This window comes from Tyto alba, unplaced genomic scaffold (assembly GCF_018691265.1).
Source record: "Tyto alba isolate M040663 unplaced genomic scaffold, T.alba_DEE_v4.0 Super-Scaffold_16, whole genome shotgun sequence".
In the NCBI taxonomy this organism is placed as follows: domain Eukaryota; kingdom Metazoa; phylum Chordata; class Aves; order Strigiformes; family Tytonidae; genus Tyto; species Tyto alba.
The window spans coordinates 27,112,652-27,184,740 of record NW_024881278.1 but is presented as its reverse complement, the minus strand read 5'-3'; positions in this window follow the sequence as shown (position 1 = coordinate 27,184,740).

Below are 72,089 nucleotides of genomic sequence, written 5' to 3'. Positions count from 1 at the left end.
AGGCAAGAGTGCAAACAAGAAAGTAATAGATAGAAAATAAAAAGAAGACATGGAGAAGTGAAGAAGATAGATGCATCCCTGATGAACTTGGATGGGACCAATACAGTAACCTGGACTGATGATCTCTATTTCTCTATTATCTCTCTGTCTCTCTGTCTTCTTTTCTTTTTCCCCTTTTCCCTTATTACCATTAATACAAGGCATACTACATCGCTCGCCATAATTCATCATATATTTAGCCAATTATCATGTATCCAATTAGTACATTGTAGGAAATTATTAAATGCCTGTGCATGGACTTTGTCTCAGCGTTGTCCACTCCGTTGGTGATTTATGAATCTAAGTCACTTGTCTCCCTCATCTGAGCAGGACATGACAAATGGACAGAATGGCCAAAAACTTACTAAGCCATGAAGGTCTTCCTCATTATTTCCATATTCCTCAAGAGATTGTCCTTTCGTCACCAGAAACGAAGCACACTGAAGGCAAAGGACAGGAACAGTACTACTACATCTGCACATAAATTGTGTTGTGGTTTTCTTTCTTCCTTCTGTGAGGTAAGGTGTAGCAACAGAGACAGAAATGCAAAATAACTGGTTTTGATGGGGAGAAGCCACTGATTTTCAGCTCTAGGAAAGGCACTTATAGCTATTTCAGTGTGTTCTCTTTCCAGGTTGTTAGACTGTATCAGCTTGCCACATTCCTAAAAATACCCCAATGCAATGACAAGCTTCAGTCTTGCATGCTGTTGATCCAGCTGTTTCCACTACTCTGTTCAGTCAAAGCACAACAAATAGTATGCTGTTATCTTCAGGACAGAGTTGTCAGGAGATGCTGCTTGGGCATGACAACATTTCAACGGCTTTTAGCTGTGAAATCCAAGTTATTAGTGTTGTGTTTGTAAAAAAAATGGAGGAGGGAAGAGTACCATAAAAGAAAGTGTTCCTTGGAGAATATATCTGATTCTCAGTTGTAAACCTTTTGTAGAGTTACATAGTTGAGGATTTGTTCTTGACACAGACAATAAAGAAATTCCCACTTCTGTGAACAAATGCACAAGTTAAGGAATCAATTCCATAGACTGAAGAATCTTGCTATTTGCCTCTCAACTTAACTGATTTAATTATGGTTCACAGTTTCAGTGAATGTAGAGAGAATACTGGAATAAAATAAAAATATCTCACCTCTTGCTTAATTGCATATTAAATCTTCATAGACAAGAAAATCTGAACCTCTTTAGGGAGGCATTAAGACACATAAAAGTGTATGGTTAAAGAGAAATAAATATACTGACCCCCTGCGCAAGTAAAGAACAAGTGAGTATCACTCACAAATTTATTTTCCACCTTTCTCTTCCTTCCTCCCACTCCATCTTGAGCAGGGGCTTGATACATATATATAATTTGCTTTTTTTCCCTAAGAGTTTCAGTTTTTAACACTAACAGTATTCTCTTCCCTGGTAACATAATGAGAATCTCAGAAGTGGGATTTAAAAATAGTATTTAGGCCTCTGATTTAGATTACAGATTTTTAAGGATACATTGATACCTAAGTGAAAACAAATACGATGTTGAAGCTTTGCAGACAGTCCTTTGCATCTGTTGGACAGAATGTATACACTGCACTGAGGAGATATTCTCAAAGTCTGTTCTCTTATAAAGCACACGACTGGAATGTGTCCTGCGGATTGCTGGGTTGCTCTGAAGTCCTGCTCTGAACACTTGGCTAGAATGTCACCAGCTAATGCCTATTCTTGCCTTAAACCCCACATTCACTTCCATGTAGTTGTTTCTCTATATATTATCTGTGTCTATAAACTTTCTCCAAGTTTTCTTGGTTGCAAAAGATTTGCCAGATTAAAATTTTATATTTTATATTTATATTAGTCTTCATATTCCAGTGCATTGTCAAAATTGGTCATTTGAGACCAAGACATGAAACAGTATCTCTTCCCAAATCCCCAGTGCAGCCATTTGAACACCTCTAGCTTCACTATGTCACCAGGTGTTTAGTCACCTGAGAAAATGTGACTGTTCACTGTGAAGCCTCCTCACTTTTCCCACACATAATATATGGAAGTCAAAATGAGGAACAGAAGGAAAAGAGACAAGGAAAGAAGGGCTCAAAAAAACCACCTTATTTTGTCAACAGTGATGCCAGCATCTCCCATGATGGGGAGCTGGAGACAGCAATTGCTTGGGCCTGATCACCATGCTTTTACATCTCGTTCATCCCATAAAAAAGTTGCTGTTACTCTCATATCAAGAGGTAATTTCTAATACCTTGGCACTTTGACAGGTAGGCTTGGTAGAAGAAGATGCTGCAATTTCTCAAAGTCTGGATGTACTGATGTCCTGAAGTGCCACAGGCATGGCTTTAAAGAAGCCATGAAACAACAATAGGTGTTAATCAAGTTGAAAATAAGCATTTGTAAATATTGGAGTAAGCAAAGAATGAAATAAGAAGACCTCTATTTCCCAAAAATTCTTTTGTGCTGTTGAAGATTTAGCAGGCAATCTTGAAAGTGTGTGGTGATATGGGCAGGAATTAGTGAGTGGTTAGGATGAATTGACCAAATTAGTGAAGGGATAAGATAGAACAGGCTCCATTTCCAGTCAGGTGTCCCAGTAAGTCCTTTGCTGTCTGTTCACTCCATTGCCTGGTATCAACCTATGACTTTTTAACTCCACTCCCTTCAGGGGATTTCCTGTTGTGGGGAGTGAATCTTAGTGAGTAGAAATGAGCCTTGATAGTTAATATTCTTGTTCTATGCAATACAGGTGGGATTTTTCTGACCACAGGATGGAGTCTGAGGGAAAGCAAAGGTCACTCTAATTACTTGGAAGCCACGTGTTGCCTGCAGATATTTTATTTCTTCTGAAGATCTCTACATTTTTAAGGGTTTGGGTTTTTGTTGTTGTTGTTATTTTTGTTTGTTTGTTTATGGGTTTTTTTCTTTGTTTTGTTTTGTTTTTTCTTTTTTACTTGCATTCCACTGGGCAATAACCAAATAAGCCTTCAGGATTACTGGAGATGTTCAAGCAGACGCAACATTGACTTTCATGAATTATTCAGCAGATAGGTTCAGCAAGAGTTCTAAATCCTGTTTTTTCATTTGTAGTTAGTGTCTTTTAAAGGTGGGAAGTTGAGGAATGATTCCTTTGCATTACTCAGCCTTTTGAGAATATGTTTTCATCTTTACTATGCAATTTATGCTTTTTGTTTTTACCTCTTATATGCCATTTCATAGCCATTCAATAGGTACAATATGTCTACATTTGCTTGTGCAACACCGTCCACTTTCATGGCAGGACAATTGGTTGAAGAAAAGAGCAAAAGCATACTACTTAGTGTAAGCTGCCAAGGGAAAAGTTGCTTCACTTAGCACAGCCAGCAGTCAGCAAGTTCATAAAGCAAGCTGAAGTCTGACCATTAACAAGCTGTGAAATGTGCTGGCATAGTCAGAAAGGTTCTCAGTCCCTTCACTGCTGAAAGATGGGTGGGGGATGAGGGGAAGCGTGGAGTTTGGAGGATGAACAGACTTGGTGTCAAAGGACTAAGGGACATAAGCATTACAAATATTTGTGAACTTTATCAGATGCTGAAGACTTAGAGCAGGTCTGTGTAGATGCTCCATCTTTTGGGAATTGCATAAGAGCTTTATAAGTCACACGCTTTCAGAGAGAAGCAGAGTGCAATGCATTCCTGTCTGTTTCTATGGTGGAAAGGAAACAACACTTTCTTTTTCTTCTCATCTAAGTGGAATATCTAGTATTATGGCCAGATACAGTGTAATAGCCAGAATGACATTCTTCTTCTGAGCATATGAGGTGAGATGTTGAATATGGGCATATGCATTGCTGAGCTGAACTGGAAACCATTTCTCAATGTGTATATGTTTGGGAGGGTTAGGTGGGTCTAAATGGGAATAGAAACTCTGTTAAGAAACTGCTTGCTCAAGAAAGCTCTTGAATTATTAGCTTGTAAGAATTCATCCCCCTCTTTAGTAAAATGCAATTTTTTTTTCGCCTAACAGGTATGCAGCATTATGAGTACCCTTGAAAACCTCTAATCAGTATGTTCTTAGGCTGCAGAAATCTTTTCAACAGTTCTTTCTACAATAAAGTGGCCTTTCTCTCTCCTTCCTTCTCAGCTTTTCTCAAAAAGACTTAATAGCACTATGTGCAAATCAAAGTTTTTCAGAGAGGTGCCTTAATTTAGGCTAAAGTTGTTCCCTCACTAGGACTTCTGAAAATGCAGTATCTTTTGAAAATCAGTTTTATATACTATAGTTCAGGTTCCCATGCCAACATCTGAAATGAGATATGCCTATCCTTTTCTTCTCAAGGATGTCCAAATAGCTGTGAGGACAAGTGCACTGTCTGTTATGCAGCAGCATCTGATGTTGGGCATTGGGGGGGGAGATGTTCTACCTTGCTGGGTATTTTTGGAAACAAAACCTTCAATAATATGTAGATCAGCTACTTGGCAAGGTGCCGTGGACTACATGATCCTCAAAATATCTTGATATGAGATCTTAAGCTTTATTACTCCCTCTGTCAGTAGACAGCCAATTCCAGTTTGAATTCCATGCAACCTCTGATTTGTAGAAAATAAGACATAAAAGGACCTTGCAAATCAATTGGTCCTCTTTCTGAGTCCAATGCTGGACCAGTTGTCCAACTGGAGACTCTATATATGCTAAGGCAATCTGTGTCAGTTACTTAGCTAATTTGGGTTTCATAGAGCAACTGGGGAATGGTATTGCTCCACCTCCTCCTCTGGAAACCCTTAGATGTGTGTCAGCCCTTTTCTTTCTCACCTAGTTGGAGACCATTAACTAGGAAGAAATAGGGTGACTGACAGCAGAAATGGAGAAGTGTAGAAACAAAACATATTGGGATGTGACATATTTTGTTTTCCTGGAGACCTAGCTGATAGTGTGAGTGAATAAAGATCACATGAATGGAATTATCTATTATTCTGCATTTTGGTTTGGGTTTGGTGTTTTGTTTTGTTTTGTTTTGTTTTTTTGCTTCTTTACATCTCTTCTGACTTGCCTGTGAAGTTTTGCCCATTCTACAGAGCCCAGTCTGCATGTTTCTTAGCAGAAATGAAAGTGAATGAAAGGAAGCCATGACATTATGCTTTTACAACATCACTGTTAAATGCTAGGCAAGTACACAACAGCGTGTGTGCCTTGTAGGAAGATTCGTTCCCTTGATCTGCATCTTCCTGTCACCATGACTATCAGAGCTTTATGATACGGAAATGTGAGAAAAACATCAGAAAAAGGATCTTTAAGGATGCAGTGGAGTGATTTAGATGTTGATAGAGATAGAACTGTTTTTGTGTTTATATGAGGTCCCCAGAGTAAATAAAGATGTGACTCAATTCTACCATCTTCCTTGCATGAATAACATTTTTTCTCTTCGTTAATAAGCCTGACATTAAATTGTGCTTGCTTTCTCTCTCTCTCCTCCCACCCCCCCCTATTTTTTCCTTGGAACTAATAATACAGCCCCTAGAAGTTCATTAATGCTGGCATGTCTCTTTGCTTCACTTTTGTAATGCATGAGAACACAGGCCTTAAATAAAATCTTTGTGAAGCACTTGCACTTCTCTGAAGATAAAAAGCATGTTCCTACATTTGCATTACAAAGAAGCCCATATCAGCATCTTCTTTCTCTGGTACCCTCCTTCCTCTGGGCTTGTATCTGATGGAAAAGGCAATTTCCAGCTAATCATTCTGAAAGCCTGTCATTTGTGTCTGTAATGAGAGGAAAGAGTTTTTTCTGTTGATTTTCAGGGGGCATTAGGCAGTGGGATTTGTCGCAGTCCTATGGGAAGTATGCAATACCCAGAAGCACTACTGGGATCTCTAAATTCTCTGTGCTCTGTGTAAACATTTTTGCTCCACTGGGTGACACTGAATAGCCTGAGATTCCTAGGAGGGGGGAAACACATATCAGAATGGGGAGGATCGTAGATAACCTCTTCCTAATGCCAAAGCTTGTATCCAGTCATGTTAGTGTAAATCTGGCATCATCGTACTGATGACAAGGGAATGACTTCAGATCACTCAGGGCTACCTGATCACCTGGACATGGTTCTGGGCAGCCAGCTGTAGGTGACCCTGCTTGAGCAGGAGGGACAGACAAGCTGACCTCCAGAGGTCTCTTCCAACCTCAGCTATTCTGTGAAACATGTCAGTGTTTTCTGGAGCAATTCATGTCCCTTGTAGCAGGAATTTAGAGACATTTCAAACTGTACGTGGTAACCACCCTGGGCTCCAGCTGCCCCTTTCTAGAAAGAGGCAGTTTTTTCCTTGATTCTATGTCAAACTTCTGTCTCTTTTGCTAACACGTGAGTACTCTAATGGTCTAAAATGGGACTGTAAATCCACCTAAATGTCAGGAAATCAGACAGCAGCCTTGTGCTAGCACATACACACACACAGAGTTATCACATCAATATTTGTGTATTTTGGCACCAAACTTCTGAGAACAATCTTTGTTAGAGGACAGTGTTAGAGCCTTGGAAATAATTAAGGTATGCACAGTAACTGCAGTCCTTCAGAAAACAGCTATTATGGTGAAGAGGATCTTGACTGGTAGCCTTTGGAAAGGGAGAGATAAGAAAGACTATATGTTTGGGTGAGAGGAGTGAGAAAAGTATACTGCACTTTACACTCTTGCTTACCTGTCCAGTACAGCATAACATACACTCTGGTATGCACGAAGAGCATCTACCTGGCATATACTAAATCTGAAGTACCCTTCACAACACTGAAGCTACACTCATGAGCTTGCACCTTTAAAGAGGCTGCCAAGAGGATCATCTGTACTTTGAGACAGATGATTTTCAGGATTAGGAGAGATTTTGATCTTCACAGAGCAGAGGAACACAGTTTATCTGGGAGCAGGGCTGCCAAGGTCATAGCATTTTCCATGATGACAGCACAATCCAGCTGTGTTTGGTTTAGATCATTCAATTTACCAAAACTGCAGTCCATTAGTTTAGCCCTCCTGACTGCGGAATTCCTGAAGTGCCCAGAGGCTGCAACCAGCAGTAATAAAACTTACTGAATGCATCTTTTGAGGTGTGCTTGATGCAGTGCCAGCTAGTCCTTGAAAGGTGCCCATGTGCAGTAATTCATGGCATTGTTCATGCTCTTCATATTTAATCATTTCATTACTAATTAATATGGTCATTAGTACAGTGCAAAGGGAAAAGATGATTATTAAAGGTTAATGTCATTGTTGTGCATACCGTGCCTTGAATTGTTACAATTTTTTCCTAGGTATTTAATTAAACCAATAAGTAACAGTGCAATTATATTTAATAATGTATGTGCAACCACATTTATTTGTCTCTCTGTGAGGCCAGTGACTGCCTGCAACAAGGAGAGAAAGAGATAGAGAGAAGTATATTAAATCCACAGCAGTTTTGTTTTCATTTTCATTTTTCATGCTCATCTGCTTTCTGCTTCTTTCATGCTGGGTCTGGCTAGAGGTGAAGCTCCAAAGACACATAGCCATGATGAAAAGCCTGTGATATAATTATGGGTCCAAAATATTGTTCAGGCGCATAGCAGCCTAACTTAGGGACTAGAAAAGTTCCTTTCTTATATTTTTCCCCAACTATATCAACTTTAGAGTGAATTTCAGTCAGGATTTCAAAACAGTTTAAACTCATGAAAACTTATTGAATCAATAGTAAACCAAGGGGCTGCTGTATTTTTTCTGCTTTGACAAGATTAACTGTTGCTGAACTGACACTGACTGACAACGCCACAAGTAAATCCACTTTTTTCTCTGTTCTCTCTGGTAACAGACTACACTTCATGTCTGGTGATGCCTGGACCAAAGCTTGCCTTGGACCAAACCCACTTGATTGTCTGCTAACACACTCTTAGGCATAGCTGAGGTTTAGATTGAAGACTTACTCATTAGCACAGATTCAAGTATTGCTACTAGTTATACAGCTAGGTCACAGATGGCTAAACATAAAAATATGTTGTTCATCACCATTTCACTCCTAAGGCCTTAAAGCAATATCATGGGATCAGTGCTAGAAACGCAAACCAGTCCCAGCCTTCTTTCAAGAAAGGAGAGATATCATGTGTAAATCCTATACCTGAACTAGAGGTATTTTGAGAATTCTGCAGGCAAACCATAGGGAAACACAAAACTTATGAAATCAAAAACATGGGCACAGAGAGAATGGCAGGCTCTAGTCTACACATGAGCCAATATTTCACATACAGACACAGATCTCCTGTCTACAGTGCAAGCACTTTAAAAGTACAGTAAAATTAGAACTAGGCAACATAAAAAGGCCATGCTGATATGTAGGTGCATGTTCAACGTGTATTTTTGAGTGTGGAGTCAAGACTACACAGGGGTGTCTCATAGATCTCATATTGCTACCACTGTGAACAGTGTTGGAGTTAAATGACTGGAAATATTGTTTTGTACACATGATGGCAAACATTACATCACAGCTGGCCAAAGAACAGTTAACAAGAACTTGATCGAATATTTATGCTAACAATTTTTATCTAGAAGACTTACATTTGTAATTCAACTGAGTTAACACTGCAGTAGAGATCATAGACTGTAAATTTCTCTGCTTTTGTGCATTAAAGTGTTCAGATTCACTGCTGTAATTACTATAATTTTCAAATTCTCTATAGTATGTAATGTAAGGAATTAAGACACTTATAAGACCTGAGCAGAACTCATCAGAGCTGATGCAAAGACCTAAATGACTTCCACAGAGCTGTGGACCAAATTCTATTGAATGAGGCCAATTTCCATGTAGAAAGCTCCACTTCTTAGGACACTTTAGTACTGGAAGAAGCTTTGGAGAGCAAGGGCAGTGTACATACAGCAGTCTCCAAGCACTTCTGAAATTTTGTGGAGAGTAATTGAATTATAGATGTTTGGAAAGGGACAAAGATAGAGCCTTCCTTAAAAGGAGTAGGAAAGAGAGTCTTGGAAAACTACTGGGATGTTTAAGTTTTAATGCCTGGAGAAATACTGGAACATCAGTTTATTGACAAGTAACCAACAAGTCTTTGTCATGAACAAGTCATATAAAACTACATCCTGTGACAGGTAACAGGCCTTTTAGATAGAGAAGAAGTAGATACTATATGTCTTCAGGTTATCGACACTGTCTTCACAACATTCATGTAACCAAGCTAGAGAATTTTAGCTAGAGAAAATAGATGCACAAGTGGGAGTAATAATTAGTGGGTCACAAATAAGCTGAAAAGATACTATCAAGCAGGATCGTCTGTGTTTTTTTTATGTCTGATATTACCCAGAATTTTCATGAACTTATTGGACAATGGAAAAGACAATCCCATTACTTCACTTGTATTTAATTCGAATCTAGAGAATGGACATGGTGGAAGCACACTGAAAGACAGATTTAGAATTAAAAAAAAAAAACTTGATCATTTTGATTAATGAGTTGAAATAAATGGAGTACAACTTAATAAGGACAATAATGAAATAAAGTACTTCAGTAAGAAATCCCAGCTACACAGAGGTGAACTGGGGAATAATCGACACTGGACTGAGGCAAGGAGAATAGCAAACTGAAAGGAATCCAACATAGTTTAACAATGTACAAATACTAAATTCAGTAAAAGGATATGTAATCATGAATGTTATGTACAAAATATACAAAGTAATTCTCCCAGTGTGCTCAGTTCTAGGCTGGACTACACTGTTTTCACTTTTATCCATAATGCTTTAGGAGAGGTGTGGACTGGCTGGAGAAGAACAAGAAGGGATTAGGAGTGACTTAAGAGTCATGATCATGGAGTAAAGGCTGTAAACATTTGATTAGGAACAGAGCAGGTCAGCGTCTGTCTGGGATGGCACTTGTATTTTGATCCTAATTTGGGGATTGGTTTCAAGTAGATGACTTCTTGATTGTCTTCTGCATTTACTATAATTTTAAATTTGTAACATCGAATTGTATATAAGATTTACAGAGTTGGAAACATTCATATGTATGTGTGTGTGTATCTTTTGTGACCCAGGAGAGTTGTCATACTACTACAAAAAATTCAGCAGTGACAATTCTATCCATTTTGCTATCTCACTTTTCTATCTTACATGTATCAGGGCAAACCCAACACCTTTAGAAACAAATAATAAAAGATAAGAGAAGGAAGGAAGAATATATTTTCCTTTTTGTTCTGAGAAAGCTTTTCATCACTAAGTTTATGCAAAAAAAAAAAAAAAAGGAAAGTTTCAATTTTGACTGTCATGTTGTGATGAAAAATAACGTTTCATCAAAAAATACCAAACATTTTACATTAGAAGGTAGAGAATGGAATGAACCTTAACAATAAATGTCTTCCATGACTGTAGACCATAATTAAAAAGAAAATTAACAAAAACCCTGCAAGCCAAACCGCAGGAGACAGATTGTTCACACTTTCCTTTCCAGGAGATTTTAATTTTTCAATTCCTGCTGAGAGAGCTGAGGAATCATGAAAGACTATGTTGAATGCCTCTTTTAGCTGACTGAGTTGCAAAAAAGGTTAAGAATACAGACCATGTGACAACTCTGAAATAATTTTGTTATTAGGTTGCCCTTCCTGGAGATATTCCAGGGATCCCTGTAGCTTTTCATGATCAGCAGAGAGAGGAAAGGAGGAACTCCAGGCTGAACTACAGTGAGCAGATGCTCTCCCTCTGGTGTTTAATTTAATTAATTGATGTTTGTTGAAATAAAGCCAATTAACCTGCCTTATCTCTTTATCAATCATGTTTCTTCTTCCATTATTCAGCTGGAAAAATGGCATCATGTGTTTTATGGCAGACAGCAGGAACAATTAAAACCAACCTGTGCTGCGTTGCCTGCAGCAGGCTTTGCAGGGGAAGATGAGAAACAGATTTTATGGTGTAGGACAAAGCAGTCAGGATTTTTGCTTTAACTGTTTTCTGCCTCTGAATCCCCTTTAATTCTTCTCCATACAGGGGTGAGGAGGAACTGAGGCATCATACAGTCCACACTCTTGCATAGGGTCACAGTGAGCTAAATCAGATTTCTGGACTCCTTTGTCTCAGACCCCTGTTGTAGACAGTAAGAAGCACATTGTACTCCAATGACAGGAGCCATGAAAGGATGACATACTCTGAGATCAGCTGCAGTACCCATCTGCAAACATCAAAGAAGTGATTGATCATGTATATCATAAACAAATGCAAGAGAAGTCCACATTACTGATCATAGAACCTCGTATAAGCCACCTTTCTTTTATCTTCCAGCAGTTATACCCTATGAAAGCTCTTTCTTTCTTGTGCCTCATTTAGTGCCTCATTTAGACCTGATGATTAATGCAGATTCAGGAAAAACCTTTCCACTATATAGAAGCACCATCAGGATTATTTAAATCTAGTTTTACTTTAATTTAACATTAGTATGGCTACATGTATGTATTATGCTACTCTCTAAGTGAGTTGGGACTGAATGGGGCCCTGCCCTTATGACTTTGTTTGTGTCTGGGGTTTTTGATATTTCAAGGAAGTGTTTTACAGTCCTCAAGCTTTCCAGAGTGCTAATGAGTTAAGAGGAAATTCAGAGTGTGCTACCTGGAAATGCTGATGGTATTGAGATGGTCCAGTGCATAGATCTGAAGGTGGAAAGAGGGACACACCACTTTCTTGCCTGCATTTGAAGCAACTGTAGCTGTCATGTGACAAAACTTTCTACATTTGTGGATTTACATCATATTTTGGTGATTTTTTACTTTGTGGTCCTGGTAGCAGCTACCTGCTCTGGAAACTTCAGTGCATGTTTTTTACTGTTGATTCCTGATAATCCTGAAATGCACTCAAAAATAGCACAACGATATTGCTATCTACAGAATAACCACTGAAAAAATTCCCTCTGTTCACAACCTATCAGCAAACATTCGCTTTCTGTTGGTGAATGATGTACATGGATATCTGTGCCTCTCTAGAATGCTCCTTTTAGCAAAGTTCTTCACAACAGGAAACATTTTTTTTTTTTTTTTTTTGCTTATAGATAATTCAACCCTTTCATTTTGGTTCAGTAATAGAGTTCTGGATTGCTCATCTGTTTTGCATGATATTGTTTCTCACTCTGACTGGACACAAACTTTTTGGGAAAGAATGCTAAGCAAGCAAAATAAAAAAGAGCAAATAATTCTGTCTGCTGCTGTAATTTTAGTTGATTTAAGATTGTTTATCATCATATCACCACCATTCAGTGGTTTCATTCTTATGTTAATTTTCAGATGAAAAGATGAAACAGAGGAGATTTTATGTGTATGATTTTTTTAAGTTTACCATTGATAGGGATGTGTTTAGGAGTAGCCAACAACTTGTTGGCTATTTCCATAAATCACTCATTGTATATAGATTAAAAACATAAATCAATTACTACCTTCTGCAAGAATTCACTGCTAGCATACCAAATATGTCAGTTAAATTAAAGCTGATCTTCTAGGCCTCCTCTGAAAAATTGTTGAAGGTCTTAAAATATTGCTATAATTTTCTGCAATTTCTCATAATAGTTATAGAAGCCTTGTGTTGAAATTACCACTTTGAAACTTCTGTATTTTGTGTTTTTTTTTTTTTTTTAAGAAGAATTTATAAAGGCAAAAATTATATACCTGAATAGCACAGGTTCCATGGACGATTAATATTCTGTTACTTAGAGAGCAAACTAAATATATTGACCTCCTCCCCAAGGGATAATTTCACTTTTTATTTCCTGCCTCCTTTGCATAAAAGGAAGATAAAAATGAAAAGTCAAGAGCAAATTCCACTGGAGAAAAGTGTAATACACATCTTTTTAATTTTTTGCTATCTGAGCAAAACCCAAGAAGATGTGCAACTGATTATTAGTGTCTTCTGCACAGAAACACAGAGCTTGAGGTGGAATATCAATAGGTAATGAGTAAACTGGGTTGCTGCAGGAAATTGCCATTTAGTTTGCAGGAAGGTGTAAGAGAATCTATTAGGAATAAACTGTTGATCTTTGACTGGTATTACATATGTAGAGCTGTCGGGACTCTGGCCATGAATGCAGTACAAAGGAAGGTATCTCAGCATCGTGGCCTCCACTCATAATCCCAGGCTATGGAGCCAGACATTGCTCAGGAACATGTTATATGGTGCCAGACGACCATACTTATTCATCTGGGCTGTTTTGACAGGGTTCTCCAGAGCTACCAGAGCAATATTTTTCCTTAACTGTTTTGTGTTGTTGTTCCTACATGGTTTTCCGCATAGTCTTGCACCCAGAAGCCCAGATACTGATCTTTTGTCAGGTTCTCATGGGATGCGATTGCCACCAGCACAGTGAATCACTCCTCCTGCCTTTTTCCCAAACCTTGTTTTATGGCTTTTAGTGTGTGTTAAAGAAACCCAAAATTTAGAGCATAGCAAAGTAGACAGTGGTCAGCTAAATACCTGCTGAGGATTATCCAGTGAAACACATGCACAAAAGCTTAGCAGACAATCTGTGTGCAATGCCTGTGCCCAAGTGTGCTTCTGGCAGCACAGAAAACATCATCAATGGGAACAGCCCATAGGATCTGGAGCAGGACCAGGTGGAAAATACAAGTTTCTGGGGGACAAGGTTGGTGATGGCTTGTCACTGTATTAACCTGCTAGTGCTGGAGAGACTGCCCAGAGGGAGACACTCACTCACTCACCTGTGACCCTGTCACTGCTTTTCCCAGCTGGACATAAGGAGAAGACTTCTGTTGGTCTTAGCTGTGGAATAAATTTTTGCTTGTCTCTCTCCCTACCTCTTTGTTTATCCCTAAAGTAATTTTGATGTTAATGTATGGCATCAGCTACTAACCCAATTTACAAATCTTTGTACATATAACCCTGTCTCTACCCTCATTAATAAAGACTCTTATGAGGATATGGTCCAGTATCAAGTATATTTAAGGAAAACAAAACAAAACAAAACAAAACAAAACAGTTTTGTCTTCTCTGCCAAAGAACTGATAGAGATAAAATGTTCACAATGACAATCACTGCTATGTCATAAAAGTTAGTTTAACCTGTTGAGTGAAAGGGATAAAAGATTCAGAATTTCCTTACTAATGGGTGGGTTAAATAAGTGCATTTTTCACTTGGAGCAAATAGTCAGGACTGGTGACATTTAAAAGCAGAACACTACAGACAATTCAAAATACCAGCTCAACTTTGAGATCATGCACTCTATACCTACTCAGTAGGGACCACAATGTAGATGTAGTACATTAGGCTTTTTAATCAGTTGAGGTCCAGAAATTGGAAGGTTGAAACTGTGATTGCTTTTGTTTTACTGATAATTTATTCTTTTCATGCTGTAGCCTAAACATCAAAGACAAACTCAAACTTTATGTAAAATAATTGTTAATACTGGTAATATCTGAATCCCAAAGAAGACTAGACTACCATACAGAAGGCATAAAAGAAAGAACAACCTAGAATGAGATATTTGGAAACTGATATATAATATAAAAAACCTAAAATACCACATAATGTAATATATAATAACCATATTGTTGGAAAGAAAAATCTGCTGAATGTTTACATTTGTCTTCTCTTCCGCATCCATTTCTTTAAATCTACAGAAATCATGAGTGGGGATAAATCCATTTTCTGTCCATCTGTATAATGGTATCTATGACACAACTACACTCAAATTAAAAGCTTTGTGGAGACTGAGGAGCAGGAGATTTTGGTACAGACAGGGTTGTATTTAGACTCTCTGGAGTCTACTCAGATGTGTAGTAAGTGTCCTCTTAGGAAAGCTGTGCAAGCCCAAACTCTCAAAACTCAGTTGCTTCTCATTAAAATCTGTGAGACCAAGATGCAAATGGGTTTTAGCCTCTCTGTTCCTCAGTAGGGTTGGGTTTTCTTCAAGGCATTGTGGGAAAGAGTCTAAAGGATTTGAGAAACATGCAGACACTACCTGAAAAGAAGTCTGTGACTGCATTAATGCCATCACCCATAAACATCTTCACAAAAGTTAACAACTCATGTTCAGAAGATGTATTGTCTCTTTTGCTTTGGGAACGTGTTTAAGAGGAAATGAAAACAGTGGGGTTTTTCAGGGCAGGGAGGTACAGGGCTTTTGTGTAAAATCAAGAAACTTGAGTAGTAATATGTTTATATTAAATCTTCCTTTTGGTAGGCTGAATCTTAGGGTACGGTCCCATCAATAGGATGAGCTGCTGCATGAATCCTTTAGCTCAAGATGCTGGGATTATTTATTCATGTCCTACTAATAGATCTTGCTGAGCATGAGGAATATTGTGTTTCATTTGATTGTTAAGACATAGCCATGTTTCAGTCATATGAATGTTATCACAACTTTCATAAAATGCACAGAAAGTACTTCAAGTATTTCACTACAAGTTCCTGGGAGGATGTGATGATATGTTTGTCTTCAGAAAGATAAAAATCAAATGAACATGTACAGTGATCCAGTAAAAGGAACATTTTGTGACTGCAACTTGTTTTTTGAAACCCTTCATACAGGGAAAAAAGAGGTATACAGAGCCACAAATCTACCCTGAAGAGATATGAAGTATAAACTGTATAAAAAGTGATTTCACAGATTTCAGAAATTGCAGCAAGAGATTAACAGTGCATGGTACAATGAAATGATTATATACCTCATAAAAGAGGGAAGTGAACATGGTTGATAGACAGAATGGCAGAATGGGGGAGCTGAAGTACTGAATAGATTATCTATCCCGTCCTCCATCCTGACACGTCTGTGAGATTATCCTCTGTGTGGAGGTGTTTTATCTTAACTTCACTTGGTGATGATGGGGTTTCAACATCCACCATTAGAAAATAACTGTATTTTTCCACTGGCAAAATATGGAAATTCTCTTCTCATTTCTCTCATTAATATCACCTTCATAAACCTACTTCTTTTTTCCTTTTGGCAATTATATCTCTGTCTCTCTTACACTTTTTCATGCTAACCCTGTTCTCCTTTCTTTGACACTCTGTTCTCCTTTAATTCAAGTATTACCCATTAAAAATGCTGCTTTGGGTACTTGCTTTTGAATATTGACCTGGTGATAGATTGTGGTCCAGTTGAAGTCAGTGTTAAAGTTCCAGCTGACTCTGAAAGTGGAACTGAGCCTTCTAAATGAGTTATGATCAGATTGATTTAAAGACCAATTTTCAGCAGTCTAGGGTGCCTAGCTGAACCATATATTCATGAACAGTACAGTGCTATACTTCTCTGAGTTCTTAAGTGTTATATTACAAATGACTGGATCCTGTGCATTTTGTAAAGGTATGGCCATACTTGAACCACATGAATGGGATCTGGTTTATTCCAAAAGAATATCTGCAAGTGTATTATAGGAAAGTCTGACTGCTGTTCATGTAGATATGTAAACTTGCCTTTGTGTTCCTGGTGAATCGAAAATGTGGCTGAGAGAAAATTTTGCAGGAAAATTATCCATTAAAATGTTAAGATGTCAGCATGAGGAAATTGTCAGAGTGTGAAAAGACACTCATTTATACAATTGACAGCATATAATATATGAGATAGAATATTATGAGAACTTTATTATTTGATAGTTCAATTAAGACCTAGGTTGTTTCTTAACTTCTGAATATCTTCCTAACTTGACTGTTCTTGTTCTGCCATATCTGTATTTTCAAGTCAAAATTAAATCAAAAGAAAGTGGCCTTCAAAGTACTACTTCTCTTTTTACTTTCAACAGGTCTCTTTAGTTATCATTAAAATAACAGCTCTTATCAAATGAGCAGCTTTTGAAGTCCTTAATGTTTGTGAAGGAACAGGTTTCTGCTAGCCACTAGACTATTTCTCACAGAGCTCTGTACAAACGTAGGCGCTTGTCTGGATACTTTTAGAATAAATGTCCACAGATATCAGATTTAGTACTGAAGCAATCAAAGCAGAATGGAATAGGGCAGTGAACTCACAGCAAGAATGGGAGGAGATTATCGCTGCCTTTGCCTCCACGTCTTCTCAATCAGAATTGCATAGCACGCTCATGCTGTCTTACTAAAAAATTTTGCTTTCTATTCCATGTGTGAATAACCTTGGGCGTTACCCCCTGAAGATAAGTCTGGTAGACTAACTAGCAGAAAATCCTTGGAATAGAGAAATTAATGGATCACCAAATCTGGCCTCCAATTATTAGTGGTAATTTCATCATCTACCATATTCATAATATGATTGAACTGCTTCTTAAAATTGTTATTTCTGTCTCTATTATTCCTATGGATATGTTGCTTTAGAATATAATTGGAAACTTCTAATTTTTGGCTTAACCAATTTACATCCATTTTTTATGCTTTAATTTAAAAAGTTGTTTTATTGTTTTAACAGAAATGGCTTCTCTCCTTCATTAATATTTACTTCATCTATTTATAACTTTTCTCAGACTCACAGAGGAAACCAAGGCTAGAAGATGCCATGGCAGGTCATTCAATTCACCCTTCAGTTTATTGAGGCTAAGGGAGATAATCTCATTTTATCATTCTCAAGTTGTCCTAGTAGCTCTTTTCACACTGGCCTTTGATTTCAGATTTCTTGAATATGTTTCAAAGACTGCACATGTGTCTCCCATGTCTGAACTGTAATGATGTCTTGTAGTCCCATTATAACTAACGCATCCACTTCTTGATCTTTCCAATTTTTGCACACTGATACCTTGCTTACAGCAGATACTCCTACTCTGACGGCATAGCATGCAGTGAGTGCTGTTTCATCTTCTACCTGAAAATGACAGTTAATCTAAATCCTCCATTTTACACCTCCTCTGTGATGACAGTGTCTTTCAAACACAGCCCAGTAAGAATCACTAGACCTAGTGGCTATGGAAAAAGACTTCCAAGATGTGTGCTCAGCTTTACTATTGCCTCATTGAATGTCCTCAGGAAAAAAGGATGCTGGTCTCCTGAAAATCACATTCATTTGCTACTCTTTCTAAAGTGTTTCTGACAGTTTGGCATGAATCTCTTAAATGTAAAGTATTATTGAAGGGTGATAAGCTAAGATCATGGAGGGTTTAATTTCTTCCTTCTTAAAGGATGAGATTCAACTAGGTATAATAATAGCTGAAATTACTGCAACAGTTCTGTCATAGGAAGCTGTAGAAGCAGATAGAATCAAGATGTTCAGTATGAAACTAGACAAATTCATGGACCCCAGAGCCATAAACAAGATACTGAAGGGGACTGAGAGGGTTATATTCTCTATTATCCTTAATATAACAAGTGTGGATACTGAGAAATACAAAAAGAATGCATTAAAGAAAAAGCCTAGTCTCCTTTGCTCTCTTAGATATTGTCCTCTATGTCCACTATTAGAGAGAGTATTTGGCTAGATGCACCAGTGGTCTGATCCAGTAAAGCTGTTCTTATGTTCTCAGAGTGACTTGCAAAACTACACATTAATAAGAGCTGTCAATATTCCTAAATCATCATTAATACTTATCTGTCATGCTCATTTTACAGTAAAGAAATAAGATTACACATATTTTCCATACTAAAAAGATGAAAAATAGAACCGAAGATGTGATGTATCATCTGTGGGGACACACATACGTACAGTTAACATATGGAAAATTACATGTGGAAAAAGAAGCATCCTCCAAAACTTATGTTGAGTACACTGACCTGGGTGATTTTGGGGGCTTTTAGTTTTTTTTTTTTTTTTAATTACTTCTCCTCCTACAGATTTTATGGTGGCAATTCATCACCATCTCTGTGACCAAGACATAGATTTTTCTATCTTGAACTGCAACTTCAGTTACAGATTGGAAATCTGATTTTAGGAGCTGCCAAAAACTTGATGCTTCTGAAGATAGTGAGTCAGTCATTCTCCTTAGAAGCAATATGCCTATGTAAAACTCTATCAGTGTTTTTACTATCCATAAAATTGCCCGTTCCTGCATAATTCAGCAATATTTGATCAGATGACCTCCAGCAGCCAAGGTAGCTCTGATGCACCTGTTATAACTGTGCTCCATCATATGAATCAAAAGAAGCTCTGATTTAACTCACATCTTCCTGTTCTATTATTTAATACTGTCTTCCCTTTAGCACTGTGACGTAATTAACCTTTCATCTCCAAAAGTTAAGGAGAGGGCTTCTGCTTCCAGCTAAGTGCACTAGCCTACTTTCCCATGTATTTTTTAATATAGATATATAAAAATATACTCTGAGCTAAGTCAAGAAATATTAGAATTAATTTCAATGAATATGAGGAGTAAGTTGAGATGTTATGACTCTATGGGATCACAGTGGGCATCTGCAGACATTTAATAACATCAGAAACATAAGTTCTAGTACCAAATAAAAAAGTCATGGTAATGGATTTAAGTAAAGGGCTTACAAATAAGTACGTAATTTAAAATAAAGCAAAACAATTGTGAGTAAATTAAACATTGTTCATGAAAAGACACTAATTAAGATGTACTAATGATATAAAACTTAATTCTCATGCAAATTATGCACAATTACTCCTGAACAAATATTTAATTAAATTCCCCATAATACCTTAAAACAATCTTCCTTTCTCTCTCATACTGTCTCTCTATTTCTAGTTGTTAGGTAGGAATATGTGAGCTCTTAATTGGCACAGAGTAAGAATGACAGGAATTAAGGGAATTCAATGCACTTATATTTTTAGTTCTTAAAAGTAGAAAGGAAATGCTTTACAAACGGATGACTTGAGGAGTGCGTACTGGTTTTACAGACTAATTGTTTTAATTAATTAAGTTAATTAGCAGATATTTTCAAAGAGCTTTTAAGACATAGATTGCAATGTAAGCACTGTGTTGATGTTATTATTAGTGAATGCTGTAGATGATTCACTCCAGAAGCTGTACTAGCAAAACCTTTAGTAGGAGCGGTAATGGTTCAGGAGGAACTCAGAGAGAAAATAAAGTTTCTTTCTTCAAGTCCCATTTCTAAATTAAAGCACATGCAAATTGTTGGCTGTGTGGGTGTATGTAAAATCTCGTGCCTGACAGAGGTGAGGCTGTTGCAGCTCTGTACCCCATAGCTGTGTGTGGATTCCCAGTAGGCACACACACAAAACCACACAAATACAACACATATATGGACAAGTAGACACACAGACAGACAAATTCAGCACTATCACAAATATAAACCTCAACAGCCTGATCCTGTTTCCCTGTCTGGCTGATCAGGCGGAAGGTCCATGAATGTGAAATATATATATATGAATACATCTGAATATATGTACAAGGTGTATCCCTCCAGCAGCTAGCCTTAGGCAGTACCTGCTCCTGGATCCCAGTCTCCCCAGTTCCTGGCACCTGGACATAGGACACACACACACACACACATGCACACAGAATAGAAAAATAGTTGGAAAGGGAATTTAATAAGACACACTGTGCTGATCAGACACCATACATAGTCATAAAAGTTCACTGACCAGTAACCTGTATATAGGAAACCAGCCCCTTTTATGCCCTTTTCCCTCTGTTTTCCCATGCTTGTTCTCAAATCACCTAGATCCATCCCTTCAACCACCTTTGGTTCTTCACCTAAGCATTCTGTAATGAGTCTTGTGCAAACCTGAAATGCTCTTCCCCTGCATCTTATAATGTGTCCCATACCCCTGAGCAGTGACCCCCTCAGTCTGAAAGGTGCTCCAGAGAAATGGGAGAGCACCCATCAACTCATCTTGATGGGTGTCACCCCTGGACCATAGAGCTGAGCATCTCCTGGGGCTGCCCTTACAAGGGTCTGTACAGGGTGCCACTTTCTCTGAATGTGTAATTTGGGTTCCTTGGCCAAACCTGTGAGGTACAAAAATTCCTGTGGTATATAAAAAGCATGTTTGATGAAGAGTGTTGGAGAAAGTCTTTAATCAAGAGGTTTGTGAAGTTTTCAGATGATCCTGAGAACTTTCAGCCGGAGCTGAAAGGAACTTTCAGAAGGGCATCCAAATTATTAATCCATATGCAATGTGCCTGAACTCATCTGGGCATTTCTCATTCTGCATCCAAGTGATTTTTCTTTCATGTTTTTTTATGCATCAGTATTAATGCATAAAGAATCTAAATGATGCCCTTGGATTAGAAAACTTTTTTACTTCCAAGGGTAGCAGATTGTTCAGGTTTCTCAGAAGTATCTACTGCATCCTTACTTTCAGCTCAGTGGTTGAAATCTCAGATCTCTTATTACTACAACCTGCTGTCCTCTAGACTATTTGTAATCTGTAACCTATAAACTGGAGAATCAGAGGCAGTTCTTACTTCAGAATGTGTACCTATTGGTCACTTAGCTGTCACAGATAATAAAGAATTCAGAGCTACAGAAATGACCTTCAGGAGAAGACTAAAAATTAGGTGTTATGGTAGAGACATTCAGGTTGACCTTTAGGAATGAAGGTATGCACAGCATGTGCTGGGGCTCACTGCACAAAGGTGAATTGTAGTCTTGGAGAATAACAATATGTAAGGAGTTGATACAGAGAGAATAACAATTTTATATTTCCCTCTTAATAGAATTTTTTTCTCTTTTAGTACTATTGTAAAAATAATTCCCAGATGAAGTAAATTATATTCTATGCATATATTTTTTTATAGAGAGAGAGAAACATATATATGCATATATGGAGAAACAGAGAGAGAGGGAGAGAGAGGTTATTGTTTCCAAGAGCAAGAGAACAAGCTTTGATCTGTAACTGTGACTTCAGAAAAAGAAGGAAAGAAAGGGAAAGGAGGAAGAATCTCTATCCCGTGTGGGATGAAGCCGTTTACATGCAGCAAAGCAAATCACACAGGGCAAAAGGATCAGCAGGCTTTGGGAATCTGTTCTTCTCAGTAAGGGAATTCAAACAGGTGGTGTATGATCTTGGAAATTAAGTTTAATTTTTTTCCTCCAAGTCAGTGTTTTGCATTGTTAATACATTTATTCCTATGCAGATCCAAGCTTTGCCTATTTACCCCTGGAGCAATAATTATATAGATGGTCCTATAATTTTAATATTCCACCTGTCCTGAAGAAGCTCAATGGAGGCCTTGGAGGGGACTTAATATTATTCAAAATAATTAATCCTGCAGTGCAGAAAATGCCCTACAGAAAGAATTTTTAATGGAATTTTTGAAGGTCTAAGTGTCCTGTAAATAGATTTGAAAATCACAATCCTAAAATCTCTAGTGCTGGGCAGACAGTCCTTGTAGCACACACTTTCCTGGGACAGTAGGAGGCTTGTACGAGGTGAGAATTAAATTGTGTTATTTTGATATTACATTACCTATTTTGCAAAACATTTGAGAAAGTAAAATATTGTACCAAATTTCAGTGAAATATTTCATCTGGATTTTTGCATCCCAGCTCTTGAATATGATGCCTGCAATGAGGGAAAAAGAATAGTTGGCTTTAACTTCAGCTCAGGACTTAGCTCATGTGCGTAAGTGGCAAACCCTTTGGTCATTTTGTACTTTAGTATCCTGTCAAGAAGATGTGGAGTCTTTTTGTCTGTGAAAACGTTGTGCATAAAAATGTATCATCGACCTCTGTTCCAGGAAATGCCCAGGCCCTACAGAATATAGTGGCTGTATGTGTCCACACAAGGTATGAAAGTAGAGGGCAGATAGATGGAGAAGATAGCCTCTGATGACAACCAGGGGAAATGAAATAGAGTTGGAAATTAAGTGGAACAGGAACAGAATCAAAGGATTTTTCAGTCAGACTCTTGGGACAGGATTAATCTGGACCAATGTTAACATTTGCAGTGTAAGCATCTGTGACTGAGCTGGGCATTGTGGTTAATCTCCACTGTCACTTGTGTCCAATGACTGTGAGGAGACTGTAGGGTGACTATCTTCAGTGCAGCCACCTGTATTGCAGATGGTGAGCATTACATGAGTTGAATACTGCTGTAATTTAAGTCCCTCTTTGTAAAACTCAGGAGGGGCAGAGTAAAACTGTGGAGGGGCAGAGATATGGTGTACAGAATCTCAAAATAACGAAGCACAAAATAAAGCACACAGTAGCAAGTAGGGGACATCTAGGCAGGCATAAGAGGGCCATGGACTGAGACTGATTAAATGTAAGCTTTTTAATGAACAAAAAGGAAACCTGCTTGTGTTCCATGTTGGGCTTCAGGTCTTTGCTTAGGTGTATTCACTTTTGTTTCTCCACTCTTTTTAAGTGCAGAGCTTTGTTAAACTTCTTGGCAGAGGCAAATAGATGGACTAAATAGACCCCAGAAGTAATTTCTATCTAGATTAAGTTAGTTTTGGAAAAACGTTACACCTAGCTGCTCACAGTAATGTTCCTCTCAGTCTGGAAGGTGACAAAGAGCGAGAAGGAAAAATGAAAAGCCATAAAACCCTAAAAAGATTACGGGCTCGCTATCAGCTGTTATAATACAATCAGTATCATCAACAAACTGACTTTCCAGGTTGTTTTGTTCCGTGTCTATTTTGGAAGGGGGAGAAGAGGATGAGGTGATGGTGCTAGAAAGGATTTTCAATAAAACAATTTCAGCTGCTTGATTTGATGCTGCAATTTGAAAATGGAACTTGTGGCAAAACATACCTCATAATCCTACAAAAAAATGTTTTGCAAAGCAGTGTTTTGGGCTTTGGAACAATTATTTTAGTTCTTTCCACATCTCAAATGTTCACATAATAATTTCTCTTTCCATACACAGCTCTCTTAAACTTTACCTCATGTCCTTTGAAGTACACTCTAAATATTTAACCACTAGCTTTGAGAAGAAAATGTTTTCTTGATAGAAAGACATCTGCTTTTCTTCATATTATAAGCAGCTGATGATAAATCATGCTGGGAAACTTGGTTTTAAAATATACAGAATTCCTACAGAAAGGTTTACTTGTCCTTATGAAAATACATCCTTTTGCTAAAATACAAGAGTCATCTAGATTATATAGTTTTTGTAGTTATGTTAACCTGAAATTGCTTGGTGTTCAATTCAGTGCTGTATGGTTCTGTTTACAAACTGCAAAACGTAGGACTGAGATTTACTGTTAAGTACAAGGGTAAAACAAGTAACACAAACGAGAAAGAGAATTTGAAAGGATGCTTTTCAGAAGCCAAAGAGAATCACTGAATATTCCTGACATATTCTTTATAGGCTTCTCCCCATCAACATGACAAATCCCAATTATAACTTGCTTCCTGAGCAAGAGCCTGTAACTATGTAGTCTTATTCTTTCCACAAGCAAGAAATGAGCTTTAGAGAGTGTGGAAACCTCTACAGAGTTGGAAACACACATATTCGGATATGTCGTACAGCTAAAGCTCAAGTCATCTAGCTACATCTAGCTATGGGGATTGATGGAAATATCAAAGTCCGGATAAAAATAAAGCAGAGTGAAATGAGAAAATTCTTCAAAGGTAGAGATAGGAATGATGTAGAGCCATGAATAAATTTAACTGTAGAAAACTAAGTCTGATCAGCTGTCAAGCCACAAGATACTATTGATACTAGAAATGTATATGGATAGTTAACGTGTTTATATGAGATGCTAACTTTCACAGTGAAGTGGCTTCAGAGGAAATTTGCATACATGGCATTAAAATGAAGCCAGCTCTGTCTGGAGCACTGCATCAGTGTGGAATGAATGGTGAGAGGCACTGGTTCAGTGCTGAAGCTGAAGAAATAACAGCAAATCACACTTACAGCTTTAAAAACCTTGACAATAATATTTTCAAAGGAGACATTTACTACTGTAACTACTTTTCACAAAACACATTTATAAGAAGGAGATCTCAGAAACAACCTGCTAAAATTAATTTCTGATTAAGCTCAAAATCAAAGAAGGAAGTTCCCAAATAGTAACGATGTTAATAATATCACATATTTTCTAAAACACACTGTGTTCGCTGGCATCAATGAGCTTTGCAGCAGGAATATGGTTCTTTATTGATAATGTCCATACAACCAAGGCAATTGTATTTAATTATGAGAAATCACTGGCCCTTTTCCAGTAAAACCCTAAAGGGAGATAGAGTTCATCTGCTTTATGTACGCAAGAAATGGCTTTTCAGACAGAAACTCATGCTGTGTTGTTTTTGTACTTGCTCCAAAAAGGAGAGACTGGATACTTTGCTCATTTCACTCCCTGCATATATGATGTCCACCTGTCTCTGATCACTCACAGGAGTGGTTTCTGACTAGATTTAAAATCTGTGTGAGATTCTCCTCATAGGAAAGGTGTTTGCTATGCCATGGAAGAAATATCTGGTGTTCTGTTAGCATGGTTTTCCTTGGTTTTCTTGCATAAACCAGAGTTCTCTGTATAGGCTGTCACTGAACACTGGCTTCTAGCAAAGTGCTTGGCATGGCCCTGTGCCCATTGTGAATTGGCAGCTTCACCCCTCAGCATCTAGACTTTCTTTGGGACCTGTCACGGGCATGAGGGAAGGAAAGTTCCCACTAGAATAGGAATGGGAGGGAAGTGATAGCAGGTGCAAAGGCAAAATGAGAAAGGCTTCTCTGCTTAACTCTTCCACTGCCCGTGGTAAATAAGCATAAATAACGTTATTTTTTTAGTTTCCATGTCTAAAGACAAGATCAATAATACTCTGTCATAGTGAAGGTGCACTGTGAGGCTCCATCCACTGCTTTTCTAAGGGCTCAGATGATGTTACTGAGAAGGCAGCCTGAATTCTCGGTTGCTGCTATGTCACCAGGCAGCAGTGCAGGCAGCTCTGATTCCAGAATTTCAGGAATTTCAGAGGGAATGACACAGTGTGTGCAGAGACACTGGGCAGATGTGCTGATACTCATGAGAGGGATCAGTGTGAGAGACTAACAATTTTTCCAATATAGACAATGCAATGTGCAAATGGTCTATAGAAGTAAAGGTTCCCTAGACTTACAGAATCCCAGTGTGTGGACAGATGCAGCAGTTTAAAAATGAAAAGTACAATCTGGACAATATCAAATCAGTAGCAGTAACTGCATCAGTCACCTTACCAGTTAAATGTGGGGATGATGGCTCTGGTGCATAATTCCTCAGTGGATGGGGGTGATCAGGGAAGCGATCAGAAAACATTTTCTGAAAAACAGTGTAGTTGATTTCCTGGAGGCCAAACAGTTTGTTTCAACACAGCTGCAGTGGGCCTATTTTCTGTCACTCTAGCCACTTAATTTGGATCCAAATGGAAAAGGGCTACAATTGTTGTATTTAGAAAGTATAGCTGTTTTGGAAGGTCAAGCTCACACACAGCATTTTCACAGAGAAACTACAAAAATCCAAGGATGCTCAATACAGGTCCCTGACTGACTCTTTCTTTGCTCTTAGATAAAAACATTTGGTTAAGAGAAACTGAACACAAATTGGGACAGTGCTAGAAACGTGACTCACAGCCTGAGTCACACAAAAGATATCCAGTATATCAAAGTTGGATTTCTTAGTTATAAGCAAGAATGGGTTTATTGCCTGGAGTAAAGAGTGATGAACCTCTTTGGCACAGAAACAGGATGGGAAGTGGTGTGGAAATTACCAAAATCATGACTGTGGACTGCCCTCTCCTCTGCCACAAATGCTCCAATGCTTCTTCCTTTTCAAAATCAGATGTACAGCACTGCTGAGATCTTTCACGTCACACATGTCTGAGGATGGCTTGATCTAGACCATCTGCCACAGCTATAGTTCATAGTGGTTATAGCCAGTGGTAAAAGACTCCTGTCTCCAGCTAAGGGTCTTGAATTTGGAGCCAGAGTAAGGTCTGATTGTGACCACAGTCATGTAGTCTGAGCTGATGCCTAGAAGAACTGCTTCATGGGAGAAGCTGGTGGTCCCATAGGTGCAATGGCACTGACAATTGCCATGCAGTGACATGGAACAACATGAGGTATTCTGAAGTGCCTTCTTCACTGTGAATATACTTTGTTCTTATAGAGTCCCATCTTCCTCTTTATTTGACAATCAGAAATTAATTTCACACTTTAATGCTCACTTAGTTCTGTGCTATAGTGTCTCTCTGTGCAAGGAAGAAGTAATCAAATAAGAAAAAGGTGCTTTTTAACTCCCCCTGAGATGGGCTTATTTGTCACCTCCCCACACTGTAATCTTCTGAGGCAATAAAGGAATAACTCCAGAGACCAATAGTGTGATGATATGAGTTTAAGGCAGTGCATACGTGCCAGGCCTACAAAATACTTCTGTAATCTAGAAATCAGTATTATCTAAATAGTAAAAGAGAATTAATTTAGTTTGGGGTTTTTGTGTCCACCATACCCCTTCCACACTTTTCAACACAAATGATGTACTTTCCTCTGCTCTTTAATGGACTGACTAGGGCTACTGAAGATTATAGGACCACATGTTTAATTGTTTGTTTTTTTTCCCTTGAGGACATGGATTCTTTTCGGTGATTTGCATTTGAAATGCCAGTGGCCAAAATATATCTTTTCCTAATGCAATGGAGGAAAAACAACAGAACACAGCTTGCAAATGCCGGGCTTTGGAGCACACAATGAATAATTCTGGTTACTCTTAGGGCTAGAAGCCCTTATAGCAGCCCAAAATATGGCATCAAACCATACTAAAATTCTTTCTGAAGAAAGAATGCAGCAGCTGTCTAGCAGCAGAAAGAGAAATCAGGAATATTACATCTGGCATTTTCAAAGATGGAAAGAGCAAGGATGTTTAGTACTGAATCTAGGAACTACAGTGCACAAGAGCAACTGTACTGGGTCAGACCTACATTTTTTGAAGTCTTTATTCCATCTCCAGCAGGTGATGTATGTCAGAAGAGTTTTTAATTTAAAGACTTACTAAGTTGAAGGCTGTATCTAGATCATGATGGTTAATAGACCCCAAATGAACTAGTTTAATAAATTTGTTTCATTGCTTTTTGAATCTTTCTTTGTCCCCTGCAATATCTTGCAACACGATGTTCTGCTGGTTTATTTTGATGTATGTGGAAAGTTTCTTCTTTTATTTGTATTCAATCTTGTGTTTGGGTATTTTATCGGGTGGGCCTATTTCTTTTACTACATAAATTACTGAATAATTATTCCTTAATTTATCACTTTCTTTATTGTTATGAACTTACTAGTGAAGACATTTGCAGATATCTACATTTTTAGGTCTCAAAGGTTACAAGGCCAAATTCTGGTATTAGTGGCTCCTGTGTGTCTCACTTGACAGCAGTGGATGTATGCATTACACAAGCACACAGACTGGACTTTGGCTTGGAAGTACCTCGTGTTATGCATTCAGAGATTAGCATGACTCATATCCTCAAGAACAAACAGCATAGCTTTAGTTTTGAATGCTAACTCTTTCTGCTTCCCTGAAGATGTTCTGAGCTGGAGGGGGGAGTTGCTGAGGCAGTCATTGAAAATCACCTTACAAAAGTGTTGAAAATCTGGTGATGTCTCATCATCTCAAGGGCAGAATTAGAACTGGGACACAGATGACAATTGACAATGGAAATCATTTACAAACAATGGTTTTACTAACAAGCTATAGGCAGTTATATCTATATTCCCTTTCCCCCTACCATTATAGACTCAGAACAGATTTGCTGCCATTTACCTCAATGACTGGTTTAAATTCACAAGATACTCATCAAAAACATATCAAACCTGGAAATTCATGGCTCAGAAAGGATCCTGGAGTTCTCCATCCTGTAGGTCCAGATGCCAAATACCATGAGAGTTGAACAGATCCCACTCAGCAGTAGAAGATATGAGAGGATATGAGGGATTAACTCAATCCTGAGACATTTACAAGGGTACTCTTTTACTCTGGGTCAGTGATTTCAGTGCTAACATTTCTGTCATCATTTGCTATGTGAACTCAAAGCCAGACTTCACTCAGTGTCCCTTGCAATTATGTTGAAATAAATTAGGAATGACTGTGTTATGGGGTAAAACTGGGGTCAAAGACTGTGCAACACCTCTTCAGATAGGGTTTTGAGACCTTTGGACAGTATGTATGGGAATCAGAGCTGTTTGAGATACCACACTCATCTCAGGAAGCTTCTCCCACTTCATAGCAAGAAATGTGCAGAAGATAGAAATGTAGGGCCCTGTTGTGATGTCAACTGGATATCTGCTCCACCGTTATCCTCCATGGGCTGCAGGGGCACAGCCTGCCTCACCATGGTCTTCATCACGAGGTGTAGAAGAATGTCTGCTCCAGTGCCTGGAGCACCTCCTCCCCCTCCTTCACTGACCTTGGTGTCTGCAGAATTGATTCTCACTACTCTCTCTGTCTGTAATCACAGTTGTGCAGTATCTTTTCCCCTTCTTACATATGTTATCCCAGAGGTGCTACCACCATCGTTGACGGGCTCAGCCTTGGCCAGTGATGGGTCTGTCTTGGAGATGCCTGGCATTGGCTCCATCAGATATAGGGGAAGCTTCTAGCAGCTGCTCACAGAAGCCTCCCCTGTAGCCCTCTACTACCAAAACCTTGCCATGCAAACCCAATACAATATTGTAAGTCCAGTTTTCTGACTAACTGCAAATAGGATGTTGGATTCCTGCCCCTTGCACACTTTCAACTATAGTGTCTAGAAACAGCCTGCTTTGGCTTTGCAAAAATTAAGAGGAAAATGTGTTACTACCATACATCCAAAGGAGGATCACTCCTTTGATCCAGGCAAACAGTCAGTGACTGGAAGGAACTTTTAACAGAAATGGATATTTTTTCCTCCTCAGCAGAAAAAATGCCCTCAACAAGCCCTGTAGGACAAGCTTTCCAGTAATCACTCTGTGTGTTCTGCCAATGCTCTTATTTCTGGAGACTTATCTGTCTTACCTGCTAGTTCCCACGGAGGACAAAACCTTTATCCTGCTGACTTTTAAATTTCTCCTTCCATTCATGTGCAATGAGAACTGGGTTCAAGCCTCTGTTTTTGCTGACCGTCCATTGTGTGCTTGGAGGCCATTATATCTGCTCTACAGACCATACGGAGCCATGAAGTTATAAAGAAATGTAAGAATAAGCAGGATAAATTCCTCATAGCTTCATATGCTTGCAGCAAATACCATTGTATGAACATTCATTTCCACAGTGGCAGCAGCACATCTCCCAGGGGAAACCTGCAAAGTGTGAAAGACTTCCTACTCATCCTGTTATCGATGCCCTTGTATTGATTCCTTCATCAGTGCTGCTGCTCTGAGCTACTTCGCATGCAGTACAAAGTCGAAGCATACTCTTCAGCTATATTTCTTTGACAAAGGAACCTGTTTCAGACTGGTGGATTTAGATACTAATGGAAGCTGAAAGTGAAAAGAAGGAGCTCTGCTGTTTGTTAAGGCTGGTGTTTATCTCTGTAAGGTAAAACTACCATGCAAATATTCCCTGTACACAGACTTAGGTCTTGATTTGTTAATGGAATTACTATGGTCTCAGAGTATCCTAGTAAGAGAACAAACCTCTTCAAAGAAAGGGATGTGATTGAAAATGTCTCTTCAAGAACCATAATAGATAATAAAGTTTGTAACCACTAGCTTGTAAGCTGTGAAAGTAGCTCTTCTCTCTGACTCAGGAAATGTAAACCAGGCATTATGGTCTTTTAAATTACAGTATATTCTGTGACCATATATAATAACAAGAATGGAGGAGAGAGAACTGTTTCACTGCTGTTGCAGTGATATTTCTTCATGCCTTAAAACATTAGACTGAATTCTGAATAGATCCCCATCTACCTGTGTTACTGTTTCTAAGGTATCTCAAGCATTTTAAGACTCACTATTGATGCGACACAGAGGATTAATTCTTCATTAATTTGATGAACAGTAAATACATATACCCACTTATTCTAGTTCAAAAACATTAAACTGTCAATTTTTCAGGTCACATTTTATTAAAATGGGACAACATAGAAAATGAGCTTGGGTAAGTTTTCAGTAGATCTCATGTCCCTTGTTAGTACTGCTCTTTAGCCAAATCTAGTTTTCCGTTTCTGGGTACCTCACTTGTCCTGCTCATGGAGTTTTAAACCTTAGTCTCAGCTTATGCCCCTCTGTACAGACGTCTTGTCTCAGACCTGGCAATTAAGCAGATCCCTTCTTAGGCTGCAGAAACCTGCTAATGTGATCTTCAGCCCTCAGCAGCAATTCCTGGACTGGGTGAAAGGAGGGCCAGGCAAACCTTTCATTTGTTGCAATAACAAACTCTGTGTGAAAATCCTGCAGAGGAGCCCTAACTGTGAGTGATTCATGGCGCATCACTAATTGTACTGCTACTCACTGATAAATTGCACTCTTGGTGAGAGATTAGGCCATAAATCACTTTGGGGACGTCACTTGTTTGACGTAATCAGTTAAGCCTGCCCATTTTGGCAACCTCCCACTTCCTTTACTTTTCCTTTTTTTAAATGAATCTCACCAAAGGGAACAACTATAGTTGCATGTCTTCTCTCATTCCATGTTCCAACCTATGCATCCCATTGTCTCTTATCCAGCTCCCGGATCTTTCCGCTTCACATCTCACAAAGTGCTAGCTTCCAGTAAGTGAGCTCTTCAGTTGTATCTTTTACCCAGGGTCTTCAAAACCTAAACCCTTCTGCCTGCTTCATTTTGTAGGTGGAGAAGTTAGGATATACATGGCTAGGGAAAAAATTTGCCCAAACTCAGGATGCTGGCAGTATTTTACACCACGGTCAGTGATGTGCTGGTAACTTGTACAGGCTGGATTACTGTACAGCTGCTTTGGATGCTGATTATCACGGGTCTGTAGCAGAATAAACCTTGCAGTTCTTTATAAGTCACCCTGTAGTTTTTTGCCTACTCATTATATTTGTTTATGTAGTTCCCAGAGGCTGGAGAGAAAAAGGTATTTCAGAGGTGAGATTTCACAGCGGCGCACAAAGGCAAACACAGTGCACCTGACACAGTTTGAGAGCCCCTCTGAGCCAGGACGTGCTCTTCCTGGGCTCTTCATACAGGCTGGGAGCAGAGACTGAGTGTACCCACAGACTTTGTAACCTCTTCTCCCAGTGACCTGATCGCCTGTGTTTGAATCCATCATGACCAGATCTATTCTGCTCTTCTCCTTCAGGTACTATGGCACTGTGTCCTGGCCAGTGAGGGCACTGCCTTGCCAGCTTTACACTCACCTTCACTGAGAAGCCCACTCTTGCTGCTTCATGATAGATCATGAGTCAGGTCCCACCATTTATTGAATGGATGAAATAGGGGCAACCTCCCTTAGACAGCTGGAGACAAAATAATACAGAATTTCTAATATGGAAGAAGCCTGCGGATGGGAGACATGTTGTGGACTATATGGCTTCTGATAAGCTATTTTCAGATTGTTTTATATCTTTCTAGTCTTCACTTGAAAACTTCAGAGAATATCACTTAAATCTTGCAAGATTGTAAGCAAAGACACAAAAGGCACAGTCACACATCATTATCATAGGAGCTCAGCAGAGATCCTAGGGATCTGGAAACCCTAGAACTGTGGCTACAGGAATTCACTACGCCATTGATAAATTATTTCTTCTTTATCAAAGCAGTCTGCCCACCTGATGACCCCTGGTTTTCTGTACTTTGGGTGGTACACTGTGTATCCACAATGACCTGATTCAAAACTGGCAAAACTTGTGTAATCCTGCAGATGCATCTTACATTTTCCTATTTGTGACTGTTTCAGATGGGAAAATGAGCAAAACCACAGCAAGAATCTGATGAGAATTTTTTGCATTATAAGGGCTAAGGGAAGATATTGTTTTGTTTTGTTAGTTGTTTTTAAATGAAAGCTTCAATTCTGTGAATAATATAGGACTCCCAAAGTCCTATATTGTGTGGTCTACCACTAACTTTCTGTTAAATCAACTTCACGTTTGCCAAGCAGTTCACTTTTTCTGTGGGAAAAATACAAACATGGCCTCCCAACAGAAACTACATGCATGACAATTTTGCACATAAAATCTTGTCTGTGCAAAAAGGGTATGTATGGATGTAATAACACTTTTTCACATAAAAATGTATGTGCAGCTAAATGTGTACAAAGCTTTAATTTAGTTGGCTATTTAATTAGGGCAGTTTTAATACCAGTTTACTACTGGTAACCCTTTATGTTATTCAGATATTACACATGAGGACAACAGAACCATCAGTCTATATTTCTACACAAACTGTTATCAATAATGAATAGAATTTCAATTCTGTTCTTAAAAAACACCAAGGAAATTAAGCTATTAATTATATTAATTAAAGCTAATAATTCACTTCATTAGTATGGCAAGAAGACTTAGTATGAGATAAAAATCTCTCATACAAATAAAATACATACACTCCTAGAAAAATCATTAACAATTAATAACAAAATGAGCAGCAAGGTACCAAACTGAAGGTTTAAATAGGCACTGAAAGATAGAAGGAATATAAGCAAATAGGACTCTGAATGACCTCAAAGTTGTATCCTAGTTCCTGAAGCACTCTTATGCCACCTCCCCCACAATATTGTGGGGTTAGAAACAGCTTCAGTGAGAACAAACTCTCTTCTGTTGACTGGCTTCTGTGAAAGGGCTTTTAAAAATTATCACGAAACATTAAAAAAAAAAAGAAAAACCTACACAAAAAAACACAAAACAAATGAACAAAAAAACCAAAGGAAAAATCCATCTTCTGCACAACCTAATAATGGACAAAGTGAAAAGGCAGCATAAAACCAGCTTGTCTTGATCACATCAGCTCCTGGTCCAAACAGATGCTGGCTGTAGTGGGAGGTAGAGCATAAGTGTCAGGACAGCATTGCTTTCCCTTGGACTTTTCCCCATCAATCTTGATTAGAAACTTCGCCAATTTACAGATGGATCCCTGGAGCTATTTTGAGCCACAGTCTTTGAAACTTATTACTCCACTACACTGGCAAAGGGCACTTGTAGGCCTCTATGTGTTGAAAACTTTGGGAGTACATCACTAACTTTGTTTCTAGCTAAAAGCTTTGATTTGCAATGGCCCACTACTTCCAATATATCACAGTAATCAAAAGCTACTACTGCTGACCGTAATGGATACTGAGAGACAATAAAAGCTCCAGAGAGAAAGTAGAGAATATCATGTTGACTCTGGGATTTTATATGAAGTAGTTCATGGCATCAGTATCACCCCTCAACAAATATTCTTACTGCACTGCCAAAAGTTAGTTTCATCATTGAGTCAAAGTGTAGAAAGCTCTACAGGGTGTGGTCTTCTTGTGATTAATAAATCTGGGAAATTCATACAGAGCAACAAGCAGGACATAACACAACCACATGTAATCCACAGCTCTTTATTTAGGGAACAGTCAAGAAAGCTTGTCTCCCACTGGATGTTTCTAAGATACTATTAGGAGTATTTGACCCTAAAATTCACATCTAAACTTTCAAAAAGTCAAGGAATTAAAAATTAAGGAGAATTCTCTTGGATCATAGAAATATGCTTCATCCTATAATACCTTCTTGTAATATATATCTTCTTCACTATTTAGCACAGAAAGAAAATAGAATATATTTGTTTAGAAAATATGACTACCAATAGAAGATCCTGTTCATGATAGATTTTTTACTTTTGGAAATGCATAAAGAAGTCATTCTTTACCCAGACATGCACTGGGAATTCTATTCATTATTGACATGCCTTTAATAGTTTGCAATGAGCAAAACTACCTTGTAAATTGTCTTCCAACCTTATTCAAATTGCCTGATACAAACTGCACCCTAATTGCTAAATTAGGACTGTGTTCTTTGCTGAGCTAATTTCCTTGCTAAATGGGCACGTGGTGTGGCAGTTAAGGGCTTTTTATCAGGTTATTACAATGAGGGATTATATGGTTTCAATGTAATTGAATTTTAACGAGGACAACTCTTAGGCAAATACACCTCCATAAATGATGCAGTACGGATGCTATGCTGAGAAACCAAAAATGACAATTCAGTGGAGCCAGCTGGACCTAGGGGAGTCTTTAGAGTTTTAATTAAAAGCAGGGAGGAATCTTTTTTTTTCTTTTTTTTTTTTTTTTATTAACATTTTTCTTATTCCTGTCTCCATTCTTGGCCCAGCCACAGAGTCCAACGGATCTGCAGAAGATTCCTGTTTTCATTTCCAGTTATCTCAGAACTGCTGAATGGGATTCTCTGGTCTGAAATGATTGCCATTCATTTTTTCTTAGATGCACTTAGTAACAAGTACAGCAATGTAAGCAATTCACACCCAGTAGTCTGAATGGCCTATGGCAGATAAAGAAAAACATGGAGAACATTGTATATGTCTTGTCCATGTGCAATGAGCATTAGCTTTCTTCCAGAAAGTGCAAACTGAAATCTAGTGGTGGGTTTCAGGTGATAAACCTTTCTGGAGGAGCACTAACTGTTATTTTTGTACATGGTAGTATAAGGGGCCTGAATTCCCCCAAAGACACAATTTCTCACTGAGGACTGAGGCACTGGGAAATTACCACATCTGTAAGACTATGGAAGAGAAAAATACCTGCCTGAAAGTATGCTCTGGTTAAGAATAAAATAAACCTCTCTCAGCTGTGCTGATTATTGAGGAGGAGGAGGAAGATACATGTAATGTTACACAACATCTGTGGCGGGATGTCAAAAAAACAAGCCAAACTTAGACATGTACCCTTCACTGCCAGCAAAATAAACCCTCGGAGACTGTGTCTCCAATAGCACTGCTTAGCGACCCTGTACTTGTAGTAGATAGAACTGGTGTGGGGCAAATAAGTGGCATATGACTCATTTCTGACAAGAAGAAACACTTCTGAAATATCGTGAAACAGTTAATTTGATAATGCAAATGCAAAGACAGTTTGAGAAACTCAAAAACCCCCCAAATGCAAAGTAACAAATGCATTAGATGAGATGTCAATGTTTGTCAACAGGGATTGCAGTTATTTCTGCATATGAATATGGAAATAAACCAAGAAATCCTCCAAAAATTAAATGCCTTGATAAGCTCTACAGCTATTGTGTTTTAATTGCTGGTAAATGCCAGCTCCAATAATGGCATCTGCTGTGTACCTGTGCAATCACAGTGCACTGGAATGAGCTAATGACTGCAGAGCAGAAGGCTGGCCTGAAGCCACTGCAGGTGTACATCTTAATGAGGGTCTTGTGGGGAGAGAGGTGCACTGAGCAAAAGACTTCTGAGATGGCTGAAGCTGTTGGAGCAGAGAGGGGATCAGTGGCCCGTTTCACGCAAAGGAAGATGCACACATGGTAAGGATATTTTCTTGGCAACTGCCACTTCACGTGCACACAGGCATAGCACTGGCTGTAATGCCGTGATATGCTCAGATGCAGAAATATGTCTGATAACAGCTACCATAACGAGCATATTAGGCACTGCTCCTTGAAAGCAACCCAGGCCCAGCTCTCACTGAACCACAGTGAATTCAGCATCACAGTGCTGATGTGGAAGAAAATGTGCTGATGACAGCTGCTTTTATCTTTACATTTTCCATTACTAGACTAAATGCTTGCTGAGAATAAAAGATTACCCCTGTCCTGCCTTATCCCTAAGCAGGTGGCTCTGGAGGCTCATCAAAGGATGGCTGTGGAGCACAATGGTAAGATAGCTCATTGGGAGGAAATAAGAATATACTCAGAATTGTTCCAGTGATCTGACTGTCTCAGGATGACTTCAAACATCAAGACATTTTGAAGCATTTCAAATACCTAATCATTAAATTTAAGATGATACCAAATCAGATGGCAGTACCACTTAGTGGTGAAGACACCAGGAAGCGATATTTTCTGTGCTACTGATGGGTTGTGCATGATGGAGAAAGTCCTTTCACCTCTCACTGTCCACCTTTTCTTCCTACTCTACTGTTCAGGCACATGCTGAGGTTCGAGCTGTCTGCCTCTGTGACCAAGGTGCAAATAACACTATGTTCAGGGTTTGAGAGGAATGAGGGCCTTCTGTTTTCCCAGTGTGCTATTTCACATGCCATATTCTATATAGGAAAAGTATTTCTAAATCTGTCCAGTCAACCTGTCATTTTATATTCAGATGGTAACACCTCCCTAGGTTCTTAGGAGCCTTCTTAGGCTTTTTCTCCACTTCTTCCTTTACTTCTTATAGTCCTTTGTGGTCCACCACCTTCCCTGTGTCCTCCTCCCAGCTGTGTTAATCCTTATCTGCTCCTAATACTTGATATAGAGAATATTGTATGTGTTAGTGAAGCTTTTTCTAGCTTTCTGGGATGATTAGTAACTTCGTTCTTAAACTTCCCTATAGAACTGGCATGTGGGAGCAAGGTAAATGTGGTATGTCTGATCTGCCTTGAAACTGGTTCTGTTTAAGTTCCCAGTCTCTGATGACTGCTGACTCCTAAAAATGAACATTGAGCAAATGCATAGGGAAGAGGCAAAAAATAACTCAGCATATGGTGCTGAGTGTTTCTCTGGAGCAGTGTTTAAGATCTAGACAATGTTTGCAAAAAGCATCATTATCACCATCTGAGGGCTTTTCGGTAGAGTGAATTGAAACTACTTTTTCCAGTGTCTAGAATGTATGATCTGTAACAAACCTACCATATGGCAGGATTTGAGACTGACTACCAAACATTGTTTTAGCACAATATCCTTTCTTTTTGCCAGCTGTAGAGTGTTAATTTCTAGTAATGCAATGTCTAAAGGAGGACACCACGCTGCCATTTAATCTAATTTGACACTGACAGTTTAATCAGAAAAGCAAATGATTGAATATACATGGAGACTGAAGTAACCTCTTAACCCTGAGAGGGCTTTTTCCAAAAGGAGGACTTACACATGTTGATTCAAGGCTCCGCGGGAAAAGTTTGTACTTCATTTAGTTTATTGGTATATCAAACTGACACTCTAAAAATAGAGATGCAACAAACAGTTAATAATAACAACACAGCAATGTCCTGCAGAGCCATTAAGCCTATAAACTCATTCCCCAAAGCATACTCATCTCTTGACTTCTTTCCTGTTCTGCGCAAGTGCCATTGCATCAAACGTGTTGTCTGTATCATGTAGCTGTGGAAATAATCTTCCTTCTGTTTTGACAATTCGATTACACACACATTTACTCTGGGTGTAATTCTGGAGTCTCGCTTCAGCTCAGTTGCTTGGTTAAACTGCCGTGCTGCAGAGATGGAGGAGGGGAGCAGCTAAACCATACAGCTCTGTGCAGCCTTGCTCTTCACAGTGAACTCAATCTGTGGGGCTCTACTGCACCTTCATCTGCAGACAGGAGTGCTAATCAGTAGCAGCATCTTTTGCACACGGCAGCATTTGCTGTACTTTGACCTTTTCTTGCCTGTCTAAATAAGGGTAGACATATCCACCAGCTGATAATCAATTTAGTGCCAGTTTTTAATCTGTTGTATGTGCCTGAGGATAGATGCTTACTACTGAAGAAATGAAGATGGCAAAAACCTTCACTCACTATTTCAACATCTTGGTATGTCTAACCCTACAGGTATCTGACATTCAACACCTTGCAGCTGACCTAGTCTAGTGTCAATACCATCTATCTTTATTTCCCGTCTACGTGGACAAGATTCAGTTGAGGGGCTTTGAGGTTTTTTTGTTTGTTTTTGTTTTTTAATTTTTACTTCAACTCGTACTTATAAGAATAAGAACCTAATCCTTCAGTACTGCCTCCAAGGCAGTCTACTTTCACTAGAGGTGTTAGCTTAACAAGGAAAGTATATATCACAAGATTTTTAAAGTATGCTTTGCACAAGGTTACACCATTCCTTGTATGAAAAACACCAATCGCGTGTGAAAGGCTCTGATTTCATATTAATTGAAAGAAGAAGGAACATGAAAGCCTGAAGTTTTAGAATGGAAGGATCTTTATTTCAAGCTTTTCTAAAAACCTTGGAATCAGGGCAGTATAAGGTCAGTTTAAGGTCAGATCTGAAAACTTTTGGTCAGTTCCAAATATTTAATGTAGATAACTTTAGATGGGGTCTAGTATGCTTAACACAAATCTGTCTGCATTTTAGCTAGCTAGCAAAGTAATGCTGAGACAAGTGCTGCAGATGTCTAGGTATTTGGGGAATGGGACTAATATCTGTGAAGATCATCAGAGAGTGTTCACTTAACTTAAATACTTTAGCTTCAGCACACTAAATGTCCCTGTCTCAATGAGGAAAAATTGGGAACTCTGTTAGATACAGTGTCTTCAAGCACCTGAAATGTAGCCTGAAGTCCCTTCACAAGGTGGCTGGATACTTCTTCCTTTTGGTACAGGAAATGAGCCTCAAAATTATTGAAAATTTAGCTTTGTGTTAAAGGAAATCTCAGACAGGCTGTTCAGCTTTTGACAAAATGCTGGTTGATGTGTTTTAAAAGACACCATTTTCCTGGTCAGGCTATAAACCTTGCTTCATATCAGGGAACTGAAAGCAAATATGGTCACTGTGGTCCATGGAGGTGAAGTTGCCTTGTTTTGTAGTGTAATGACGGATGTGTTCAGAAGTAGGTCTTCTTCTCAAGATGGCACTTTCTGTCCTTTCAGGAAAGTGGCTCAAACTGTGAATGTGTTTTGTTTAGTTATTGTCCTGGTTTGGGTGGCCAAGAAGGGGCTCTCGCTCTCTCTGTCTCTCGCTTCTGGGATTGCAATTGCGGCATCTTGATATTTCAGGATCGCTAGCCAGGAATGGGCTAAGTATTGGTCAGTGGGTGGTGAGCAATTACATTGTATATTTCCCATTTATATTTTCTATTACTGTCATTGTTCTCACTTTATTACCATTATTAAATTGTTTCTATCTCAACCTATGAGTCTCCCTTTACCCCTCCAATTCCCTCCCCCATTCCCGGGGCGGGGGAAAGGATGAGTGGGTGGTTGGCTGCCGATCAGGATCAAACCACAACAGTTATTTAAAATTAGATAGGGTGAAAATTGTTTCTTGTTCTTGAATAATTTGAAAAATTGGTGATGCATAAATGGCTAAGCCAGGTTCTCACACTGTTGGCCTTAGTGATTTGACAGAAAAAGCACAGACCATGTCTTTCTTGAGAGCTTTGCCTGCACAAAAGACAAAATTTGATAATTTGAGCCAGTCTTATTTATTATAAAGCATTAGCAAAGGCTTGTATACTATTGATGATAGGGAGAAAGAAAAACTATTTCAAACAAGACATAAAATGACCTCATTAAAAAAAAAGCCAAACCCCTTGCTATTTCTATACTCACTTTGTTTTGATGTTTTTCACTTGAATCTTCCAAGTATGCTTTATGAAGATAGAAAAAGATCTCAATAAGAGGAAGAAATAGCGTGGTGTCTTTTCAATATTTGGTTCAAGCGCCCCAGATGAGCAGCATTAGTCACAAGCCAGTAGAACAGCTAGAGCTAGCCTGAACTGCTCTGTGGCTGCAGCTGAGTAGGAGCTGAGCACTTGAGTCAGAATCATGCAGTGCAAAGCACAGCACTTCTAGCAAAAGCAAAATAAATCCCCAAGTCTTCAGTAAATATTGTTTGCATATATAGTTCACCGTGGCTGGCTACCAGGAGGAATAAAACATGTGGAAGACAGTGCTTTTAGCTGAGGGTACACAGCTTGACTTAGATAATAAAGGATGATGGTACAGGATAATAAACACCATATTTTAATGAATAATTTTTTGAAATAACGGAACACAAAGTCATTATAAGGGTTATCTGTTTCCATCAGCAATCTCTTGTGTTTCTGACAGTAAGTTCAGCCTGGATTTGTTTACATTATCTGTATGCTAGGAGCTTTTAAAGGGGTTGCTATGGCTTGTGATTCTAACACACCTGGAAAGTGGATGCTTGTTAGCACCTTTGCACCTGAAACATGAAAAAGGAGTAATTAGAAAGTCAATATATGGAAGGGGACAGGCAGATCTTACTTTTTTTAGCCTTCTATGAGGACTACTTCTTTTAGTGCTCATTAAAATGTATTAGCCTAGACACAGTGGACATGAGAGTTCTTTAGGGGCCTCCTGTGATCTATTACTTTATCCATAGTCTGAAGCTGCTGTCCAACTGAGAAAATCAGATATCTCAGTGGAAGCTTATTGCATCATGGTATGTAGTTTTTGCCTTTGTGCTAATTTAGAGAGTTTTAATATTATATTCAAGGTTACCTTGGTGTGATTTGTTTTGGGGTCTCTGCTTGTTGCTAAAAGGTTTACTGTTTTTTTCAGTTAGTATAGAAAGTCTGGTTGCTTTATTGAGGGGATATCCCAGTTCTTTGCAGCTACTAAGCTTCACAACATGTTGCAAAGTGGCCATATGTTGCCTTTCCCCAGCTCTGGACAGGAACTTTTGTTATTGACTCAGGAAGGAGAAAGTTTGAAATGCAGAAGTTCCCAGTTATTGATAGCTTCTTTCTCCTTAGTATACGATTCTGCTTTAACTGTAAGAATGCTAGTTTGGGGAGGGGAAAAAGAAAAGGTTCAGGCATAATATTTTGTCTAGGCTCAGAACAGATTCTGATTTCTTTCAAGGAGAAAGGATGACTTCTTCCTTCAATAAGGGTCTCCTTTTATTCCAGTTGTCTTCATGCAATTTGTCTTTGATATCAGACTGAGCTTTTGTGCATGGAAAGGAAAGAAAGGGAAAGTGCTTCTTGCACAAACTCATACCTGGGGGCAAGGTGAGTGGTAAAAGATGTCTTGTGAACTTAATATCTCCTGCACATAGATCTTTGCAAGTTGAAACTCAGAAGAGCAAGTGTGTGTGATGAAGAAACAGTATTTTGCTTAGCCCAGCTTGACTGGTGGGCAAAATACAAAGCCAGGTCTATTTGCAGAATGAGAACTTTGTTATTTTATGCTTTTCTTCTTGAGGTTTCCACAAACTGAAAACATCTGGGAGTGAGTGTTAAGAGGGCTGGTAAAGGAATAGTTTTCCCCTGTGGCCCTTGACACTTTGGAATGAGTTAGCATTTTCGAAGTTTCCCTTTTTCTTTTGAGGGTGGGGGAAAAGGACAAGTGAGGGGTGGAATTGGTTTGGTTTTGTTTTGTTTGCTGTGGTTTTTTTTTTTTTTTTTTTTTTTTTTTTTCTTCCCCATTATTGAAGAGTATTCCTTCTTATTCTTTTTCCAGACCTGCTAGTTCTCAATACAACCTGAGCCCAGAGATCATAATAGAGAGTTTTCACATGCAAATATGTCAATTTATTTCCACAATAGCAAACCACTGAGGGCTGAAAGGGAAGCCACTGTAACAGGCAGTTACATTGTTCCAAAACCACTGTGCTCCTCAAATTCAGGAAAGGAAGTCTAATCAAAGACTATTCAAGTCTCAAAACCACAGGACTTGCCTTCCTCATCTTCTTGATGCTTCTCATCTTTCCCAAATCTTCCTTCATATTGAAATCACTGACATGCTCACCTCTGTCTGACTATCTTACATCAAGCTGTCTGGTAGAGCTGAGGGTGTTTTGTTCATGGCCCAAGGATTGCCCTTAACCCTCTCAGTCTGTGGTGTCTTTAGAGCAATAAGAAACAGAGGGCAGGGACATGCATTTATCTATGTATTTTTTTTTCTGTCTCTGGCCATAGGGAAATACATTTTAAAGTATGCAGGCTCCAGAACTGAATGCTTTACTTTGAGGTGTGTTCTTTACAAACTAAATGTAACCCTTTTCCCCACTCACATGCAGATAGAAATGGATGAATGTACTAAAATGTTCTACACGGTCTGATAATGTTTGGATCCTTTCCTGAAAATAGTGCTCCTCTCTAATGGGCTTGAAAATATACACTGTGAAACTAAAGGACCTGTTTTATACCACTCAGTTTGACACCCTCAAGCAAACTGAGATGAAGTGATAATTTTTCATAATGCGGTGAAAACTCAACGCAGTACGAAGTCTCACTCAACTCTGGAAGCGGACTGGCAGCATGTATGTGTCACCCAAGCTAGATACTCCTGCCTGCTGGCATGGAAGTGTTTCTAGGTCTGAGATAGCTTGAGCCAAGTCAGTAGGAAGGGTCTGTGCTCAACACTTCTTTGTTGGTGATTATCATGGATGAAGCAGGCCTGTGCACATCCTACACCACCCCCTGCCCTCAAAGATGAGCTCCTCAGAAGGGGCAGAAATGGGGAAAACATGAAAAGGGGCTTCTGGGGACCCTCTTTTGTATGAGACTGCAATGCAAGTCCTAAATCAGCCTGTTCTTAGTGCTCTGATAGACTTTTATTTGTTTAAGAAGCTTTGCATATGTTGGGAAACCTCTTACCCCTTGTAAACTTTAGCATTAAGGAAGACACAAGGAAGGATGCCGTCTTTACTGTGATTCTGAAGCCAGTGCTCAAACTAACCCAGTCAGTAATAAGCAAAGTACAATGTCAGCTTTAGTTTCACAAAATGTAGGTAATCCCTGTTGCTCAAGGATTTTACAGCAATACCTGTGGGTATTCATTCTGCCTGTGCCTTGAATGTGTCTTTGTGGATGCACCTTGAAGCTGAGGTCAGCAGCCAGCCTTCCTCTGAGAGGTTTGGTTAACATGCCACAGCAAACACCTAAGAGGACTAACTTGGATTCCAGCTGTGGCCTTTTGTTAATGCATTGTGAATCAAAGACAAAGCTTTCAAAGCTTTGAGTTAAGCCCTATGGGACTTCTTTCTCAACAACTGCAATATGTAAGCATGAAAACCTCTTGGTCAAATCAGTGTCCCTCTGGGGTGTGTACACAGGAGAATTGTAAAAAGGGGGAAAAGTAGCTTTAGGCTACCTTTCCTTCCTCCTCGGCATTTTTTCCAGAGTCTAAGTAGCTATAGAAACCAAGAAGCTGTCTGGTTATGTCAGATCTTGGCAAGTGAGAGTATGACTCATGATTTTAAAAAAGGCAGCTGGTGAACAGGGATGGATTCCAACAGTGGGCAAAAATCTCACCTTTATTCATCCAGGAATAGCTGCCTTGTCATTAGTGAATGTCCTATTTCCTCCTACCTGTAGAGATATTTCTGTGAGAGATTAAAAATAATTGAAAATCAAAGTGGTTTAGAAGGTGATTTCCTAGTGGCCAGCCCTAACAGTTTCTGGTCATCCGTCATGTGGTTGTATTTTCCTTTATTACAAATATTTATTTGAAAGTTTCTTTGCACTAAAAGTTTTGAGTTGAACAGCTTTTTTTTTTTTTTTTTTTAATGCAGATCACAGTGTATCTATTATCTATATATGGGAAATCTCCAGTATGATAAGTAGTTAACAACTGTTCCTCATCAAAGCAAATTCTTTTTCTGAACAATCTAACATCCCTTTAAGTCAAACTTTTTCAAATCCAAACTTTCTGGCTATTTCCCTCTTGTCTTGGGATCCACAAAATATTTGTAGTCTTTGTTATATCTGTAAGGGAACTAGTAATTGTTTGTCTGAGTCAGAATGTAACATAAGCAAACTTACCTGAGTGCTTGACAGTGTGCTCTACTTCTGCAGGTTTTCTTCCATCTTAGTTGATATTAATTGTCAAATTTCTACAAACTACTTTTTTTAATTAAAAAAGTGGGTTGTTTTTTTAAAAAATAAATTGATTCACTGCCAGTTAATTACCAGGAAATGGAGAAGCATGTGCTTCCTGCCACAATTAATTAGTCTACTGGCTGTTACCTAGCTCATGTAAATCTGTATTCTAATTATATGGAGACAGTGTCTGCCATGAAGAATTAATATCCAACTACCAAGGTTTATATGCAGTTCCGCAGATTTCATCTGGTCGGTCAGCTGTCAGAAACAAAGATGGTGAAGATCCATTAAATCATCTTGTCCCATCCTTCTGGTTGTCATCACTTTTCTCACTTTTAAGGATTCCGTCCAGCATGCACTTAAGTGATTAAGGAAGGGAAAGAGAGCCTTTCACTGTTTGAGGGGAGAAGTGTATCTTAATTTGTGGGCCATGACCTTGCAGATATGCAATTCAAGTGCAGTTAATCAGTGCTGAAATATTGTAATAATCCTAGAGCAAAGGAAATAATATATCTTATATGTAATTTGGGAGAGGCAAAATTCTCCAAGTATGAGATGAAATGTGGTAGAATGTATTTCACCCAGGCATATTACTGTTATGTTTGAAATATTTTTATTCTTTTTGAACTAAATGTAAGACATCAGGAGAAATCTTTACTTTTGGTTTATACCTGAAAAGAATGACAAACATAGCGATTGGGAATATTCTAGAGACTTTGCTACTGTCTTTGGTTTTGTTTGGCTGGTGTCCTTTTCATCTGCACAACCTGTTTCCTACTGTATAAAGAGACTAGGAGCTGAGGCAGACTGGAGACTTGAGCCCCAAGACCTTGGCTGGTCAGATGTGCCCTGAGGGATGACCGGACAGAGAAGCTTCCTGGAGCTACCTTTGGAAACTTGAGGCTCACAGCTTTCAGCCTCACTTCATTCTGTGTTTTGCTGTCCATTTTTCTTTTTACCTCCCTTCTTGATCTGTAAGCAGTTCACATTGAATACCTCTGCAAGAGTATTCAACATCTAGGCAGCCAAATCAGTCCATTTGCCTATTAAAATTATATACATTATAGACCCTAGAGTGACATGTATCGATTTCTGAAGATAAAGTTACAAAAGTTGTACCAATGCCTTTCCTGGGGTGAAAAGTCTGTCACCTCCTTTCATTTCCTTGAGGAGGCAGGAGGCTGCAGGCAGTAGGATGTAACCCCGTGGGCGAGTGGATACTAGAGGCAGGTGAGCAGGCAGCCTGGCGGGATAGGCAGGGACCATCAGTGATAGCAGCAAGGGTTTGAAGTCTGGGAGATGTATGAAGAACTTCCCAATTCTGCTTTTCTGCTGTAGCTTCACCCTGGTGGGTGAGGCTGGGAGGAAGAAACGTGCATAGGCTGATTTATACAGGGTGTGACTAGTGTACTTGTTAGTTGCATTTCATTCTGCCCCTGTGGCACATTGGTAGCAGGTTCCCTAGAAAGATGTCAAAAGTCTGTTGTGTGCCCAGGTGTGACAGCAGGCCATGGATCCGTGGTGTGGGTGAGCTTCTTGAGGAATCTGGGTCCCTGAGCTTAGGCTACTGCAGGACTTGTCAATTTCTAAGTTTCACAAGCAAAAGAGACAGATGCTGTTTCTTTGAGGGGTGGGGGGACAAAACATTAAGGAAAACATCCTGTGGCAGTGTTTTACACTTCCAGAATGACCTGACTGAGCAACGTGGCTAAGTCACAAAAAGTCCTTTTAGCTTCCATTAAAGTAATCTAGATGTGTAAAATACCTGAGACCATCATGGGAAACTTAAGTGTTGATACTCAGCATGTAACTTATGTTCAGAAGTAATTATCAGGCATAAGCTGTGTATTTGCAGAAATGGGATACAAATTACCTAAGAGCATTAATTCTTATTTCTCAATGGAAGTGGCCTTCTCTTGAGAGCAGTCCGTAACTCCAGATCTCATGTCTTCCCTTGACATACATCTTGCCAGGACTGTAATTTTGATTACCTCAATAGATATTTCACCAGATCACTGTAGTGAGCATCTTTACTCTTGTAAGACATCTCATAAAATGTGTGTCAGATATTTTAATTGTCAAGTGTAGTTCCTGAGACGATGCCTAGTCAGGAGGTAAAGGCTTTGGCCAGAGATGTAAAAAAACAGATTTTTGAAGAGCCACAGATTCTTTCGTAGTGTTTTTCTGTTTGTTTTTGTTTTTGTTTTGGTTTTTTTTTTTTTTTTGTTTGTTTGTTTGTTTGTCTTGTTTTGGCATATCACTTCTGGCACCAGTCATCAAAGCATTTAATCATGTGCAGAATTCTCATCCAGTTTAGTAAAACGTTTTTTTGAATGTGGGAGTTAGTTTTGATCCTTCCCTCTCTTTCCCAGTTGTAAAATGAGGATAGTAGAAGTTCTTTTCTATGTCTCTCTGCTTGGTGAACTTAATGGTGTATGTCTTTGCTGCAGAGGATCACCAAACTAACAATAGTCGTAGTTAGCTATTTTTCATCAAGCTGCAGACTAGGAGAAAAACAACAGTAAAGGTTGGGCACCAGAAGGATACCATTTTTTCGTGTCTCACATTGTTTCCTCTATTTTGTAAAGAGCTGACATCTGGAGGCATGTCATTAAAGGTGATTTCCTACCTTACAAAAAAAAAATACACAAATAAAATGCAGTTGCTGTGCACAGCTATAGGAGAGGAAAATTTGAAGTTAGGGATTGTGTGTTGGCTCAAGGAGCAGAAAGCAGAAGTCAAATCAAATCCATTTTGATTTATTTTTAAGATCTCACAGACTTTAAGTTAGTGTTATGATTTCAAAGAAGGTAAGGACCAATCATGAGTCTTAGGGTCTGAGTGACTGATTATAATAAAAACAAAATGAAAGCCAGTTTAAGACCTTCAAAGTTAAATAAGTGAACTGAAAATTTAAAAATAATTAAGTTTTGCTTCTTGATAGAGATTGGATTATGCTAATTTTCTCCTCACTCTCATTTCACTATTCAATTAATCCTTACTGCTGGGTTCTGATTGCAGGGCTCAGTAAGCATCATTATGTTAACCAGATAAATAAGTCATGTAGTGTTTTGGGAGACAGAGGGGAATTATCTGTGTAAATTCAAGACCCAGTGGCTAACCTATTTTTGCCAAAACAAACACATTTTGTCCCACCTGGCAAACCAGGGGAAGAAAAAAACAACCAAACAAAATAACCCTCTCCTTGCTTCAAATGCCACTAGTCTGTAGAGCTACTGCTGTAATGTCAGTCTGTCCTGCCTGTACTTGAGAAGCTGATAGAGCATTTCAGGAAAGGAGGTGCCTTTCCTGAAATGCTCTACCAGCTTTTGCCTTTCATCTGGACTCAGTGGCTGTGCATGAAATGTTATTTTAAAGCGGATGTTTGGGAAGATTATTTTTTTTGTTGCAGTGTTGTTACTTTGTTTCCTACCAGTCCAGAGCAACCATACCAAGTACTCTTACTCTGGGCACATTAATTTCAAAGAAAAGCTGAAGTTGGTGCAATAAACAAAAGCAGCCCTTATGGGTCACCTGTTGTCAACCCTCTGTGTGTCACAGAGCTTTTTGTATTTGACATGTTCTTACTGATGTTGTATTTAACCACTTGGATGTCTGTAATGAGGAGACTATAACTGGCTGCTGTCTTAATTATGACTGTTAAAAGCTTCTACCTGATGCCTGGACTGTTCTTCACCTTGATTCATTTCTGGCTATTTCATTCTGTCCTCATATCTTCTAAGCCCATGAATTAATTTCCTTCCTTAATCTATTTTTTTTTTTTTTTTAAGGTATTGGACTCTAATCTTATTCCCTGTTGGTTTATTTTAAACTTTCACTTGCTCCTTGTGTGGTTTATGCTCTGTTTCTTATATTTATGGTTGCCTTTAGTCTTTCTTTCCAGTCTCCACATTTTTTTCTAAATTTAGAAGAGAATATAGAAGTGTTCAGTTCTGAAGCCTCAGTTGCATTGTGGCTGTATAGATTGGCATTTTCACCTCCCTGCTTTTCTGGGTGCTCTTTTTTTTTTGTGCATCTGAGAATAATGTAGGAGTATACAGCTGTTAGCTCAAATCTGCTGTCAGCTGTGTCAAGAAAACAAAGATGAGGAGTAAATGAAAATAAAACCACTTGAAGCCTCTGGGGTTGCCTTTACTTTTATTCTGGAGATTTTTAAGGGATAAGAAATAAAGTAGAAATATCAAAAAGACAGTTTGAAATTAGAGGAGGAAATGCAGACTTAGTGATGTGATGTTTTGTTAAAGGTCCCAGCAGTGGCCGATATTTTTCTTGGAGAAAGTTGGCTGGATGATAGTCAGATTTGACTAAAACACTGATAGATTTCATTTGTAATATTTTGGAAATACTTAAGAGAATTGTATCTAATATCTTTAGTCCTTCAGTGATAATTCAAGTAGAGAGGCACAAAAGCCCTAAAATCAGTCAAATCTACTTAATACCACTGTGAGTTATGAATCCACTGAATATTTGTGTGTAATTGCAGTATAATGTGTTTAAACAATGTGATTATCATTTAAGTTTTGATAGTGGGCCTGGGTCTGAACGGATAGTCAGGTATCCCCATATTAAGAAGGTTGAAATCAGGGATCTCTGACTATATAGGTCAGTATCAGTGAGTGTATTTCTGTTCCTAAAAGTGTTCTGCCAGTTACAAGTGAAATAAAAGGTAGCTTGCAGAGATCTGATTAGACAAGAGCAGGACCAGAGGTCATTACACTGGGAATCGTGTCAATGGGAAGGAAACAGAGGTCCTTTGACTTTAGACGAATTGGTCTGGATTTTCACTAACATATCATTCTACTTCATAGCAGAAAGCTGATATGCAAGTACCCTGTGGGATCCTAATTAGAGTGCTGGGTAGGGATAGTGCAACTCTAGTGTACAGTCAGCTTCAGCATGCTGACCCACCTGATTTTAAGCAGGCAAGCAATTTTGATAAATATATCACTTTTAGGAGGCTATCCTTCCCTGAATCTCCCAGATTTTCTGTTACTGCTTCCCTAGTTCAGCTAATGGGAGGTCTCTTCAACTTCTCCCATGCATGGTCAGACAGGTTAAGTTATTCCTCATTCACCTCAGGAGCAAACCCATGTGAATTCAACAGAACTGTTTAGCTGTGTGCACAGTAATAAATTCAGTGTGCTTGGGAAAGTTTGCAGGCACTGAGTTCAGCTGTCAGGGACCGACTTTCAGCCACGCTAACGTGTGCTTTTATACCCCTGCACAGGCAGTGTGCAGACACTGCATGTTGGGAGTGATCCCTCAGATGCTGTATGGGCTGAGCAAAACTTGGGCTCCATATGTGGAAGAGTTAGGTGGCGTGGGCCAGCAGCATGTCAGGGACTGATGAATTACTAATGAATGATATAACTACATTCCCCCATGTGGAAAGGTCAGCCAGATTGTGGAGTTTCTTGCTATAGATACACTATTATGTGTTGTAAACTCTGAGGCTATCATTCAGGGAAAAATTTCTATTTAGTATGGCATTTAAACAAATGCTTACCCATGTTCACATGCTAGACTCCCACTAAGTCCATGGACTTCGAGACTCGGTTATTAATAATTTCCTGACGGTAACATGCAGTTGACTTAGTAAGGATTCTCTCTATAGCATATGCACATCACAGTGGAAATGATTGAAGCAGGACCTCTTGGCACAGTTGTTCTCAGGATTTTGGCCACTTCGAATCACTTTCAAAACAAATTATTTGTCATTAACATCACCTTTTCTCTCACCCTTCTTTACCCTTTTTTACTTTTCCTTTCATCTTGTTCAGTGCATAAGCTTTGGAACAGGCTTACAGGACTAATTAGAAACATGTCAGCAAGTAATTTACCTGCCATCCCAAACTCTTTCATGCCCTCTTGGAAGAGTCTTACTGACCAGAAATAGCTGCTGCCATTGCAAGGGTGCAACACTAATCAGATGGTGCTATATGAAGGGGAAAACCATAACTACTGTAAATAGAACAGCATTAAAGAATATTGTTAGGTCAATTGTTCTGATTCCCAGACACTTTTTGCATGTTGTTTTGCTGAACTCTTCTATTTTTGTAGATCTTAGTGATGGAAATTTCTTTAAAACATCCAACCTGTCCCTAGGGGCCAAATTAAGATTATTCCCTATAATATTCTTAAATCCTGTCCACTCTTGTTTAGAGAGATTCAGGCTTCTAAAGAGAGCTGAATCATGACCATATATTTCAATAACAATTGTAGGAATTGCTATGCACAAAGTTTCGTTCACATATTTAGCTACTTACATTGATGGTGCTATTGGATGGAGAGCCTGTCATGATGATAAAATAAATAAATAAATCTGTCCTGTCTGTGATACGAATGATTAAGGACTCGTTTAATCTGCTGCTTCCCTGCTGAGTGGAAATTCATGAGTCAGCTGATGACCAATTCAGCAGTTTTCTACAGAAAGGTTGTTTGCTGCTGGAAACTGTCATGATATTAGTGGATTCATTTTAGTGATGTTTCCTGAACAAATGAATGCTTTACTGGAACTGTCACTAGGGAGACATGAAAGATGAAAAATCAAAGGGAAGTGGGGATGGGGGAGCAGGGGAAGAAAAAGAAGAAACAGCACAGCTGTGTGTAGAGCTTTTTTCAAATTCTGTACTTTCTCAAAGATTAGACCTATTTGTGCCTGATTCAGGCCCATATTTAAAATTCATTTTGAAACTGTTTTCAGAGAAATCTGACAGTCTTAGTTATGTGAAGTAACCTTGAAATAAAGACAAAATTATTCTAATTTTACCACCTGGAGTATACCAAACAGGTGTTTGTAGACACAGCCAAACAAACATACATCAGACTGGACCAAGGATCCAGAATTCCTCATTTGAACTCTTCAGAGGACAGTAGTTTTCAAAATGTCAATAGTGACTTCAATTGTGGAATATATTCTATTCTCGCTGATCAGTAAAAATAACTTCTTAAAAACTGTTAGTATCTCATTCACATGCACTTGAACTTAGACTAAAGACTATGGCATGTACTTCTTGGTCTGATCAGATACAACGATTTCTTTAGGATGAAAGATGAAATTAGCAGCATAACATGCAGTCTTATTAGTGAAAGAAAATAGCCTGTTGTTTCAAGGCTTCATACTTTATCACCTCAACATATGAGAGCTTGATTAGCCTCTTTTATAGCTACATTTTTGTGTCCATTCATCCAAGTGCAACTAGAAATGCACCTGTTTTGTCACTTCTTGTTGTCATTACAGCTCTGTAAGGGGAACATCCATCATGCTATTATATGTATAGATATTGTATATATCTGTATATCACAGGACTAAATGCAGCTCATGACATTTGAACTCCACCTACTGATGTTAATGTGTTTTTAATACTGTGCAACTCGCCTTATTATTCAGATTCACTCTTGGTAATTTAATGATACAGTAGTTGCTATGTTTCAGAAAAAAAAGAAACAAAGCAAGCCATTGGATGTCTGATTTCTCTCTACTAGTGTTGTGATTGTTAGGCTTTTTCTCCCTTAAAGAACTCCTATTAGTCACATTTTAAAAAACAATCTCCTGCGGCAGTAGCTGGCTCAAGAGAGTGGTAATACCACATGGTGGTTTATTGCACAGGGTCAGCAGTTCAAGTCCACCCCAGCTCATTGCCTAAACATATTAAAGAAAATGGAGTGTATCCTCTCTGCCAGCCATCTCATAAAATATGCATCCACCTCACCATAGTTGCTAATTGTCTCCCTTGGTTGTCAAACTCAGTAGATAGGCCAAGAGGTGAGGGAGACTATGAAAAATGAATTACTTTCCCTTGCTAGTAACAGTCCCATTAAAGCACATTAGCTAGGAATTAGATGTATGTAGGAAAGTGAAAGTCTGTGCCATCATTACCTTTACATCAACAGCCAATACTGGTCTTTTGAATTGTTGGACTAGTTTGCCTATAGGAGTAACATGTTAAATATAAATTTATTTTTCTATGGAAGAGAAACAGTTAATGGGAGTATTTGAATGGTGATTTATCAAGATCAAGCATAAATGGTGTGTGTCCATCCACGTGAATGAGAAATGGGGCAGACCCTGGAGTATTGTGGTCATTGCAGGTGAGGAGACTATAGAGAGATAAATAATCAGATTAACAGAGTATGATGTCTCAGCATTCTGCTCTGCGACTTGTGAAAACAATGTTTTCCTTATTACTCTCATTTCAGACCAGACTAAGAGGGTTCATCCTGTTATAGCAAAACTATTTGTGAAGAGTTTGTGGCAGGCCTGTGTAGGAAAATTTGGTTGTGATAAGAATGAAACAGAATGGCCATACTGGTCAAAAAAAAGGTTCATTTACTCAATACTCTGGTTTTAGCTGTAGCTGGTTGTAGCTGTACAAGGTGGTTGTGAATGAACAAGCACAGAGTGAACATATTTAACTCCTCTTATCCGTGTTGTTTTCTGAATACTTTTAGAACATGACTCCCGTTTTTCTGTGCATTTCCTAATCCCTAATGGTTTCTGTTTGCACAGTTCCCCTCCACCTGGCACACGTAAGTCTAGAATCTGTTTTGGCTTTCTTTGTCTAGGAATTCCACAGATCTGCTACCTGCAGTGAGCCATGTCTTTGTGTTTGTTTTGAATGTGGCTCCTATGATGCTTGTTTGATACCTGTTCTTGTTGTGGAAGAGAGAAGGAGCACTTATCCTTAATCCACCTTCTTTGTATCACTCTAGATTTATGTATTATATCCCTCTGTCATGGTTTAACCCCATCCATAAGCTAAGCACCACACAGCCACTTGCTCACTCCTCCCCCCCACCAAGTGCGATGGGGAGGAGAATAAGAAAAATTAAAAAAAAAAAAAAAAAGTAAAAATTGTGGGTTAAGAACAGTTTAATAACTAATAAAGTACAATAATTGTAATGAAAAGGAATATAATAAAACAAAATAAAACCCAAGAAAAGACAAGTGATGCACAATACAATTGATCACCACCCACTGACCAATGCCTGAACAGAGATCAGCCCCTCCTGGCCTATTCCCCCCAGTTTATGTACTGAGCATGGCATCCTATGGTATGGAATATCCCTTTGGCTAGCTTGGGTCAGCTGTCCTGGCCACGCTCCCTCCCAGTTTCTTGTGCACCTGCTCACTGGCAGAGCATGGGAAAATGAAAAATCCTTAACTTAGGATAAGTGCTACTTAGCAACAGCTAAGCCATCAGTGTGTTATCAACATTATTATCATACTAAATCCAAAGCACAGCATTGTACCAGCTACTGGGAAGAAAATTAACTCTATCACATCCAAAACCAGGACAGGAATAAAGACCAGGGAAGAAGAAGAGCCATTTTAAGCTAAAAGAAAACATTGGTATGGGAATAAATAGATATGAACTCTCAATGAATAAATTAAATTTACAAGTGAGAAAAGGATTCCTAAAGATTGAAGTAGAAGTGATAAGAACAGCAAAATGAGTTAAATTATTTGTGAAATTTACTTAAATTATTGAGGGACACAAAAATTACTGTTATTTGATTGTTCTGAGAGGCTACTACTTCTCATAGCATGGAGTCAGTGACCTAGGTGACCTAAATTAACATCTTAGATGAAGTGATTTTCAGTAAGTTCAGCCATGAAGGTGAATGAGAAGAGGCATTAATTTGACTTTCTTCTATATGTTGCGTTTTCTAGATCATCACTTGCCCTAAGTTCCTATTTTCATTACTATTCCATATACAGTCAGTAAAGAATCAGAAGAGTCTCCAGACTCATCTGGAGGACAGAAAATGGTTTTCTACCCAGGTCAGGTATGTAGGTCTTACATAAACTGCATAACTCCATCATATCTCCTAGAAACTATATTGAAAGTCCAAAGCAAATGTTTTTCCTTACTTTTCTGACTCCAGAGAAGGCAATAAATTTTAGGTCACTTTTTTTCATTCTCTGCATTATCTACTTTGTCTAAAAAGTGGTTAGAGCAGAGGCAGAAAGGATAAGTGCAGAATCCAGCTAGGAAGAAAATTAACTCGATCCCAGCTGAAACCAGAATATTCTCCCAGGTCACCTTTCCCAGACTGACAGTCCTTAGAGAAAAATTTTGGTCGCTTTAAGCAAATCTCAGATCCTTTTTGATTTCTCTATCTTTGTCTCACGCACTCTTTCTCTTTGCTGCATCTTGTCTGTGCTCATCTGCTTCTCTGCAACTGCACCCTGTAAGACAAGGTGAGATGGTTTGAAGCACATGCATCAAATACAAAGCCCTGGTTTTTGCACCACCGTTGGGGGGTTAAAACTTTTGAATATCTACTAATCAGTTTTTACTGAATTCTTTCTTCCCAAGATAGCTGGGTTATCCCATTAATATGCCAGACAGGCTAAGAGTTTTTCCTAACAGGATCTCTGTGTTCATTTCCATTATCAAATAGATACAGACATCAGTTTGGAAGGCAGTACCTTTAGATCCTGATGTGACTGCTAAGCTAAGCAGAAGTGAGCTGACACTGAGATTCCAGAGCTTTCAGTCACAAGCAGGTTTTTGTGTCTTGGCACCTGGGGAAGCAATAAGAAGAATGCAAAAAGTCTGGGGGCACTGGAGGCAGTCAAGGCTCCTGCCTACTTCAGTATGAAATGGCCCAGGTGCAGCCATCTCTTTGGCAGGAGCTTTACAGACAGGAGCAGCTCTTCTTTTGAATGCTGAAACAAAGTAGGGGAATGAGAGTCAAGGTTCCTCATTCCTTCTGTGACTTTTGAGATTCTTGAATAACCTGGGACAGATCACTTTTGTTCTCTCTGTACTTTATTTTCTGTGTCTGATTGATGCATATTTATAAATATTATACAGAACTTTATAAATCTGTTTAGTGATGGGCAAACAGAAAGCCAGAAGTGCCATATTGCTAAGCAAAATGAGAAAACTGACGTGTTAGTTGCAGAGCACCTATCTGTGCAGTGTCCTATCCTTGACATTTCATGGCTGTTATATAGGTTTTCTTTGATTTATATAGAAATAAAGACCAGATAGTGTCAGAGACTAAAAAAGCTTCTGTCTATTGCAAAGAAACAAAAATTACTGGTTATTCCCTCTTCAGACATCAGGACTTCATGAGCTAGGCCCAGATGCAGCAGGACAAGGGTGGTTGAACTCAGCATAGTTTGCATCCTGACTGTGATTTTACCTTTGTGAGAAAAAATAGGAGATGGAAACAGGGAACTGAGACCCATCAGAACTATATTTAATAAAAGCAAGAAAGGAGTTACAGGAATAAAAAAATCTCCTCATGAACTATCTGCAACCTATTTTGAATTAACATTTTAAAGGGTGACTTTTTGAATAAAACTATTACAGTGATTCTTTGGGAAACCAGAGGTTTGGAAAGTAGTCAGAATTCAGGCTTTAAGAATGGAGAGGAAAATGCCTAGAATGTGGGATACAGTCTTCAGCATGTCCCACTCCTGTCCTACCTCACAGTGAAGGTCTTCAGGGGATCTATATCTCACCAGATTAAAAACATTAGATCGAGAAGTATCTTGTCTTTGATGTTGTTATTGGGGGGGGTGGAGGGGAGATGATCTGGTAACTAAAAAAAAAAAAAAAAAATTAGTTTTAATTATCTACAGTTTATCCCAGAGGAAAGATCAGGTGCTGCATAGCTTTCCATCTTTCTTTAAAGAGTTGAGGCAAAATAATCAACCTTTTAATTTGACTATGAAACAACAAATCTGTGCTTGCTGAAGGAAGAAAGAAGCTCTGGCACTACTGTTTGAATTCATAATAATGTTTCACCTTATGTTATTTGGCTCTCAGCCACTTGAGAGGACCTGCTATGCTGCAGTCTGGTGCTGTTCCAGCCAGAAAAGGTGATTTCCTCCACAGACCCTTAGATGTAAATTGAAGAGGAGAATTTAAAAACTCTTTGAATAACATTAGGCTTAGAGAGGCATCTCTGCTTCTTGCCAGGCATCATCAGCAAGGTGGGTGGAAACACCTCTTTATGATTTTTTTTTTTTTTTTAATTCAAGTTGAGTGGAGGAAGAAGCTGCCCCCAGTCCCCCCTTCCCAACCTAGAAATGAGCAGCACAGCAAGTGAAACTTAATGAGGCTGCTACACTCTCTGCCAACTGGCAGCAGACCCAGGAGCAGACTTATGCAATTAGTGAAGCTTCTTCTGACTCATCTCAGCTGTCCTGTACCCAGTACCTGGTGTGTCTGTTTTTTCATGTTACTGCAGCCACAAGGCCAATCTGGGATCATCTGCTGAACGGGACACGCTGAGGAGGAGTCCTGGTGTGCTTACTCCCAGAGAAGTGACTTAATGTCTCATGTGAAAGTCAGTCAATGAAAAGTTTTTTTCCCCTCTTTGTTGGCAGTAGTGGTGGTACTTGGCATATTTTTTTCTGTGTGTGTTCAAATGGCTGGGCAGCTGTTGAATCCCACCAGAGTGTGAGTGCCCACAGGACAGCAGCAAAATCTTCATCATCTTTATTGTCTTGTGGCAACAGCAAACCCAAGCCCTTGTCATGGAGGGAATGAAGCTGTCAGAGGGAGGTTTAGGAGTTATCTGCCTGTCTCTGGGTCTACTGTTAAATAACGGCATCACTGAACAAGTCTACTGTCAGCATAACACTGCAAAGATCTGAGAAAACGATGATGTAAAATGACCTGATCTGTGTAATCCACAACACTGGATGAATCTCCAGTGTGTTGTCAAGGATTTAGGTTGTTTTATGAAGTAGGTACTACTTAATGGTGCTACTTTGAGGCAAAGTTTGAAACCAGTAAGAATTTGCTATACTTCCCTCTACACCTGTGTACCCAGAATTTGTGGTTGCATAGTCAGCTGGGTTACACTATGAATACAAAAACCTGGCAGCTACGTGCCCTGTTGTGACAACTGAGCTAGTAAATCCTTGGGCACTTGAAACACCAGAAAATGCACATAGCAGAAAAACCCCATCACTCAAAGCCAGGCTTAGTGTGCTGATGATGGTGGACTTATAGTTTCCAGGTATGATGACTATGCATGTTAATAGATTAGAAAGTAAAATAACCTACTGAAGACATTGCTGTGTGTTAGGAAACATGCCTGGAAAATTCTAGTTTATTGTCATCCAATTTCTCTTCATTAGAATAAACAGTTTTCCTGTGATTTGCACTAAATTATGCCTTTTTGGGATCCAACAGCAGTCATCAAAAGTTTTGTTAACTTTCTAGATCAAATACCTATGTTCTTGGTGTCATTTACACAAGTGTGTTGCCTAAGGCTGTTATCTTGCCTGGAAGGGATTTGTAAGAGATGGGAAATAAGGAAGAAAGAGTATAAAAGAACCTTGATTAAGGCAGGAAGAATAAAATGAAATGGTACTTCAGAAACTGCTTATATTTGGCAGCATGTCCATTATCCGGGTACTTCACAAACAACACCAAACAAGGAATGGACCAGAAGACAATACAGTCCATGTTCAGTCCAACAAGAACCTGTTTACAAGGCTGAGTTGTTTGCAAGGAGCTGCCAAATGGTTTGCTGATACAAAATGGATTAAATGATTCAGATTGCCAGGACTGAGACCCCACCTGGATTACTGTGTCCAGTTCTGGGGCCCCCAACATAAGAAGGACATAGATCTGCTCAAGTGGGTCCAGAGGAGGCCACAAAAATGAATGGGTAGATAGAACACCTACCCTATGATCACAGGCTGAGAGCTGCAGTTGTTCAACCTGGAGAAGGCTCCGGGGAGACCTTCTAGTGGCCTTCCAGTACTTTAAGGGGGCCTACAGGAAATATGGGGAGGGACTCTTCCAGGCAGTGTACTGATACGGTGAGGGGTAATGGTTTTAAACTGAAAGAGGGTAGATTTAGATTACATACAAAGAAGAAATTTTTTACTGTGCGGGTGGTGAGACACTGGCACAGGTTGCCCAGAGCAGCTGTGGCTGCCCCCTCCCTGGAAGGGTTCAAGGCCAGGTTGGACAGGGCTTTGAGCAACCTGGGCTGGTGGAAGGTGTCCCTGCCCGTGGCAGGGGGGGACGGAACTATATGATCTTTAAGGTCCCTTCCAACCCAAACTATTCTATGATTCTATGACATGATTTCTGAACCTCCCTTAAAAAACTGAAGGAGCCTTTTAGAATCCTCCCAAAGATAATCCCTCCTTTCTCTGGGTCTTTAAATTTTCTTTCAATCCATGTCCAGCCCTTTGGCAATATAGGACAAAAGAAACCAATGTGACTGATATAAACCATATGTATTCAAGGCTTCATGATTTCAAGAGGTGTCTTTCAAGGGATCTTCTTGATCCCTTGAAAAGAGGAGAATCTGCTCATGAGCCACATTTTGAGTTTAGGTGGCATTATCCAGACTCTTTGGGATGTAAGAGGAACCAGAACACCTTCAGCAGAATTTCTTCATGGATATGAAAAATCACTTTGTAAACTGATTATATCAGGAAGGGGCTACGGACAAGTGAAATAAAATCCACTGATTTTTTTAGGGGATTTTTGAGGTAGTATGAGACTGATCTTGACTTATCCAGAGCCAGTTCAGTCACATGGGTGGGGATTTCCTTTGCTGTTTTTGCTTTTCATTTTCTTTGAGAATTTTTTGGACTGAATGTTGAGGTTTAGTCTCTTCATATTTATTTGTACAACTACGTCTTCTTAAAATGTGTCATCATTATTTTAAAATATTTATATCTGCACCACTTATGTATGCAGGTTAAGTTCTCCTTTCATAACTTCCACTTTAAATAACCTCTGGGCACTGAGCAGTGCCTGTAAGCTATATCTATCAAACCAGAAGAAAAGTATTTGGCTTCACCTCTCATCTCTTATTAAAGCAGTAGGAATTTAAAGGCCATCCTATTACTGTTTTCAAGGTCCAGTAGACATGTAGCAAGAATAAAGATCAGGGTTTTTTTAAAACAATCTAATTCTCCACCTGATTGCTCTTCATGCTTGGTTTGTGCACACAGCATAATAACCTTATTAAGGGTAATCAGTACTGCCATCGTTACTCAGCCAAAGAAAGGCTACTACACTGTTGAACAGCTCTTCACACTTGAATCATGTGAAATAATGTAGCTCATAGGGTGTCCCTGTGGTATTAAATACACTGGGGAAAATCTCAGGCCAAAACAGTGTTAGGATCTGACAGAATACGATTACTATTTATAAGTGATGGTACACATAGCCATGGGCAACACCTTCTTGAGAAACCAGTGCCTTGTGTCAGGACCTAATTTTGAAATAATTGGTATTGTATATGCCTGGTATATATCAATACAGGTATTGATTGAACATGTGAAAGTGAGATATGATTGCAAAGTAAATCTCTTGGAAATGAAGGATGATGTAAGTAGTATCATTTACTTCTCATGGTGCTTTATATCTGCATTGAGAACACTAGAACACAAAACAGAGAAGACAAAGGAAAATAACACTAACAGAAAAGGTCAAAAATGCCCACTTTTTATTTGAAGATTTTGAAGTATTTTATTCTTCAAATTACCCCAGTATTATTATATTTAATTTCAGACACAAACCCAGGAAATTATAGAGGAAAAGAAATCTTGTTTTCCTGTTCCTCTAAAGATTTCAGTTTGTTCTGTATTTTGATCAAAATTGATGTTTTTTTTTTAGTTAAAAAATCCAATGGAATTGAAAAGCCATTTTCAATTTTAAATATGTTTTGGTAAAAAGGAATATAATTAATTATTATCTATATCACATATAAACTGGGGGACAGGAAATAGTAAACTAAATAGAAACATGATATTTGTCCAGATACAGGCTTATTATCTGTCCCATTTAGTTTGCGATAAGAGTTTAGCTGTATGATGCGAGCTGTGGTGGTCCAGTAAACCTTACATCTAGATAATGATCCAAAGCCTTTTTTATTTGCTGGTATTATCAAAGCAATGGAGACTAAGTGTGGTATTCAGGCTTCTTTACTACTGGTGTTTGATAGAGCAGACATTTTTGAACTGTTGAATTTGGTTCTAAAATTTGATTTAAGGCAAGAAATTTTCACACAGTCATAATTGTGAGAAGAGGTTTAACTTTGTACAAAACACAAGAGAGAACATACTGCGGAGAACAGGCTCACTCAGTAAGGTAACGTAGTCTTCTGTTTAAAGTAAACTTAAGTGTATTAGGCAGGTAGCCAAAAGAGCCTGCTTTTCTCATGATCACAACTGTCTGCTTCAAACAAACTTTTCTCATCTTGAGTTTTGCAGTCTTCTCTGGCTCTGAAGGGCTGCTACAGCCAAACTCACTCACTCAATCTCCCTTCTTGCTGAGATTTTCCAATGGCTGTCTTTGCTTTAGGTACTTCATTTTAATGCGCTGTTAATAAAGGTGGAGATTTCTCCTGTAACTTGCTTCATTCAGAGGTATTCAGGTTCTTAATAGGATTCATGCTATGACATACTGTAACAGGGAATTGCTCCTCTCTAAGTCTCACCCCCAAAGCCCACTGATCTCAGTGGGGATATTTCTATTGCCTTTGGTGTGCTTAGGATGAGCAGTAGTGACTGCTGAGTACCTTGAACATATAGTAATGAATCTGACTTCATGGCAGCCCTGAGAGATGGATATCACTACCTCTGTTACTGATAAGGAAATAGAAGTCTGGAGAGCTTACATGAATTGCCTACGATCATAAAACAGCCCTGTGGAAATGCTGAGAAGTAAATACCTATCTCCAGTCTTTTCTTATCTGGAAGGTTAGTCTGCCCCCCTTGGCATCATGCTGGCAACTATTAACTTGTTCCCAGATCTTCACAGAGTGAAATAATGGCCCCTATAACTGCTTCCTGCATATTCATACTTGGCTTTGCAATGATCCTGCCTCACCCAGACTGCATATTCGTCGGATCCCAAAGATCTGTTGGGTGGGGCTGAGGCAGGGTGAGAAGGGTGACTTACTGAGATGCTGGGTCAAAATGCCGCTGCTTGGCAGCTGACTTGGTGAACCCTGCTGTAGTTGCTCTGTAGTGTTAACTATACACAGCAGAGGGCATTAGTGTTGTTAGTACTGCAGAGTTTATCTGTGGTAACCTAATATAAACTCTAGGACAACAAATTCATGAACAATACAACTCTTGGATGATTGTTCATAAATACAGTATCTCTCTTGTAAATTGCGAGATCAGAGTGTCTCCCCAGGGTGGGACAGGCAAGCAGTTTGAGTCTGTGTGAAAGAAGGTTTATAAGGGTTATTAGACTGATGTAATGTTTATTTACTGCAGATAAACATGGTGAGACTATGCATCTACTTCTGGAACAATCTAGAAACAATCTGAAGTGACAGGGCACAACTGACAGACCACTACATGGCCAGTGTGTTTTCTGTGTGCCAGAAATTCTGCCTAAGTTTGGTTCTTTTTATATGGGCTCACTGTGTAAGTGTTAAAGTCAAGTAAGAACAGTTAATACAGTGGTCTCAGCAGCTGCTATGATAGGATGGATTTGAAAAAAAAAAAAAATGCATGAAGATTAAATGACTAAGAAAAAAAAAAAAGATAGATCATTCTTCCACTACGCTGTTCCTAACAAGCTGCAGTATCCCTGCATGAAACAAAAATCAATATGCCCATCAGAGACACAAGTTTAATAGTACTATTAAAAGAAGGAGGAAAAAGAATCCTGAATTTCTTATATTTTGCAATTACTCAGTAAGACACTTCATCAGGGAAGTGTCTCTGCAAGCAGAAAGGCTGCACAGTGTCATTTCAGTCTGTGCGGTGTTTGCTGCTCAGCTGTGACTGATAATTTAGGGCAACAATTTGGCAGATCTCTCTGGATCTTAGTTCAGCTGCTGTGTTCACAATCATTCCTCCTCTGAGCCCAGATGGTGGAACTGCCCTGAGGGCCCAACTTGGATGCTTCAGCTGGGCAGCCTCTTCTGGGTTTAGGGACCAGAGTGTCAAGGGCTTACTGCTATGAAGGGGTTTAAATTTCCTCTTCTCAGGGAATGAGCTGGGGCTGCATGTAATTTCCCTCTGGGCTCTTCAGGTTATGGGTTTCCCTCTAAATTGGGTACGTGACCTGAGACCTCTATCATCCAGGTCAAGCCCAGATTTCTGACAAGTTTGCAAGTTTGACTCCCTGTTAAGTGTTGTAAAGGGATTAACTGTTCTCTGCGCCTTGTTGTCAGGAAGGATCTACATTGTGCAGGTTCCTGGAGGAAACAGTTGTGTTTAATGTCTACCCTTTGGCTCTGCTCTCCCTGGGGAATTATGTGAGCGTTTTTGTGTGTATATCTAGAAACGGGATTACACTAACAACAAGCACCAATCAAAACAAGGTCTCCACAGTTCTATGTGTAGTGTAAAGCATGGCAAGAAACATCTTATCCCTGCGATGGTTACAGCCTGCATAGCAGGAGGACAACTGATGCAGGAGAAGGGACATGGGTATTAAAAATGACCTGACTTCACACAGGAGGTCTCTCTGTGTCAGCACAAATTTTCAAGGTCAGAGTCCAGTGGGTTAGTTTCAAGACTATGATTGTTCTCAATGAATTTGTTTGTACATCATTCTGTAGGGAGCCACTTGTTCCCTTGATGTGTTGGAAGGAAAAATAAGTATTCAGAGAGCAGCCTGAGCTCAAATCCTAATTGCTCTTTAGTATTTCTGTCCAACATAAAGGGGTTGTAGAAGGGTGGAGGTGGATGAATCCATCCAAGTTCAAAAAGAACAAGCTGAAATATGATGATAATAGTAATGATAACAGTATATAATGATAACAGTAGTTTCAGAGACAGTCACAAGGTAGTGTGCTAGGAGACTGATGTGCCCAGTGGGAACAGTCTGAACTTATTTGTTCAAGTTCAAACTGTTCTATTTGGACATCAGTTGTCTCCAATGGCGAGCGCACTGACTGATTATCTGGTATAAATCTGCATAATTTGTCATTATACATAATGTAGTTAATTTACTTCAGGCTAAAACTTTCAATCTATTCCCATTAACATATTTTACAAAGAACAGGGGAAGGGCACTTGGATGACATGTGCACGACTCTGGGTTCCTGCACCACTGGGTAGCAACTTGGAGCTGGCAGAGTGTCCTGGGGATGTGGGAAAATATTTAACATACACCCAAAGTATCTGCTGTTGCTTTGGGGTTCCCAGGTAGAATTTTGTTATGGCATGTAGTCTTTTAAATTCTCGGTTGTGTGTGAACGCAGACAGGATTCTAGCAAGAGAATTAGCAGAGATAGGGTGTCTCTGTCTGCAGTCCTGCTTTGTAGCTTTCATCTGTATGTGAGCTACTTCCAAAATTATTAGCAACTCTGCTTAAAGTACTACCAGTGTAATGCTTGAAAGGCAGTAGTAGCTGTAGCTTGTATTGTTTTTTAAGATGGCTTGGGTTCATTTTTTCTGGTGTCTGGGTCTTGTTTGTCTCACTGAAAAGACTTCTATTAATATTGCAAATTAAGATGCGTGATTGTGGATAGAGATATCTTCATGTTCCGTGTTCAAGTGAGTTAATATTTCACTCTTCCTGGGATGAAGAAAAGGTGTCGGAGCTCTCAGATTTAACATCAGATAGCTGACCAGAACATGTGTGTTCTGGTGTGCTAGCTAATGGTACCCTGGAGGAGGATGAAGATGAATATGGATGAAGTCTCCTTTAATCACACTGGTCACTTTTCATAGCATTCATCATAAGGTACTGATACCTTCTGAAGGTTGAGTCTGTCACAAAAGGCCACAGAAATAGTGAAAACAATGGAAAATATTTTTTCTGGGTACAGTATGAGACTAGTATATTTTGCCCAGCTCTGATTTCTGGACTGGTTTTGCTGATGAAATACTCTGTAAAATCTCCATTTTAAGATTATCCAGTGTTTCAATCAGTTTTATGGAAGCTGTGGCTTGGGTGCATTTTTGCTAATTTCTCTATTTCTGTGACATTTTTGTGTATACTGTTCTAATCATCTTGTGTATCTGACAAATATTTTAGATTTTAATTTCAAATTGAATCTCCACACATACTGACTCATGATTACTCAGTCTTATGAGATCATGAGTGAGAAAAATGTTCTCTTTGGATTAACAATAGTCATTATATCTGTTAACAAGAATAGAGAATTCCTTATAATAGTTAGGGATTAAGACAACTAAAATAAGTCAGGTGTTCATGACAAGAGCAGAGACAAAAAAGAAAAATGTGTCTGCCTGCACACAGAAATTTTTCCCCTCTTCTGGTAGGGATAAAACTACTCTGCTCCAGTAGGATCTTTTGGAGGAGGGAAGATAAAAATGGAAATAAAATGTTAAAAAAAATAAAAGGCAAGAAAAGGACTATGGAAACAACCTGACTGACCGTACCTGTACACAGTCAGCACCAATCAAAGAGCCACTCATTTTTGTTTAAAGGTTTGTCTGAGAATAAGGAATTCTAAACTCAGCATTCTTGCTCTGCTTGATGCTAGTCCTTGGATATCTTCAATAAGTTGGCACAAGTCTGTTTTTCAATAAGTTTAATATTGGATCTGGAGGTGTGGGGAGGAAAAAAAAAATTCCTGAAGTTTACAGTTTGACTAAGTACTACTGGGGAGGGGAAAAACATTGCTGGAAAAAAATATTCATACCTACTGTAGTTTCAACAGCTCTTCTCAAATCTTCTCTCAAACACCGGTACATGGTGGTGGTTCTTCCACAATACAAACCCATTGGAATTTTTATTTGAAATACCTTTCACATATATATTTTTTTTTCTGACTGATTTCTCATGATCCTCAGTATTTTTCATAGATGACACATTAAAATTCAGGATATTTGTAAATTCTGATACAGCTGTGATGCTGACAATACATAGTGTCTAAGAACAGTAAGGTATTTTCAGATGCTGAGAATATGCTACATTTCATAATCCCTATTAATTGCGTATCTGTTCAAAGAAAGTAGGAGCTAAGCAAAATATCTAGATCCTTATTTTAAATTGGTCACTAAAGTTCTAGTATTAGGACCCGTCATCAACAAATCCATATTTAATCCACAGGACCATATAGAACGGAAGCCAAGTTCCAGCTTCAGTGTGAAGGAAATTATATTAATTTCAGTCAAGATATTGACAGCCACCATGACAGAAGTGTCATGTAGTCTAATTTTTGAAGTTCAAGAAAATTAACTTGTAAGCTGAATTAGATTTGCCTTCAACAATAGCCAGGTAGAGTAGAAAACTGTAGGGAGAAGGAAAGGCTTGAAAAGCAGCCTACAGCATAGGCCTGCAACTGATTTAACATACCAGAATAGAAATCGTTAAGATTGGAACTGTAAAGACTGCCATGATAAACACCTTCTGTCCTGTAGAGCATGTGTTTTCTTCCCTCTAGAACCATGGTCTGGTTTTCATTTTGGTGGCATTTGCTTTTTTGCTTGTTTGTTTTGCATTATTGCTTTGTGTAGACTGTTAGCCCATCAGAGATGTAATAGGACTCAGGAGATATTGGTTGCATTCCTGGCTTTCTTTGAGCTTTCAGTGTGACCTTTCGTGTGTGATTTCATATCTCCAGTTCCTGAATGCAATCAAAATGAAATTTCTCTACCTCATCAGGATGTTATGAGTCTAAAATACATATAATATCTTTGAGATGCTCAGGTATTTGGATGGTAATAGCTATATCAGTGGCTATCAGAGAGAACCAGACAAGCCTCAGCTATCTCAGTCCACACCTCCTGAAATTTAACTCAGCTGGCTGAATTTTGGAGTTTTACTACATCATGATGCAATAAGGGTGGATCACTTGCACCGTTTTTCTCATGGATATTCCTGCCTGATAAATTTACCTACCATTCATGACAGTCTTATCAATCAGTTTCAACAACTGCTAAAATAGTTACCTTGTTTCAATCAGTGCAGAATAAAACAGACCTCCCTACACTTTTTACTGTATCTTCTTGAAAAAGGAGGGGAAATTTGCATTTTTATATCCTTTCCTTGCAACCCTTTGATTTGGGATCAAGATTATTCATTGGATATAACCTGGCTTGTACTGTCAAATATCTCTGGTCTAGGATTAAATCCAAAAAAGTCACATAATAAGAGGGGAAAAAAAAAAAAAAAAAACAACAAAAAACCAAACCCTTAAATAATTTAAACTCATTATTCTACTAATCCTTCCATTCTCCTAGGCTCCCTGGAGGTGTATTAAGAGGTAATTGAAAACACTTTAATACACTGAAAAGACATTTGAGAATAATGTAGTCAGCCTTTGGTAACTCTACTTCATTGCTGACTGTTTAGTAGTAAGGAAGAAGAGCTCGCTTAGAAGGGGGGGGGAAAAAAGAAAAAAAAAATCCTCAACATATTAAAACAAAACAAAACCACTTAGAGATAATAATGTGCATCTACTGTAAATAAGTACTGAAAACACTTCACAGTGTTGTCTTTATTAAAATGAGAATTTACTGAGCATTCGGAAGAGCACATGTAGGGAGGGAGAGGGTGGTGTCTGATGCTTGATGCAGGGCACTGACACAGGATGTCACAGCAATCTAGTCTCCAGCTCTGTTGCCCTGTGTGCAACCCTATTTGATACCTCTGGGAGTCTACATGTAATTTAACCTGTGCTACCTCTTTACCTCATGAAGGTTAAAATAATTATTGCTTTTAAATCACTTCAAGATCCTTGGATAACAATTCTGTAGAAGCCAAAAGTGTTATTATTGCTTCAAAATCCTATAGCAGAAAAGGTGTTTAAATGTCAATTCTGATAGGTAGTGTTTTCATACAGGATTGAACTATGCCTGTAAAGCACTTGCTTGTATTAAGGACAGTATAAAGCTTCACTTCCCCAAGGAGAGTTTAGGGAGGGATTATTTTAGCTTTTGCCTTGAGTTAACATATTTGACACTTGGCAGTTGTGTTTGGGGATGGGTAGTCTTTAGAGCATTATTGGACACTGTAGTGTGTGAGAACTGTGATTTTCTGGTAGCAGTCAATTTATGTTTCAAAGACACATCTTCATGCTACCTATGAATTTATTCCCATGGTTGTGTTGCCTCTGCTAGTTCACAAATGAAGTCTGATCCAAGACATTTGAGCTGCTTCTTGTTTTGAAAGCAATACTTTCAGTCAATAAAGCTTTTATATTTTTTGTAAAATTCTGAGTCTGGGCACTGGGCAGAACAGAGTCAGTGGTGGATTAGGGAGGCTTTGGACTCTAGATAATATGGTTTTGAACCTTGCCTTGGAGACTAGCCCTCAAAAAATTGTTGTTTTGGAAAGACTGGCCAGTGACTTACACAAAGGAGTATGCTGGCTGTGCCTCAGTCCTGGGATATCACCACGCCTGGGACCTGTGGCGTCTCTTAGCAAACCTACAAGGACTAGAAGATTTCTCAGGTGCAGATCTTCTTTTTCATCCCAAAGTGGCTGGGTAGTCCAGTATGCCAGCAGAACAAGGAGCAATTTATCTCCTTATACATCCTTTTGTCATCATCACTAACTGATGGTTTTAAAACTCTGTGACTTAGTGTTGTATAAGGTAAATCAGCTGAGTTATACACAGTAACAGGCTTGGAGATTTATTTACATCAGGTCTTTCTTGTGTCTCTTGTTATTTACAGATGTAAATATATTAAAATATTACTACATAGTAAAGCAGGATTATTGTGAGCATTCACAATGGTTGAATATCTCCCAGAAACTAATTGAAGCTCCCAAAGCATGATTTATATTTTGGGGAAAATCTGTGTTCCTGAGGGTGCAGATATACAAGGGGAAGAAAAGTGGTGTTCCCTTGTTCAGCTACTCTGAGAGACTGGGATGGCTCCCAGTTCAAGCTAGAGTTGTGCCAATTTACTGCCCTGTATTCCATTACAGAATCTTAAAATATACAGAGCAGAAAACACATCCTGGCCATCACTGCTTTCTTGCCTCCATCCAGCTCCATGCCTGCTGATTCTCACTCAGTTTTACTTCTACTTTACTCATATTGTGCCTTTTAGCAAGGGAAGGAAAATGCAAAACTGGCAGACTTGGTTTGGCCCTGGCCCTTGAACTGCTGCTTCTCACTGCAAGGAGAGGATTAGTATTCATCTGTGTCAACTAGATAGGCACAAATGTCTGTAAGGGTAAGATAAATAAGGCTTCCACATAGCTAGTTCATGACCAGAAAACAGGACCCAATTGGTGATTTCTATTCCCTTTCCTTAAAGATGAATTTCCTTTTATAATCACAGTCATTAGGCTGCGTTCCTGAAAGTCTTCTGTGCATTTAGAACTTCATTCATGTAACTTTCCATTGTAAGGAAGAGTACACAACGCAGCATAGGCCCCCAGCATGTCACAGCTGCAGTCAGTTCTGTGCAACATCTCTGAGGCAATCACAGCAATTTCTTCTGCTGAAAAGTATTTAAATACTATTTATTTTGAAATGTAATTTAGTAGCTCTTAGATAGGAGAGATCTTAGTCTTTGCAATTCATTTGCTCTCTGTAAGCTCCCCATCTCTTAATAAAATTACCCACAATAACAATTAAGGAACTCTCATTTTGTAAGTGCAGACTGTCACATAATATAATACTTTCATTCCTGTTTTGATTTTAATGGCATTAACAAGTTTTATGCCACATGAGGACCTACCTGCCACATTGTAATGCTAGTGATGGCTGATCATATTTCTCTACTGCAATTTCAAGAACTGTGAAAAGGAAGGTAATAATAATAATAATAATATTGACTTGTGTACCTTAGAGATATTTTGAGGGGATCAGTAGTGTTTGTAATGTGCTCTGAAAATGATGCTCTAAGAGCTATTAAGAAACCGCCTTCCTGACAGCTTGACATATTTTCAGACAGTAGCAATGCAGCTGTGTTAAGTCATTGAGCAAGCAACCCCATACAAAACACCTAAATAATAGAATTTACCAAAAATAACTTCAAAAGCCCCTCTCCTTTTTGTGATGCACTGAAAAGTGGAGATCCATTTTATGTGTCTAAATACATCATTCATGGGTCTCGACTTCCAGCTGGAAAGTATTGGTAAAGAGGTGAGAGATACCAACCTCACTGCTTATCAGTGCTGAGTACTGCTGTTACTGACAGTAACAATGATAAGACCCTGGCAGGTACTTCTCTTCAGAAAACGGTGGGCCTAATTCAGCTTTCTTAAATCTGTGTAAATCTATAGTAGCATTATGAAAAGGAAGAAAGATAGTCTGCTTTGTATCAGTGTGACTGAGATATGACACAGATTCTTAAATAAGCTTTGCAGAGGTTAGATAATAATTTAAGTGTCCAGGTTCATGGCTAGTGAGGAACTGCCCTGTCACAACAGGGACAATGGCAGTGGTAAAAATTCAGTTTCCAAACACTGTACCAGATGACTGAGTCTGCAGTTACCAGGAAAGAGCTGCTCTATGCCACTGTCCAGCAGCCTCAAAATTCCTTTGTCTTTGTAGTCATGACACTTTAGTTTCAAAATTTACATGTAGTTCCCATCAAATTAAAAAAAAAAAAAAAAAAAAAAAAAAAAAGCTTAAACTCTACTTTTGTTTGGGACTGAGTTAAAAAAAAAGTTTCACTTTTACTGATCTTAAATTTGGTTTTATAACTTTAACATACAGTTAAAAATTGTAGAGGTAATATTGCTCTGAATTTAAAAATGCAGTAGAAAATAAAAAATAAAGATGAAAGACTTACAGTTTTTGTTCTAGGTACTCTGAGTTGAAGCATCATGTAAAATAGCACGAGTTTATGAAACAGTTCATTGTGGAAAAATACATTATTTAGGAGATGTTCCCTCCCCAAACACACATCAACTTTTGACTAAAACTCAATTAGCTCAGATCTACTCTAGGAATTTTATAACTTCAGCTGCTCTAATTTCTACTTAGGCTTGGTGGCCCAGGAACAGAGTGCTGTCGTTGGCTGATGCCAATTGCTCAGTGTCTCTTCTCTTCCTCACGCTAAGCTGGCATCTGATACTGGGGAAAGGAAAAGCCTATGTATATACATATATAAAAAACATTTTGCTGTGAATGTCTATGATTCCTTTTTCACCTCTTCATTGATTTTGTTAGATGTACTCCAGAGATGACTGTCAAACTCTTAAAGTGATATATTTCTATCGTGGAGAACTGTGCAGCTCGTATCATTTCTTTAGCAGAAAGAAGCTGGCTAGAAGCCACTGTTTCACAGGCCTTGTACTTTGAGAGATGTGAGCTGTTCTGTAGGGGATACAGCACAGTGTAGGTGGTCTCTGATAATGGACGTTTTGGCAAGATCTGTGAGGTGCTTTACTTATTCAGTTAGAGATTCTTGCTTTAATAATATACTCTTCTTTCGTAACACCCGTGCTGCAGGATGCTCACAAATCTACCATGCAAAAATATTAGCTAGTTCACGGAATAGCTGTAACCTTCTGCTCAGTTTCATGTCCCATGGGGAATATATAAGTCAAGTCCATATACTGCATTACCTCCCAACCAGTTTCTGAATGTGCTTCTGAGACCTGACTAGTATCTGTGAGAAGCTGAGACCTGACTGCCTTGGAAGTAACTTTTTTAAAATGCCCATTTCCATCAATATAGTCGTGCAGGATGTTCTTTCTGTCTTGCTCAGAAGCTGAAATTTGAAGTACCTTGGAACAACATCTTTTTTTTCTGTCATTACACCACGTTACTTTGTGTTTCTGCTCAAGGATAATCTTGTCTTTTGCTTCTAGGACTGCTCTCCTGGAGACAGTGGTGTTTGGCTGTCCAGGTATATTGCAAAACTCGGCAAGGATTTCTGTGAGATTGATGACAAGGTCAGAAAATGGTACTTTTTTTTTTTTTTTAAAAAAAGTATATATGTAAAAGACAGGTTCTAATTGGAAGAATGCATCAAAATACATGACTAGGTAGGCAAATGAAGATATAACTGGGTAAAAGGTATGTATGAACAAGTTTCAGTGAAATATGAGTGCATTCAATATTTCTTAAACTTTACAGATGTCAACAATGTTGTTTGTTTGTTTGTTTGTTTGTTTTTGTATTTTCTTTTTAATATATGAATTGAATATGATAGAGGTAGTCATTAGAAGTTGTAATGAAGACCTTCATCTGTGGGATTAAAAGGAACATTTAGGCTCTGAATATTGGTCTAATAAACACAGCTTTTCTGAAGAGGGATTTCTCTCTCAAATCTTAAAGAATATTGTTAGGTGTTCTTTGATTGTCAATTAAATACAAATAGAATTTTGTTTTGTTTTATGTTTTACAGAATCTACTATTGACATTGGTGTATATAATCTTTTCCTTTCAATAGAGGGATTGCATGTGCTCCTTAATTTCTTTGTTGTGTTTGCAATGCAAAAAAAAAAAAAAAATTTTACATTATTGTAGTAGTATTGTGTAGATTTCAAGTCTAAAGATAAAAGGCACTCACAAGTATGGTCATTGTATTTGGTGAGAATCAGATCATGCAACTTTTCTTATCCTAAGGGAGCTAAATTAGTAATAATTAAGAGTATGAATGATGAAAAGTGAAAATTAGATTAATGAACACTGCCTGTTTTAAAACCTGAGCTAAGGATGTTATTGATATTTTAAATGGAAGTATTATGGTGGTAAAATCCTATCATACTGAAATAGAGCATGTCGTTATGTACTTCAGGAAACAATTGTGCTTTGACAACAGGGATGAATCAGATGAGCTTTATTAATAGGTTTTATAGAGTAGTGGTTTTT